Source organism: Mytilus galloprovincialis, chromosome 3 (assembly GCF_965363235.1).
Source record: "Mytilus galloprovincialis chromosome 3, xbMytGall1.hap1.1, whole genome shotgun sequence".
Classification (NCBI taxonomy): Eukaryota; Metazoa; Mollusca; class Bivalvia; order Mytilida; family Mytilidae; genus Mytilus; species Mytilus galloprovincialis.
The window spans coordinates 79,506,321-79,578,409 of NC_134840.1; the positions used below are offsets into that span (position 1 = coordinate 79,506,321).

The 72,089-nt window shown below is 31.9% G+C and overlaps 1 long non-coding RNA gene across 1 annotated transcript; it reads left to right on the forward strand.

The window, feature by feature from the left end:
• Positions 1-22,380: 22,380 nt before the first annotated feature.
• Positions 22,381-31,209, forward strand: LOC143069062 (uncharacterized). The gene is made up of 2 exons (XR_012976317.1): positions 22,381-22,830; positions 29,286-31,209. It is a non-coding gene; the product is annotated as an uncharacterized LOC143069062 (long non-coding RNA).
• The last annotated feature ends 40,880 nt before the right edge of the window (positions 31,210-72,089 follow it).

The following is a 72,089-nucleotide window of genomic DNA, read 5'->3' on the forward strand; positions in this document are numbered from 1 at the left end:
CTACTGTTAGCTCCTGGTTAGCTCATACGATGTTTGTGCTTTTACACTAATGATAGCTTTGTCAGTACAGCCTTAAGATTACTTTTAAAATAAACAAATATCTAACTGATGAATATAAAAGTGTGCAAACTGACTCATGATGTAATCTGGATGTATACATACGCAGACACTCTGATCATGCTGATCTGAGTGGGGACTTTAAACCCGATGTGTCTAGTAGGGAAGGTGACACTCTCTGTGTGTTAAAGAATACTTTCCTATTTGTGTAGGTGGTCTGTTGCATTAACGACTCAGCCTTAAATACTCAATATCCCGATTTTCCAGTGGGGATCGAAATTCCCGCCATTCGTTCATGTCGGGCACTTTGTATGACCTATATATCGCACTCATTATTTATTTATTCTCGTCCTGAATATGCATGTAATACTTTCCACTGGACGTAACGTCAAATAATAATTCAATCATAAGATCTAGAGTCTCAAATATGGTATTATACACTTAAAATATTTACAAGTTTGTTCTTAATTAAAAAATTAAAATATAATTTATATCACGTCACCTCTGCAAAATAGATGCTATATATAAAAAAAGAAGATGTGGTATGAATGCCAATGCGACAACTCTCCACAAGAGATAAAAAAAAATGACACAGAAATTAAAAACTATAGGTCACCGTACGACCTTCAACAATAAGCAAAGCCAATACCGCATAGTCAGCTATAAAAGGCCCCGACTGAATGACAATGTAAAACAATTCAAACTAGAAAACTAACACATAAACGAACGACAACCAGTGAATTACAGGCTCCTGACTTGGGACTAACACATACATACAGAATGTGGCGGGGTTAAAATGTAAACGGGATTTATATAGTTTGTTTTCAAGCTACATATACATTTTGCAAAGTTGTCCTATTTGTCATGATCATGCGGAAAAAACGCGCTTCCAAGTGATCAGAATGTCGAAGTAAATTACAAGAAGATGTCTCAAATTAACTACTTAAAGTACTTAGTTCCTGCAGATGATCTGGTTAACGGATTAAGCAACTATATACATACAGGTTTACTATACCCTACAGACAATCTTAAAAATGGCTAACTCAAAAATATCTACAAATTTAATTAATCAATCAAACTTTGTATTTTTATATTAAAAAGAACAAAAAACAATCGGCTGCAAGTCAGACAGCTTTCGATGAAAGACTCAACTTACTACATCAGACAATACAAACAGAATTAACAGTGACTGGTAAAGACCGGCTCCTATGTATTTTAGTTAACAATGTAGGAACGGGCGACAGGGTTTTGACAATTGCTTCGCGTGACAGATATAATTTTTGTGTCATATAGAAATATTATTTTACCAAATTTCAACAGTGTCGTTTAATAGATTTTAGAATGATAAAGAGCATTTAAAAATCATACACACAATTCAGATCTCATAACGCATTCATTTTCACAGATGTTAAGATACGGGGGTAAATAACTCTGCCGGTCACATCGAAGAGTTGCGTTTTTGTGCAAGGTGAAGTGCAGATTTCATATTTGTGACCCTAAATGACAATGATAAACACAAAAATGTTACAAAAAAGGCTGGGCTGTCATGAAATAGTATAAAGTGATATGATATAAATGTGTTAAGGACAAGACAGCAAGTCGTTATGTCAATGCAAAATTCTATGCCAGAGTGCACAGTGATGCACTTTCTATTGTTTTCTAACACACGGAGTCTGAACGGAGACGATGCAGAGCGGTATTCCGTAACGATATATGAAAATATGATTTTATCAAAATTTATGACAGGTATTAAAATTCATCTAGAAATAATAGTTTCCATTTTATTATAATTGAGAAGAAGGACTGAAAGAAAAATTAGTCTTCAAAAATGTTTGTTTCATTAAACCAGCAATGTCTCAAATTAAAAAAGTAAGATAATATCCCGAAATCTTGTTTCTTTGGAAAAGTGTTAAATAGGTCACAGTACCACAAAGAAATAGTTTTCTTTTCTCAAACATACATCGTTCCTACTTCTATTTGTTGTTGAAACCCGACAGACCACAAAATATGCTATCAATTAATTTTATTAATTATCATTTCACCTTCAATTAAGCAATTATAAAGCTGATTGAATACATTAATGTAGGGATTATAGATTAAAGCGAATGTACAAATAAAAGTAATATCAAATAACATTTATGTCTGCCATTGGTCTTTAGAATAGATGTAATGCAGACCCTTGAATTATTAAAAGTTTCCGCTTGATCAGTTACCATATCTCCCTTTTCGTGTCTATCAGCAACACGACACTAAGAGATACTAATTGTACTATGCATCTTCGTCCTGTCCATGTCTGGTCGTCACACTGACCACTGCTAAGGCGGTCCAGATTCCAAGTAATCACATTAAGGATTAGGTATAATGTCCGCAAGGTGGACATGTGGTGACTGTTGACATCAACCAACACGAATACAGCTGTATTTTAATATAATTAATTTATAAAGTTCATTTGACTAAAACAAAAAAAAAACAAAAAAAAAACAATCCATCAATGTACGCCAATACATTTTGAAGATTTTTTTCTGGTTCTATTGTGTTGTTTAATACTGTCTCTATGCCATGTGCACCATATATATGCTTTCATTCTTACAAAAATAAAGATACTTTCATTTATATTATGCTTCCAACATCATTTTTTATTTTCTTCGAACCCCGTGTTCTATTTCTTATGCATTTTTTTAGCGAGCAAAACAATAAGAGGATTAATTTGATATTATAAGAGAGAGTATATAATTTTTTAAGAATGCTTGTCTTCCAAGATTATAAAAGAAACAATGAAGAAAAAAAGTAACATAAAAAAAAACAAGAGGAAAATTTATGATTTTTTTATCCTTTAATCTGTAAATAGATAATCTGACTTTTGTTTGGTTTGATAAATATCTGACAAAGAGGAAATAAAATACAGACAGAAAGTTTAATAGTAGCTCCCTTAGTAAAAGAACAACTTTTATATATGAAAGATATAAATAAAAAGCACTCGTATACAAAAAGTATGTCAAAATAAAAAAAAATGTCCGCCCGAACCGCGCTTTAGATTACCTCTAATCAATCAACATTCTGTTCTAGCAAACACGAACCCTAGAGATAGTTTGTTGCATTTAATATGATCTTATTCATTTTTGCATCAAATTATACGATTATGTTGCAATCTTTTCTATTAATCTAAGAAGCTGAGATTTGGTTGTGGCATGGTTTTTGCCCTCTGCTGTCACGAAGCCTCTTGAGAAAACGTGTTTTTGTAGAATTTATAGTAATTTATCTACGATTTTAGAGTCTAAGAATGTTTGTTTGGCAGATATCGTATCAATTTTAACTAAATACATATCTTCGGCAAGCCTGATTTTGTCAATGTTCTGACATTTGTGGCCTGCCATAAGAATTGGATTTCAATTTCATAGATAAATTGGTATCGGGACTGCGGGAATATTTTCTTGTAATCATAATATTTATTGTTAAAGAAAGCGCTTTAATATATTCTTTTGCACGCCGTTCCAAATCTTGTTTCTAGTGATATTAATGAAAAATGGAAGTATTTATTATTTATCAATTACAAATATTCACACAGAAAAACGTAATTGTAAAACCACCATAAAATATAGAAAAATTAAGAAAAATACATTTCTGAATCTTTATTAATTTCAAGAGAGGGTAACATATGCATACTTGCATGATTTTTTTCATAATTTACCAGATCAGATTTTTTTTCTAAATCTCACCCCCCCCCCCCCTAAAAATTAAATTGTCGTCACCAAAGTAATCTGAGAATATGGCATCGCAGTGTTTCCAGAGCCTTTTTTTTCAGAATTTCAGCTTTCGTTGAATTATATACCGTTGATATGAAAACATAGATCTACGGTTATTATAATGAATACAAAAACTAGTTGTTTCAGGGGGTGGTAGAGCTAACAGTGCATGTAAAACAATGGTGTAATTGCATGGGGCTCAGGATTAATGCATCGCAATAGGTCTCGTTAAAACAGTTGTTCTTTTTTATTTCTTAAATATGGGAAGAAGTTATGCTATCTGAATAGTACATTGCATTTACTAAGTATATACAATGTATATAAAGTAGAAACCATTCTAGCAAGGGTCTTACTGGCAGAAGGGAAAAGGCCCATGCAGCTTGCCATGGTTTTTATATCCAAGATTCCCTTTTGATAGGAATTTTTCCATTGATGAATCTATCAAATCAATAAGTCTTTTACAAAAAGCTGAATCGCGCACGAACGATATTGTTGCCGCTACTGTGTGAACGACATGTAATGCTTCTACCCTTTTGCCTATCGTTAACTATGTCATGCAGTGGCGGATCCAGGGGGAGGGGGATTCCGGGGGTTGGAACCCCCTTTACTCTGGGTTGGGAACCCCCCCCCCCCCTTTTTAAAATGGCTGGATCCGCCACTGTCATGCAAGAGGTCTTTCCTTTGTCATGCGTTAAACGTTTGGAAAATGTTTAGAATATAGCTTTCGAATGAGAACATATTTGACAGTTGGCATATACGAATTAATAATTTTCTTCGCCAGCCACATTTTTTACTCGACATAACGACATAAACTGTCTTGGTAGTTTTTTTAAACATATGATAAACTGTTTAACGGACGACAACTGATGACCGTCAAATCGACCCTTTGAGCCAGGTGAGCTAAAAAGTACGGATAAAAACTTTATCTCACATCTTATCATAAACACATTAACATTCAAACTGAAAGTAATACAATATAGGTCGATGTCCCAAGAAACAAGATACAAAGGTCGCTGACACGAAATATCTTACTAAATCTTTATTTACTGTTTGCAAAAGTATGAATATTATTCGAAATGCTGAGGATTTTACTATCCCAGACATAGATTACCTTAGCCGTATTTGGTATACCGTTTTGGAATTTTTGGTCCTCAATGCTTTTCAACTTTGTACTTGTTTGGCTTTCTAACTTTTTTAATCTGAGCGTCACTGGTGAGTTGTGTAGACGAAACGTGCGTCTGGCGTATTTTTCCTTCTTTACTTTTACTCTTTTTTTCACCTTGGTCACCGTTGCTAACATACATTTTTAGAATCGCTAATATTGCATTTTTAATAGCTAGAATGCATTCTTACATACCTTGGCATTCATACCAGTTGATTGTGTATTTTTGTATTTTATATTTTCTATTATATTTGATCAATTAGTAGTTTATTTTCTGGAAGAGTAAATTTTAGTTGAACAAAATCTGAAAGAAACATGATTATATTTTAATGTATAGTAAACCTAGAAAAGCATGAAAAATATTTCAACAAAATTAACAAAAGTGTATGTTTCACAGACATAGGAAACATTCACCCTAAAGCATTTAGTGCCTTGTTTTGGATTACAAAATGTTCATGTACAATCCACATGATACCAGAAATATCCGCGCGGTTACGGTGCTACAATGTCTAGAACTGTTTTGAAAAATAGTTTGTCCGTAAAAGTGTCAAAACGTGAATTCTCCAATAGCAGAAACGTGATATGATTTCAAGGCCATGAGTTCTTTCTATTAGGGAACTGTTACCATGGAGACCAGATAAAATCAAACGCTTGAAAAAAATCAACGTCCGGAAGTAGTACATATTCCTGACTTTTCAGAGAAAATGGTGGGAAAAGAAGGTCTTCTCAGATACTACCTCGCAGGAACACTATCGACCGCTCCAAGAATTGTTGAAAATATTATGTAACCTCGCACTCTCCCTACATGAGACGCCGGATTTAAGGTGCCCATTAGTAGCGGGTGTGGCACCGTATTCATACATCCAGCTGTGTCAACTTTACTTCCCAAATTAGGAGAAGTCCAGTTGATCATATACTGTATTCAGGTAACCACATTATACTCATAGTATGCAATGGGTAAGAGATACAGATATATGGGAAGAGAAATTTTGTCTGATGTGGAGTAAAAGATACAGTCAGTCACAATTTGTCCGACAAAAGCCGTCAAATTTACGTGCTTGGAGATATGAATCCAGACATCAGCTTTTCGAAAACCTCCACAAGTGTCCGTGCAGAAGTGAAATTGAAATAGTTTCCTGCAGCAACATTAATCAAATAAGTCTAAGAATACAAACTATAAGGGAGAGAACAATGTTAAATGTATTATGTGAATTTCAAATGAGATGAGGCCACCGTTCTCACTGCCTATATTTCACACATCATCATTTATGATATTTTATATTCGAGGACTTAGTGTCATGATCAGGAACTTTGCCTAGCCGTTAAAATTATGGTGGACAAAAATAGACACGTATGATATGTAACAGGTTGCATATTGCTAACAGACCGTGCAAGACACTCATGGGCAGCCGGCAATGTCGTTAAAAAAAAAACTCGTTGTCGTAGTAGACCAAGACATTCTAGAATTCTATCTAGATTTTCATAAATATTTTTTCATTGAATTTGAAATCCATTTTATAAGTATAAACAATAAATAACTATGCAGTTATCAAATCAAATTTGCCAATTGATGTTCTGTCCTCAATATATTGAGTCATTCACTTCCTTAGATCAAAAATAGCATTTCCTCATAGCACGTTTACCGACGATAATAAATCACACATGTTAAGTATAAAATAACAAAGCATTATTGTGTGTATGCATATCATAACTATAACAAAAGAGAGAGAATTTATGTCATTGGCATACATTCACGATTCAGTTATTTTCGAATCCGGAAGTGAGCTATTAAATATAAAATTAGAAATCGAAGGGGTAACAATCCGCGAATGGTAACATCGTCAGGTGATGTACAATTCAGGGGAGGATTCAGAAGGGGTGCACCATGCGCACCCCCCTAAAATACTAAAAAATATGTAATTTATGGGCACATTTACAGTCATTTCTTGTCCAAAAATAATCATATGACTCCTAATTCGGAGGAGCACCCCCGCCCCTCACACCACATTATTTATCCACCTCAGAGTATACCATCGTACTGTCTAGAAATCAAACATTAAAAACGACATAAGGATTTTAATTGCACAGTAATTATGACCAACGCAAAAATAGACAATATAAATCACTTACATTTTAATTAATTAAAATAAATGGGTTAATTAACTTTTGAACAATTAAAGTATCAATCTATATGCAGACAGCAACATTTATTTTGTGTAGTAATTTAAATAGCGACACTGCATTTATGATATATAGTCCTGTAAACAATCTAATTTGAAGAATATAGTACTTAAATGTAGATGATTAATAAATAGATGAAAGTTTAGGGTTAGTTTAGGGGCAGAAAATGTTGGAAAGGTGGCATAAACCGACGTTCTGGTTAAACCATCAACAAAAGGAGTTAAAGAGAGACCTTTTTTTATCTCATATACTGCAGAAAAATGTGTATATATTAATGAAGCTCAACCGAGTGGTCTTAGTGGTTTATGTATACAAGTATGTGAGTTCAACCCCTGTGCATGACTGGTGTTGTCGACTACGACATTAATTAGGATTGCCAGTGTTCCTGCCGAATGTCAGTGGTGCTTTCTTCCTTTTTCCAACAATAAACATTTTTGCGGAAAGTAGCGTTTAACTCCAACAATCATTCTACATGTATATGTTTTAGAAGAAACGTACGATATAAATTTGATGTCTGTACGCACGACACTCTGTAGACCAAATTTTGAAATTCAAAAACACCTTAATCGTTAAATAGCATGCGACACAAAATCTTAATCGTTAAGGTGGTATGGGTGTCTTCCGCCATCTTGGATTGTAAAAAAACAAAGAAATTAGGTCCATATTTTCTATCAAGTTAGCAAAAGTTGAAGCAGGAATGCAGATATTTAATGTGAATTTCCATTTAAAAGAACCAATTTATAAGAATATAACTAATAAATATTAATATTTTTACAAGTATTGACTATTTTGGGTTGTTTTTAAATTGGCATTTTAAGAGGAGGTAACTCTAAAACAGTGCATTTTCTGAAGGAATCTACATGGAATTTTCCTGTTTTGTATTTTAGCCAGAAAAAACGTAAGGTGATCCTATCTATCCTATCTTTTCTTTTGATATTCCTAAAGCATTGTCTGAAAGCTATCTTTTCCTAATTTATTTTACAATTATAATTTTGTTTAGTTTATAATCACAAAATGGTCACGGTTTTTTCCTGTATAATCCATACAAAAACCCTGTAGCTTGAGAAAATGCGCGGTGACCTATCATTTATATTATATTTTTGAACGTATATCAGTAGAAACTACGTTTTGGCAAAGTATGAACACATTATATCATTTTTATTTTAGACTCCCATGCCACCTTAAATAGCATACGACCACATAGCGAATGCAACCACAAAGCAAAAGAAAACATTAAGCATATGTAACAGTAAAGCGAAGAAACAATAAAGCGCATGTAACCATAAAGCAAATGCAACCATAAAGCACTTGAAGCTATAAAGCGAATGCATCTATTAAACGAATGTAACCATAAAGCGAATGCAATCATGAAGCGAATGCAACCATAAAGGGCCACTTTTACAAACTTTGCATGATGGAGTTACACTTTTAGTTTGAAGGTTGACCATACATAACTGATATACGTACATATATATTGCACAGTTATAAAGGTCTGTTATTGTGACGTGGCCTCATTCACTACATGCGAAGTTAAACATTCTTCATGGCTAAACGGATGTTCCCCACGTCAATAAGGTTTGACCGTCGGATACAGTCAAGGTAGTAATTTCTATACGAGCCAGTTACAGTGGGTCTCACGCTTATTGAATTTTCGTGCCAGTTGGTTCATCTAAACTTGTTTACTAGGGAATGTAGAGACATTTATTTATTTTGATGTCAAAACAACGTTTAATTATTTTTTTAACACTTGTGGCCTTATATTACGTCGGTTATATCAGCTTTTGTACATTTAAACAAACAACAGATAATCAATCATCAATAGTTCAATACCTAAGTCCTTAAAACAAAAGTATTGCGACAAAATTGCACACTTTAAGAGTTTTCTGTCTTATACTGGGAAGGGGTTGAGCATCGTTCACAGATAAACCATTCATACACCAAAGATCTAAACAAATACAATAAAACTACACAAATAGAACCACAAAAAACAAACTCGGCGGAACTAAACACGCAACGAGGTTATAAAGAGGGGTTGGAGTTATGTTTAGTGCTCAAACCATTGGTACATTCAGATTACTTAGTATATATATAATCAAACCCTTGTTCATGCTTGTCGTTTGTTATAGACATTTGTATTTTAGCTGTTGTCTTAAAAGGAATTTGATTTTAATAGTAGTTCTTGAATAGTAAAAATCACAAAGATTAAGGAATACATTCAGAGCTTATAACATTTTTCTATGTGTCGTTTGTTATCCGTGTGAAGAATGGAGGGATCAACACTCAGGTTGAAATTTGGATAAACCCTGTTTAATTTCTTTTTGCTAAGCTCACCCCGGGGGATGAGGGTCAAGAATCATACCATTGAATGTTCCAATTGGATTATATTATTTTTACCTAAAACTTGTAGTACCCGGGCATTGAGGTAACAGGATTCAATTTCATCTTTAACCTTTCTTGGTAGATAAGCAAACTTTAATACTTGTCACTCTCGGCTATATGTCTCGAGTGATGTATTTATGAACTTGTGTATATACTCTATACCCTCTACCAAAGGCAAATTTAGATTCCAAAATAATGCAAGTTACCATGGAAAGAACAAGAAAGAAATTTGTTAAGTCAAAACCTCAATTTTAGTTTCCTTTTTTTTTTTTTATATATAATAATAGAACGTCAACTATATATGTTTTATATGAAATGTTTAATATAAGCGATGGAAAGGTTCAAGAATACAAAATGTTTGATAGAAAACGGGTAAGATTAGTTTTATTTGTTTTTTGTTTTTTTCTTATTATCAATGATAACACCACGAAGAAGTATCCGCGGTTTGATATCTAATTAATTTAAGCTAAAATAAGAAATTTCTTAGAAAATATAACAAAGTTGAAAATAAGGTTTCGATACACAGGTGTAGATTCCGAAATCCTTTTTTTTTTCTGTCATTTCCTTTTAATAAAATTATAGTAAATTCAACTATATATATATATTTATTACAGCTTTTGATTTGATTGAAATTGGGTTGAACCCCATTTCGGATCGCCTGGGTTTATTGTTTGGGCTACGCTCAATCTTTGGCGTCCTGTACTGTATGCTGTTTCGCTTTTTTTTTACTTATTTATATGTTTTCCCCCATTCCATGATATCTTCTTATTTCCATTATATGCTATAAAATTTGCTTTCCCAACGTATTAAAAAGCTCTCACTTTAAGCAAGGCCAAGCTTACATGACAGCTTTGGTCACTGCCCAATATAGTAGATGCGACAAAGACATTTTATATATGCACTGTATCTTTGAAGGATATACATGACTTGAACTATTCTAGTTTATTTTATCCCCATACTAAGGGATAGATATATGGTCATTTTGGTCTACTTCTGACCGGCAATAAAACCTTTGCCAAAGCTGAGCGTCTGTTTGTCTGAGCGGTATGTATAAGTACGCAGACACGCCCGATTAGAAGGGGATGTGAAGAGAGAAGAGAATTTCAAGCTCTCGGCACGTTATGAATCCGTTCAAAAATTACTGAGGAGCCCGCAAGAGGACTGTTGCAAGGCAAAATTTATGTCCTTATCCAATATATCCACAGTTTAATTTCCAGTAGCAGCCCAGATTTTCCAGACTGCAATCCAAGAACATACCTATATCCATTGTACTGATTTTTAAGTTTTTCTCGTTCTGACCATGAAGATAAGCAAAAACAGATAATAACCAATTATCCATCATTAAAACCTTTGATTCATTTGACGACTCAAACACAGGAATGAATGCAGCACTATATAGGGCAGTTGTTAACGACTATACAAAGTGCAATAAATAATTTGTGGCAAATACAAAAAAAACAAAACATTATAGACAAAACATCTTTATTAATCTTAATTTGTACGAGTTTGGATGTACTTTTTGCATTTGATTTCAGGCATTTGATTTCATAACAATGTTTTTATGTCTTCTTTGATAATGCCCAGGAAAATTGTTTATGGTTTTTATTTGGAGTAATAGTGAGAAACTTCAGACGCAAATTGACGAATGTTTTTGGATTTAGGCATTAAAAATCTTTTTTAATTTATTAAAGTCGTGTTTTTTTCATACATATGATGATTTTAAATTATTTGAAGATTGTAAATTACACATGTTTTTTGTTATTGTTCTTTCTTTTCTTTTGGTAGCTTTTTGATCTTCGGGCTTAAAATTAAGAATAAAAAAAACTGTAGACCGAATATGATAGAGTGCTTTTCGATAACCAACGTTTGTCTTTAGAGAGATTTTGCAAATTTTACACAGTACGAGTGATAATATAATTTTAGATTGTTGGTTTTGTGCCAAAGAATATCAAAATAGTTTTCCCTATATAGTATTATTTTCAGTCCCTCCTCCGTTTTTTTTTAGTGTGGGTTCTCTATAAGGAAGGCATCATTTGATTTTATTTGGAGGGGTTAGGAAGAAAAATTGTTGTAAACTTTGTCCTGCCTTTTTTCTCACTGTTCTCGGTCCTGGCTATTTTTTTTTTTACATAAAATGTTATCCTGCCTTCTTTTGCCAAAGTTGCTCATCCTGCCGTTTTTACTCCAAATTCCTTTCCTGCCTTATTTTAAAATTTCCTCCTATAGTTCCACCCCCTCCTCCCCCAAATCTCCGAAACTAGCTTTGTCGTTATATATATGTATTCTATATTTGCAGCTGATCGTTTAGCAACCATCAATCAATCAATTTATCTGATTTGATTTCTCAATTAAACCTTAAATTTCTACTTTTTCTGATAAAGCATTTTGAACTCCGTAAAAAAATATCGTTCGATCAATCAATTAATAAACCAATCAACCAATCAAATAGACTCGTATAATTTCTAACATATTACTTATATAGTATTTTGTACTACATAAAAATACAGCGTTAGTGAAATCTGCACCATCTTCAGATTAACGTGGAAAAGGTCATATACCAGACTTAGCGGGAATTTCATAACAATTACTTGTAATGAAATTGAATAATCATGGCCATGAAGACAATGCTACCAGTACTAATACTCGCTGACGAGATGGACTTTGGATGTCGCCCAGATCAAAGGCTTGTCAATGACATGTATATATTTCTTTTGACATGATAAGGCTTTTTATCGAATTGTAGTATACTGAAGGCGTTGTTTATAGTCCTTATGGAGAATTAAATTAAATAGAACTTAAGTGCTATAAATTCCTTTAATAAGGATATATAATATCATAATTCTTCACGTTATTTCTAACAGTTTGACATACTTGCTAAATGTCATTAAAGAGACTAGTATGATGTCCGTATAAAAGTAAATTACTATAGTAGTCCTTGTGGTCTAACTAAAGTTCGGTATCATCAGGTCATTAAAGATACTATGATATCTCTTTATCCGTATAAAAGTAAATTACAATAGTAGTCCTTTGTGATCTTCTTATAGTCCGGTATCACTAGATTGCTAGTCATATTTCGGCTCTGGCATTATTTATGACATACTTTTCTTAGTTCCGCGTTGATAAATTAATAAATTATTAAAAAAACTTAAGTTCCAACTCCCTCAGACAAAGCTGAAATTAAATTAAATTAAATAAGCTATCCTTTTAATGTCCTTTTTGGTAACATAGCTCCTATCGGGTTCGTGTACTTATACATCCCTAGATATGATGATGGTAAATCCAGCAACGTGAAAAAGCGCTTCTGACGAACTTAAATTAGAAAAAAGTTCTTTTCATTAACACAAGTCTTTACTTCAGTACATCAGGAAAAGGCGTCTTCTCTGTATCATTGTTGTTGGGTCGCTGTCTTTTTCAGTTTCATCTTACGTCTATTTTGATTCATACTACATTTATTTACAGCCATTCTTTTGGTACTCTGTACATAATTCATCTAAGTAGTTTGGCATCGACATGATATATACATATATATATGTCCATGTACTTTTCTCAACGATCTTTAGTTTGTATATACTTCAATACATAATTAACATCATTTTCTCTCTATCGTTCAAAAAGTCAAATAAAGAAACATCCTGAGATCGCCTTTTTCTCTTATAAGTTCACAAATGTTTCAACACAAATTTGCACATTTTCACTTAATTATTATTAATATTTCAACAATCTGCATAAAACTTGATCACAAATGAAAAACATGACTCCTACAAACCTCAATTTAAATAAAAATATTGGACGATAATTTTGTCTGATCAATATGCATTATTAAACTGTTTATTTTTCTGCTCATCCTGCCTAAATGGTGCTCTTACTTTAATGCATATTACACAGACGGTTTGTTTACTCTCTGATTTGATCTGTTGGGTAAACACACGCGACCCTCTGAAATCTGGCTTTAAGGTCAAACATGGAGATTAGTTCTTATCGCCATATTCATAAATTAGTTGTCTCGACGATTTCTTGTTTACACGGACACATACAAGCACGCAGTTAGAATGACCTAGAACTGACGGCTGGATGACGGGGCAGTTGTCAGCAAAAAAAGACAAACACAAATTCCAAAACACAGATTTTTCCACCTGGTCATCAAAAACATCAAAATAAACATAGACTATCATACGTATTGGCATTTTTTGAATAGTCTAATTGATTTAATCGTAAAGGCCCTCTCGTATTGGCATTCTTTATAGGTCTTATTGACATAATCGTAAAGGCCCTCTCGTTGGCAGATATTATGTCGGAGCATCTACAAAAGCGATCGAGGTAAAGAAGTGCAAGGCGATCGCTTATCTTTTGTATTGTTAGCATCAACTTAAGTGCACTATGCAATGACGGCTTATATGTGGAATTACTTCATAATTATATGATACTTGGAAAGGCGCCATTGAATAAAAATAAGTATGAGCGTCGTATTGTTGTTGCCATTTTTGTTTCTCGACAAGTCGTCCTCCTTTGTAGAAGGGGTCTGACATTGTTGGCTGTCATTTTGATTATTTAGTTCTTAAGAACTGGTATATAACCATGGTGATTTTGTGTGTCTATCATTGAGTCACTATCGCCATGTAAAAAAAATTGTAGAAGTACTTAGATGTCATATTTCCCTATAGACATAACCCTCAACTCTGAGAATCTTTTTTTTCTTGAAGTTCATAAAACATTCAAAAAGGCAATCCAATATGAGTCGTATACGTTAAAGCGATCATGTTTTCTTGTATTGTTATTAATGGCTTTTCTTTGTCCTTTGTTTGTTCGGTGTGCTTTTTTATTCGCAATCTTGTTTGTCCATTGTTTTATACTTCTGATTTGCAACTTAGTATCGCTAAATATATTTTAAGTTATCGCTTTAAATCTTAATGATGAAAAAGTAAAAGAAATCCTTTCTTTAGTCTTTGCTTTATGAATTGAAACAAATAGAGATATGGGATAGTAGTATAGCACAACATATCCGCGGAAAAGTATAACCCAAAGACAGCAATCGATGGGATACATTCTACAGCGGCTTCGGAACGAGGTCAATACCTGACGAAAGTTATTACAGCAACATGTCTGTGCGAACTAAACCTGAATACTTACATGTACAGCGTAAAAACTGTCCAAGCAAGAATATGAATGATTGGTCAGTGTGATTTCATTATTTTCAATAGTTTATATAGTAGTATACTACTAATTATTTTTTTTATAAGTATAAACAAAAAAGCTATAAGCAAATGGTAAAAACTTTTCGTATTTTTTGTACATCTTATTATAGGTTAGATCTAACACGTGCTTACTTTTGGGAAATGAGGTTACGGTTTTTTTTTCTTTCTTTGCACACGGACTGTAATAAAGTTGGATTAATATTTACAGTAATATCTCATATTAATTTTTTTTCTAGACTTGTAGAATTTTCTGACAATGTTGTCACCTGCCCTGAAGGTATTGTTGTCAGAATGATTGATCTGAGTTGTCAAAGTCGAAGTCATTAACTTCCCACGGTTCTGAACATGTCATTCTACTAATATTCCATTTTTTTTTACTAAGATAACCAATACATGAAAATTATGTGTAACAATTTCGGTAAATAATCTAGATCTTCGTCTTGAATAACCACGTGACTGTTATTTTCACTCTATCTCAGACAGGTTGACAAAGAGGACATTTCTATGCTAGTTCTAACACCTGTAATTTCATTAATGTGTCGTGGACATGCAGTATTGACCCATCAACTGTCATGGCTGTCAGAAAGTCGACATAGTTAACACGGAATCTTATCACTATCAAACCGATTACAAACCTACATTTAACGTATCAATTACAATTGACGGGAAGATTGTAACATTTGTCATTGTACAAGATCTTTATTAAAAGCAGTTCTACCTGTCAAAAAACCAACTTTAGTAAATTAAACATCTGTTACTTTGAAAAGTTTGGAAGCCAGTCATTGAAAACTCCATGTATCTTAATACAATCTGTATTTGAGCACAGACATACAGGCATTTTATATTCCTTCAGCATTTCCTAAACAATTTAAGCAAGAAATTTTATTTAGATTTATAAAAGAGCGCAAGAAAGCTGCGCGTTTCTGTGCTACATTTTCTTCTTCAAATATTAGCAGTGTATACTGAAGACCGTGCGGTGACTTATAAGGTTATTAGCTTCTACGTCATCTGGTTTCTATCAGTGGTGGAGAGTTGTTGGCAATCATACCACATCTTCTTTTGTTTATATTTTATCTACATGTTTTACAGAAACATCTTTTGTTGACTATAATCCATAAAATGAAGTAGCCACAATTGTTAACTATGAATTATGCATTGTTCATAGGAAATTAGTGCTACCATTTTAGTCGTATATCCGTTTTGTAAACAGAGCAGACTTATATTTTATATAAATATATCCATACACAGCCAAGCGCAGCCAATTCCAAATTTGTTGACATATGTGTCTTTAACAAAGTGTTTTGCTGAATCTTCAAGCATTATTTAAACATATCAGTTTTATATGACTTTTTCAAAAGTGTATTTTTTATGTCTTTATTTTTAACTGAAAAGGGGTTTCATAATTACAAAAGTAAAAGTCAAAATATAATTTTCTTCCATAGATTTATCCATAAGTATATGTAATAAACAATATGGTTAATAAAATCTTTGATGAAACCTTTTTTCAAACGTTTTGTTGTATCCTCCGAATATAATATAGAGTGTTTAAGTGACATAGTGCGTCGTCGGCGGCATCCATTCCAAATTGGATTTCTGACTATAAAATAGTTTTATTGCAGATGAATTTATAGTGCACTTTACACCACAATTTCTCTATAACAGTCGATTTTTATAACATTTTCATTGTATTCAGATAGTTAGAAATTCTGACAAAAAAGGAAAAAGGGTTGTTCTTTCAAAATCTAATTATCTAATTATAGAAAAAACTAAGCAAGCAGACGTCAACAAATGATACAGACGAACAGTAAAAAAAACTAGAAAGCCTCAGGACATTTATAAATGTGTATATTGACCACACTAGTAGCCATCAATCATACAGGCGATGATAGAATAATTTATTTTATTGAAACTAATTCCAATTTTTAGCGAAAAATAAAACATAATATTTCGAGTAACGTAATCTAAAATATCCCCCAGATATTAAAATGTTCCTGCAGGCTCGACAATACATCAAGAGACGCCAGCCATTAGATATGAATATTTTATAAGAAAGTTTTGATTACATGTCCACTAAATCTAAACAATATCTAGAGTATCAAACAATCCAAGATGGCGTATAATTTTATCTTTTTTTTTCACCCGTTTTATCCGAAACTAATTTACACTTTTAGCTCTGTATTGAATTGTGAAGAAATTTAACATGCATTTATTTTATTAAACCTTTTTTCTAACCGAATATTTTCAAAATCTGTTACCTCAATAGACAAGATTATACGGCTGAATCTTTGATTTAACGTTACCCAGGTGATATGTGCATTTTGCGTAAAACACAAATCCACTAAAGCCTTTTTAACTTTTATTTGAAAAAGCTGAAAGCGAATGGAAATCCATTTGTTGTCGGTACGACACAGCTTCCTAAGAAACGCGCCAAACCTCGTTGTCAAGTTAGATATAACGTTCAATTGAACCTTTTACAGTGCTTATCGCATTTGGAAGCTGATAACGTTATATATTGGCTTTGTACAAAACCACGGTGTATTTGAATTTCTATAATCAAACTTAAGTTTAAGGAAACTTGAATGATATTTTTCCTTTTAGACAAGATGTTAGATTAGACATGGGGGTGATTATAAATTGATAGATTATTTGTATTTGGAGATCATGAAGCGCTATTTTCTTCAGATTCGATCGATGTAATTTTCTGATTCCTTATTTGACAAAATTTCCATTAAAAGACAGAAGATATTAGGGGCATTGGCCGTGGATACAATTATATAGTATTGTAAACGACACACAAATAAAGATTAATGTTAGTGATTAGAATCCACCCATCCTTATGTTATTAAGTACACAAATTACCCGTATTTTCATTTGTCAAATGTAGACAAAATCTTATTAAAGATGATACTACATCGAAATTAAAGTGACTACTAGAGAGAGGGTAACTAAGGAACTCCGTTGGTCAATCGTACTGGGAAAGATTGACATTCTTTGATGAAACCATGATATTGGTTTAGGAGAAACTAGTTTAACGATATAGAAAGCTGTTAAATGTGATTGAATGAACACAGAAAATCTCCTTTTCAAGACTAGCTATACGTTTTTGTATAAAAAAAAAATAGCGTTGGAACTAGAGCAGACCTGGTTAGACCTATGACGGTTGTGGATGTTTAAGCCCTTTCCACATATTTCATAGATATAGGAAGATGTGGTGTGTCTCAGTCCCAAATCTTTGTTCTGTATATAGTGTATGAGATGAAAGTTAATGCAAAAACATGTGTTATAAATGTTATTCGTAAATTATTATTAGAAATTCACAATTTCACAAAATTTGATTATTTACTGGTCGAAATGTTAGGCTTTGACTTCAGAACAAAAAGTACGGTACAGCATACAAAGCGAGACACCTTTGCTCGTCCAATCATATTTCAATTGCAACTCATTTCTATATCTTACTTTCATGTTGTTTGTTCAATAGGTTATACTTATTATATATTTGTATGATTGTATTTATGTCCAGTCTTTGTCCTTTAGTATGATTTATTTCAGCCTTCGTTCAGAGATTGGTCAACATTTTGATTTGAAAGAGACTGAGAGAGAGAGAGAAAGGCCTATGTATTGGTATGGCATGAAATGCAAGGGAGGGTATTATTACTTTAGGGATTAACCTCTATTCCTTTATATGCATTTGTCATCGAAATATTTATGGGCATATAGCTATAATTTTTAACTACTAAATTTCAAGTATATCTGATAAATATGAATGCGAAACATATCTATGCAAAGTGTTTTAATGTTGATAGTATGTCAAACGATGGTTTTAGTATTGAAAAAATGAAAAAAATAACCAAATCTGAATATATGTATATATTCAATAAAATAACTCTTTCCCTTTTTACAGATTCAATCAGGTTTTTAGGATGACCTAAATGGAACCACACAAAATGAACGATAATTTCTTGACAGTATTAACTACTACCTACTAACAGTGAAACTTTGAGAAACTCATATACGTTTGGTAAATCAAATTTATGGTTAAAGAAGGAACTTCTTATTTAAATAAGACGTGAATTGAAGCACCGTTACATAAAGAACTAAAAACACTACTTCGAAAAATTGTGTAAAGCGCCAATAGATACCAAACTGTATACAGACTTGAAAGGGTTCGAGAGTAGACGTTCTTTAGATAACGTATAGATAATCCAGAGAGAGATGCATATATTGTTTATAAATTGCATGCTTTATATAACTTGCTGAAATTGCAAATTTAGTATATGCATATTGTATGCTTACTTTCTTTGTTCGTGTATATGAACAAGGTATCTATTTCTCATTTGTATAGGATTGAAAATACATTTGTTCAAGGTTGACTGTTCCAACCATTAAATATTTAAAACTGATTGCACAAATTTATCTTAAACTTAAAAACCAGGCTTAAAACATCAAAATATGGATTGATGTTGCCTTTCAATTCATACATATAAAAAGATAAGTGCGTGAATATTTTTTTCAGTGAATTTTGAAATACATACATTTCTCGTGAAAAGTGTTTGTGACGGCTTATAAATAGTTCTTTCAATGTTCTGTTGCTTTTTAAAACAAGAAAACTATAACATGTTCATCGCTGCTGCCAATCAATCTTTAAAATATAAAAAATAAAAAAAATGCGGTGTTTTTTTTGTTTTTTTTTTGTAATAATTCAGTATTAATTTGAAAACCATTATAAACTGGGTGCGTATGCAAATATATATACAAACGTTCGTACGGAAGCCGGTTAGTGTCCGTTCGCGTATATTTGGCTTACATAAGATGTAGAAATACTGTTTACAAGTTTGATGATTTATAGACCACAAAGAAACTTTATATACACATGCAGTATTGTCTGATTTATATGTACATGGTTTACAGAGTTTACAAAACAAATGTTTTTAATTTCTCATAAAAAAAATACTAAACGTCTTCTTTGACATAAATAAGGAATGAATTTAAACCTCTATTTCTATTGTATAAACGCTCAGAATATGACACTTGTTATTCATTCTTTTGAGCTTTTGAATTTGTAAATTGAATTTTCCTTGGAGTACGATTATTTTTTGTTTTACATTTTTTTTATTTATTAAGGTGGTACCTAACACTACAGGGAGATAACTCTGTAAAATCAGCAGAACGTTTTAATAACGTTGTGATCATAAGGGAATATTAAGCTTCTCAATGATCAAAATAAGTGTTTGTCAAACTGCTATATAACCAGTGTAATTTTTCTGATTAAACGGTTGGTTCAATTTTTTTGAAATTTTTATATTTTTGTCAAAGAGTCAAACTAAATACTTTGTCAAAATTTTAAGAAAATTAAACGAGCCAAATTAATTTTAGTTAAAGTGTTAGGTACCACCTTAAAGCTCAGAAACGGTATTCACCGAAAGAGAGTGGATTGAAACATCTCGCGCATAAAGGGCATAATATAAACCCCTTTTATTTTAAACCCTTAATTTTATATAAAAGGCATTTTACAAATGAACTGCAAAAATACTTTAAGCATGCGTAGTTAATGGCATAGTTCTGGCTAATTTTATCTTCCATTTATCAAAATAATGCGCTTTGATGTTAACTTTTGACTGGTATTTATTTATTCCAAAAAGCAAAAATATTATAAAGTATAATGCAAAAATCCATCAAATTACCACAAAACGGTTCAAATCAGTGAAGGCAAATATTATCAGTCAAACTAAGAAAGAACGTTGTTTTCATCTTGCTGTATACGAAGTTCAGCGTTTGTGAAGCTTTTATTTCATCAATATACCATTCAGTAAATAAACTTCTATAACCTTTAGTTCAGTACTCACTACAGCATCGCGATTCTATCTCTCTTTGTATTAACAAATAGCTTGATGCCACACCAACAAAACATGTGGATCATGATAGCCATGTACATCTGTATTTTTAGGACAAAGTGGTTTTTTTTTTAACTCTTTGTTTCATTTACCTTTATACATCATTCTATTACAATTTCAAAGCAAGCAGCTTTTTTTCAAACCAAGCTAACAAATACACAGAACAATACATGTGCAACCGGATATCGTTCAAAGTGCATGTGTCCGCTTGATAGTAGGTAATTGGTATAGTCATGGATTTAAATTATTACAACTGTTCAAAATATTTCAGTAAATCTTTTAAAAATCAAGAATTTATATCAATTTTTAGGAGACACGTGTATGTTTTGCCGTATGCATGTCTCAAATCATTATCAGGTTCAAAATAAAATTTTGAATATGGATGTATAGTATACGCTAGACAATTATGAGACGATCTTGATGTTAAAAATGCTAATTGTTTATAGTTTATGGGTACGTTTTTCTGGTATACTTTAAAATGTGATTTTACGCTAAAAATAACTGCCAAAAAGAGGGGGAAATATCACAAGCAACAAAGTTTTTCTGAACCCCTCCCGAACATTCATGCAAATGGAACCATTGCTTTGATACTGTTGCTTTTATTATTATTTTTTTCAAATTCAAACTAATCATTATTTATTTACATTATCTTTTCACGCCATAGCACATCTTGTTATTTCCAGCATATGTGGTTTTTCGTATTTCTATTTTTTCAGATAGATAGATACCCTGTCTTTTGTTAATATGCGATTGTGAGCAGTGTGATTGATTGATTAACTGTGGTGTGATTTTTGGTTGTGTTTCGGGGTTGTCTCTGTCCTGATTTGAATCTTTCCTTGTGGTTTCGTCATTTCTGCACTTTTACAGGATCTTCTTATGCCCCCTTTTCTTTAATATAAAATCCCAAGGAAATCGAATCACCTTATCAATGAAAAATCCTATGATCTGATTTATTTTTTATCCTGATTAATACAACTTTACTTTTTCTTCTTCTACTGTCATCGTTTCAAAGACGATATTTGTCAACTTTTTAATATTAGAAATTCATAATTAAAAATTGGCTTCATCGTCTTAAGAATTATTGCACAGTTAGTTTTTGTATTAATATTTTTGGTTTTCAGAAGGCAGCTTAGTCATATGGCATAAACCAATACCATCCATTCGCGTATCTTAAGACGAAAGACAAATGAATTTTGAATAGTCGTAAAAACTATATTGTCGTAAAAGCCGTGAGAATCTCGTGAGAATCTCTCCCCCTAACTAAAGACAAACATTGTTAAGCTAAAATCCGATGCATTTCAAATATTGAAAGTTGTCCATTAATCATAATTGATGTTCAAGGCGCCAGATCCGAGAGACCATCTTCAACAAACAAACAATAAAAATACAGGACCAATTGCACAATATTTCATATAAAGAAAATCCATTTGCTTCATAGCTGATTTTTCTTTTCAATTAGTAAATGTACGTCATCTTTTTTCTAAGGATTCAAGTTTTTTTGGTTCTTCACGTTTTATTTTAAAACTGGACGGTCTGCGGTCGATGTTTAATTCATTGTTTTGTCTTTTTAACGTAATAAAACAATTTCGTCCTTCTCTCTATGTAAAGGCAGTCTTTAAATCTATTTGATTTGTCACTTGTTGACAAAGATCTATCTAAAGTCGACGCATTGTAATTTTTGCAAATAATGATTTATATTTTAATAGTGGTATTCAATTAAAGTGATATTTATCAGTATTTTTCTGTTCATACATCCGCCCCTTGACCAACGAAGATAAAATATCCCACGTTTGTTAAAAGAACTGGACAAGTTGTACAAGTCAATCCATCAACCGATGTAAGTTTCTGCATGTAATCGACACTCGTATTTACTTGTCACTTTTCTCTGTCATCATTTTTTTTCTAATGCGAAATATAAAATCCAAGCTGTCAGGTTGGCCACGCTATGTTTCAAATTATGGAAAACAGAAAGGAACCCGATACGTTCATGTCTTGATAGATATACAACAAGTTTGACAACAACCATTGAGTGAGAAATTGTAAAACGGTTTGGACAAGAAGCTGACACAATCCTTTTTTATTTCTTTTTCCAACATAAAAAGCGCTTAGTCTTGTGGAAGAAGCGAGTTTGGTCTTTGGATTTTATCGAAATATATGTTGTAAACGCGGTTGTGCTTTCGTGTTTTCTTTTTGAAGAAGGATATTAAGTTTCCGTTTGGATAAAGGTAAGATTTCATAGAATTGCAGGAATACTGTATGTAGCAGGTGTGAAAAGGATCTTTCTTTATGGCAGATTTTGCGAGTGCAATTGTCTTCGACAAAAACTTGTTCTATGAAACTATATTGCTGTGTTCCGTGGACTATTGGATATTGTGTAAATCAACTTTTGTAATATAATTTTATTAAATTTTATATAGTCTTTTGTTGTGTAATCTCTTTCAAGATAACAACAATGTCAGATCCTGTCGTAGATTTTCTCTAAACTGAGATTTTTTTATTAAGAATTTTCAACTTAGCAATTTTATTTGTTCGTTTTACTGACCTTTTTTTCTCGGTTGCTTTCAATCGCAAATTATATCTGAAACAAAACAGCTGAGGGGAAAGTTTTGCAGATTATTTATTTTTGTAGACAAAATAAGCAGGTGTTATTTTGTATTTTTCTTTTTTTAGAATTTATAGTTTTTTTCTGAAGCGATACATGCATGATTATTATTAGAATAATAATACTATTTGATACAAGTATATTTTGATTGTTCATATAGTCTTGAAGGTAAGCGCATAAACAAAACATTTATTTACAACTTATATGTAATTGTTTTACTTGAATGAGAAATAATGTATACTTTTGAATTGATTTTGAAGAACTACTATTACTTGTACTTCTCATAAATGTAAATTCATATAGGCTTTTATTAAAGATAAACGATAAGAGTTTTACAAATTAAGTTAACTGTAATTGGATATTATTTTGAAATGTGAAATTAGTAAATATTTAAATATGTTTGAAAAGGTGATGGCGATTTCACTGCGGTAAAACATTAATAAAATCCTCATTTTTGAATATTTAAAAACGTACCCCCTCATCGTTCCCTCCTGAAAAAAAAATATATGAATTAATTAAGATACAAAAAAAAATTATCTTCTCTTTTTTTGCGAATGAATGACGCTTTTCTGACGGTTCTATATTAAAAATATGGGAAAAAGTTAGAATATTATGGACAGAAAAAGTGGTCAGAATACTGTTTCTAAGATTTTAAAAAGTAAGTAAGAATTATTATGAAAACAAAGATGCACAAATAGTAGCAACACGGACTTTGGACGTCTGAACAATACACCATATAACATCTTAGCAACTGTATAGTTTAAGTCTTGTAATATATAACACACATATATATATATGCTTTGACAATAATTGATCAACGTTTGTTTTTCTTTTTTGAATTTCATTTTGTTTTATCATGCAGAGAATTAAAAAAAATTTCCTATACAAATTATGTTGTAAAACCAAAATCATTAGAATTATTTTCCTTGCATATTAGCATGTTTAATAAATGATGGGGTCATTAAAAACAAGAAGGTATTAATTATTTCTAATAAAGACGGAAAATCTGGTATTGTTAGAGCAAATCAAAGCGTAAAAATGCGACTGAAGCCAGCAATGTTGAAAAAAATCTTGCTTTTTTTCTAGATAATTATACGGTATCTGCTTCATTTGCTTGACTTATACTGAAATCCTCTGACATCTACGGAAAGATATTTTTTTATTCCAAATGGTTCCCTGTTATTAATAAGAACCAGTTCTAATCTATCTGCATTGGTCTTCATTAAGAATACTAAAGTATTTTCAAACATTAGAAGTAGATACCAGAATGATTATGTAGGATATGTTATACTCAGTGTAATTATATCTCCTCACAATAAAATATGAGAATGCATCTACCAGGAGGTCTGACTATAAAATAAGACACGGACACTTTATTCACAGTAGTGTCCGTCGGATCGAATTTTGTCAGAAATTTTTACGAGGATTTTCACGCCGAGCATTTTCACGCGTTAGATTATAATAAGTTCTTGTGGAAATTGTTTGTTCTATCATAGAAATTTTTTATGAACATTTTCACGCGTTTCAGGAAAGTGATTCCTGTGGAGGTTTTTGGTTCTGTGATTATTTTAAAAATACAAGAAATTTTCAAAAAAATAAATAAACAAAAAATTGCGATTATAAGTCGCATTTTATTAAAAAAAAATCACAGTTGGTAACTATATATTCCGTACTGCATTAAGACACGTAACATATGGAAAACGCAAAACAACACATACAGCAAAACAACTTCGCAACCTGAATATTACATAGTTTTGATTTCTTTTTTTGAAATCTAAATACAGATCATATTGACCATCAAGATGCCAAGCAAACAGAGATAAGATTATTCAAACGGACAGTTTAAACAGATATGAGAAAGTCAATGACTTTCCGTGTTAAAAATTTAAGATACAAATCAATTCAGATATAGAAAATCTAAGTCACTGGCATATTTCTTCCATTTCAGCCATCTTTTAAAGTATTTACACCTCAAAATAGTAAAACGGCGAAATTGTGTCCCCGGCGAATATGCGCACCCCACTCTAGCATAAAAGAAAAACATAGACTGATGTTTTCTATATAAAAAAAGATGAAAAAATACACGAATGATGCAAATGCTTAAATTTTGATAGACAATGAAATTAACAACTCTTGTTTTGTTCTTGTACACTGAAAATTACGACACAAAGTAACCATATAAATTTGTTTATCCTAAAAACAATACCAAAAAGAAAATGAAAACAACAAAAACAAAGGAAGTAATATAGACAATAAAATAATAATTTCATGAAGAACCAATAATGATCTTTTTTACACACTGGAAATGAGAACATACAAACTTTCCCATGTAGACAATAGTAAACATATATATGAATAATTAAATGAACGCAAGAATACAATCAATGTTTTGCTACTTCGGAGAAAAATAAAAATTAAAAGCTGAGAATACAATTAAGATTCAAAAACAAAAAACACGCTAAACATTTTTTTCCATACATAACTATTACTTTTGTTTAAAAGAGGAGCGAAAGATACCATAGGGACAGCCAATAAAATTTAAATTATTATATAACAATGCGTTTTTTTTTTTTTAAATTCGAAACTCAAAATCGTATTAAAATTCCTTTGGTAAACATATTTCAGATTTTATGGTTATTATATATTTAAAGCTAGAGTCACGTTTGATGATTTGAAAAAGAAAAAATAAACAAATATGTGCATGCACTCTTTTAAACATTGAGTAGTTTCAATTTTTTTTTCGATGATTCGACGAAATTGACCCATTTTATAATGCATGTTAACATTGCGTAAAAATGTAAATGTTTTTCGTTACATTATATAACTTTTAATAGACATTCAGTACTAAAATAACAAAAATTGTTTACAAAAACTACGCTGTTTCCTGAACATGTCATTCTGTTGAAACAATAGAACACTGGAATGCCATTACGTATAGGTCAAATGTCACTACGCCATTATACTTAAACATAGGGTGGTATTTAGTCTGCATTTTGTCATACATGGATTTTTGAAAAAAAATAATCTTATATAAGATTTTTTTTTATTTGATATAAAGTTCAAAATAGTATGAAGATTCACCCAAAAGGGGGATAACAATTTCATTCGAAAAAGAACATACAAGACCAATGGCAAAAACAAAAAAGACCGCCACTATACTTAAACATAGGGTGGTATTTAGTCTGCATTATGTCATACATGGATTTTTTTATTTGAGACATAAAGTGATGTTCAAAGAAGTATGAAGATTCACCCAAAAGGGGGATAACAATCTTCATTCGAAAAGGAACAAACAAGACCAATGCCAAAAAGAAAAAAGACCGCCATTATACATAAACATAGGGTGGTATTTAGTCTGCATTATGTCATACATGGATTTTTTTATTTGAGACATAAAGTGATGTTCAAAGAAGTATGAAGATTCACCCAAAAGGGGATAACAATCTTCATTCGAAAAAGAACAAACAAGACCAATGCTTAAAAAAGACAAAAGGGTAAATAACCGTTTGTACACATACAGAGAGCGCTAAATATTGCTTGCAAAGACCAAACCTTGAATCGGATGTGTTTAGACGAGGGTGCATTTATATATATTTGTTCAAGAAAACAATCGCCCCTTTTTGGTTGTTTTTTTTTATGGCAATGTTCGTTTTAAAGTTTTTATTTGTGCTTTTAAGAAGACAAAAAAGCTAAGATACTAGTCGATTTCTTATTTAAGATTATAGGTTTGCCTATTATCATAACTCTTATTGTGAATGTTTCAAAACAAAAATTGTTGTTTAACTTTGTTTTATTTCTAATTTTAGGATATTTTGCGATATAAAGTGCACACTGTTATATACATGTTAATTATTTTTCGAAATATAGTTTGTTTTGTTTGCTCTTATTTTTTGTTTCCTTTTTGGTCTCTTTTTTTATGCTGAATTTCATAGGTATTTGTGCAAGTTTTAGGATGTTTATACATTTTGGTTACTGTTCTTTTTAGCATGTTTAGTTGTACGAATAGATATGGAATTCGGTCAGTATTTCAAACGATTGAGATTTCTTTTTCTGCCACCTTTTATTTTTGAACAAGGAATTTTGATAAGTTTGATAATTTCAATTTAGAAAATATGGATTAAGTGAAAATAATTTCAAAGATATATAATATATATATGCAGAAATCGTTGTTGAATTGTAAATATTCGTTACTGATATTTCATGAAATTTAAAATATCTAGTTTATACTCTCAAACTGATTTAAAAATAAAGGAAAATCTAACAGCTCCAATTGAAAATATAGAACCGCAGTTTACAAAAAAATGGTTTTTGACTGTTCATTATCTCAGACTATATTTTTTTTTTATAGAAGGGGGATTCAGAAAACCAGAGACATATGTATGTATATAGGTCTCTGAGAAAACTTAACGACAATAGTGTGTATAGAAGAAAGAGTGCAAGTGAAAGGAAGAACGATTGCTGAAAGCTAAATTTGGCCGGGAGAAGGATCTATTTCAACCATATAAAACGCATACTATATGTATTTTGTTGGTTGATTGTTGCTTGCTTCCTAACACACAATGACATTCTCTCATGCATATTCCGAATGAAAACATATCATCAAGTTTATACAAATTAAGTGAGGTGACTAAATCTTAATTTCATTTTAACTTCGGGTTTTCTATTAATTTACACGAAAATAAGTTATTTTATGGGCTCTTCGTCGAGTGTAACGTAGAATACATATCGGCATACATATATACAAACAAAAGCACACAACATATCACACACAGCACAAAACACAAAAAAGACAAACAACACAAAACACAAAAAAAAAAAAAAAAACAATACGAATCATAGAAATATTTATATATAAAAAGTGATTCATGAAATGCGATTTATAAAAAAAAACCTTGCAAAACTACGGGATCTGATTGTCATATTGACCCCCTTTTCAGTAAGATAGATGGAAAAATTAACACCCCCATATGAGTCCGCGGTCAACTAAACTATGTCTCGTGCACTAAACTCGTACAGACTTCACACATTAAATTATTGATGACTTCTAACAGCACACGGTAAATAATGAAGTAGAATATATTACTTGTAACAAAATATATATTTCACTTCTCTTTGAAGGTTTCAACATAGACCATTATGTAGAAAGATTGCTCCTCGGTTGTCAACTTTGCGGATTAATGCTTTAGGACCCGTGTTCGAGCCAAGGGCACCTTTATACCATTAATAAGTCAATAAATTAATTTTTCCATCTGATAAGTTAACAAGATATATCTTTATCTAAAGACAACAATAGCTACAATTATTAGTTCAAAGATGTTTATCTTGAAAAATGATTTATTTAAAATATGGTTCCGTTATGTAAAGGGAGCTAACCGTTATTTAATAAATCTCTAGTAATAGTCATTTTGATCGTAAGGCAGAATACCTATACCAACTTTTATAAATTTCATTTTATTACATTTTTAAATATATATATATATATATATATATATATATTAATCAAGCATGAAATAAAGTATTTTGAATTTTTACTTAAATATGGGTTCTCATTGACAATATTGCATTTTTTAATGAAAAGCGTTGAATCAAAGCTTGAATGTACCAACTTTTATAAATTTAATTTTGTTAAATAAAGTGATGATGTATATAGCAATTAAGAATAATACAAATCAAAGTATTTAAAATTCTTAGACACTTAAATATGGTTTTTCTAACTGATAAATGTTGTATTTTTAATGAAAAGCGTTGAAACAAAAGCTTGACATGAAATTGTACAGACACTAACTAAAAAAAAAAAAAAAAAGAAATACGTTCGTGTAAATTGAATAGAAGATCGGAGTTGAAAATGATAAATTGTAAAAAGTCACTGACGCCGTCATTAGCAAACGAAATAATCTGATGTTAGCCTAACAAAAAACATAAATATTTTTTTGGAGGGAGAATCTTTGTGTAGAAACTACAAATTAAGACCATGATAAATGATTCACTCCGTTAGTGTCTATTTACTAATTGGAGCTTTCTTGATAGAGGAAATGAATATAGTAATAATTTCTATTTACTGACCAACTTTCTTTACAGAAAATCGATCCAGGACGGAAAAATACGGATATATTCGGATGTTGTTTGATAGACAGAGACGTATCTCTTTAGGAAATGCATGAAAACAAATACATCGTTATATGTGACTTGCTGAGAACACAGTTGTAATGCTTGACTTTACATTTGTCGTAAGACTTTACAATAGCATGGTTAATTTTAAGGATATTTGCTGAGAACACAGTTGTGATGTTTTGCTTACATTTATTTGACTTAAAAGAATTTTCAAATAACGTTGTTAATTTAAGGGTTTTTTCCCCGTTATATTTTATTTTTTAAATATTAATATTTTCAAGAAAAACGAAAATAAAACAAATGAAATTTCACACAAAATGTGGAGACTGTTTTTCTAATTCAATGCACTATTAAATAAACATGCGATTTTGAGAGAAAAGTACGCTAGGGAAATAGTCGATTTTTCTGTTTCTGCCGTCGTCTCCTTTCCGTATTCACACTTTTATTAACTTTTTTCGTAAAATGCAGTAATTTAACACCTTTGTCTAGAACAAGCGTACTCCCTACGGACCGACTCTCATCATTAAACTTTACAAAATTACATTTCAACACATTGTTTACATATTTAACACCTAAACCAATGATGTAGAAGACAACTTTTCAAATTTTAACACCAGAGATTGTCCGCGTACCGAAAAACCATATAAAACTAAATAAAAATTTAGCAAAATTCGTTTTTGAATTAAATGAGGAAAAAAGCTATACGTAGAAAATGTCTGGGTACCTTGTATAACAAAAACCTACATACAACACCTCTTGAATCAATGAAAACAAAAAACCATGGTATTTCTCTCCTCTGACACCGCTGAACCATTTATTTTTTAATTGGTTTTGACAAGTAGATACAAATACGAGAAATGATATATTTGCTTGGCTGTGTAAATTGCCCTGTTTTTGCTCCTATTTCAGAATTTAATTAGTATATCCCCACTATTTCCTTCAGTTATCAATTTGAAACTCTTAGTTTACGACAGTGTCTAGTTTGTGAAGATTTACGAGGGTACCGTCTAAAAACAGCGATAACAAGACACATATAAAAATTGATAAAAATAGTAAAAAGAATGGTACAGATTTAAAGATTTAAATTCTCATTGATGCTATTTTGGTAGTCTTTCAACCTTCAGCGAAAGAGCTTCAACTGGGATAAAGGGATAATCATCAATGAAACAGTAACCAAACAACGAAGGTTTATACAAAAACCAATATCTATAGTAGGCAGCTGAACTCATTTTTATTGTCAGTTCTTTTATGTTCATTTTGGTAACTAGTATTTTATTTATCATCCCGTTTTTTGGTGGGGGTCGTTTTGCTCATTCTTTAGTATTCTATAAAGTGTTATGTAATTTGTTTGTATTTTCATTTTTGACATAGCGTTGTCAATTTTTTTTCAACTAATGGCTTTTGAATGTCCTTCTGCCTCTTTTTTGTACCGGTTCAAACTATCGGATCCTGTCAATGTTTTTAAAAAGAATATGTGATATGAATGACAATGAGACCAACTCCCTGCAAGACCGAATGACATAGAAATAAACAACGACAGGTTACCGTAAGGCTTTCAACAATGAGTAAATCCCATACCGCAGTCATATTTATATTGGGGACGAATACACGAATTGTCTTTTGGCCACAAGGTATAATATATCCAATGTTCTTTGCATTTCAGAATTTGTTTGATGACGCGAGAATGTTGACAGTATCTATACAATTGTATTAAAAACTTGGCAATTTCGAGTTCGGCACAATGTAATGTTTTAGAACTAGCTTACACATGACTGTTTTCCAATTTATTATGAAATTATTATTTTGCAGTTGAAGCTTTAGAAGCTGAGGTAAAACAGCCTTTAACGTCAACTACAGAAAACAAATTTATAAAAACTGTCCATCGAACGTTTATTATGATTTATTTCTTATTGAATTCAATATCCAGTAAATTCAAGAATTTCAACTTAGATGTGTGCAAAATATATCCGAACCATATTTGTTTACAGACAACACGTTTCTGAAAGTAAAACAAATCCGTCCGTATTTCAGGTCCTTTTGTGCTCTCACATGTGCAATTCTTGTCAGATTTAAAAAAAACTTATATTATTGGTTTATATCAGCAATGTCTTGGACAAATTCGAATATCAGTGCCGATATTTATTTATAAGAAAACAAAACATTTTATTGATATATAATTAATAATAAACTTTATAACTTTTCACAAGAGGGACATTCAAGCTCAAAAGCAGAACATAAACTGACAACGCAAAAAAAGAAGACAAACAGGCAGACAGACAACATTACACAAAACAGAAAACTGCCTGTCCAAAGTCAGGAGCCTGTAATTCAGTGGTTGTCGTTTGTTTATGTGTTACATATTTGTTTTTCGTTCATTTTTTTTTACATAAATAAGGCCGTTAGTTTTCTCGTTTGAATGGTTTTACATTATCTTATCGGGGCCTTTTATAGCTCACTATGCGGTATGGGCTTTGCTCATTGTTGAAGGCCGTACGGTGACCTATAGTTGTTAATGTCTGTGTCATTTTGGTCTTTTGTGGATAGTTGTGTCATTGGCAATCATACCACATCTTCTTTTTTATAAAGAGGATGAGCAATACGAACCCCACCCAAAAACTTGGGGGTTATCTCAGGTGCTCCAGAACGGTAAGCAGATCCTGTTCCACATGTGGTATCCGTCGTGTTGCTTATGTTAGTACAAACTCGGCAATACGTCTAATTCGGTAGGTCCTATTCAGAGTAAAAGGGGACGGGATTGTACAATTGGAACATATCTGCTGTCACCTGTGAAATGGATAGTCCATAACGTTCAACCAACTTTTGTTTACGTCAATAAATTTACGGAGTGATGATTTCAACTTCACCTCTTGGAACTCTTGGTTTAATTGCTTTCTTGTCACAAATGGTCTCCGTGAAATAGTAAGGTTTGCATGGGTTCAATAAAATGAAATGCACACTTTGTATATTTCGTGCATATGAATCGCTTTTCTGGATTTTACTTCAGTAGATACGCTTAAACCCCAAACATGAAAGCCTAGGCTGTATAAATACCTGAATAAATACGAAAGGAGCATTATGACTAAAAAGTGACCTAAAATGAATAACAAAATTTATTTCAAGTCGCTTGAGGGAGTTGGATTATGTAATATCGAACATGAAGCAACTATTTCGGCACATAAGGCATTTTTGCAGTGTCTATTCCTGATCTTTGTAGTTTCATGTTTGTACAAAACTGTCAAGTGTTATTTTCAATCTGTATTATACCAGAGCTGATTGTAAACTTATCAAACTAATAATCATCCTCATTTAAAGTATGCACAGACAAACCAAATCTTCAAAGAGACAACACATAAACCTGTAACCTACCAAACACGTTTGCTTTACGTCAAGTGGCAAATATTTCATGCATGCTTAGGACGAGTAGTGTTTAGAGCTTGCCTTATTAAAAAAGTCTTCCTTTTGCGAGGTTTATTACATATGTGCAGACATCGAATAACTTGTTTGGGATTTTTAAGCGAAGAGTTAATCAGTTTTCCAACATTTTGTTTCTCTGGTCTTTTTGAGTAAAGTTTGCGTGGTAATCTCCAAAAAAATTCCTACTTAATTTTTTGTACAAAGTTCAGTGGCAAACATGTGACGCAATAAATGTCACATTTAAATGATAAAAGAAAATTCTAAGAATAAAGACATTCGGATGCTTTCTTTATTTTATTGATTTATATAGTGCATCTCGTGTCGTCTGGTAATAAATATTTCATAATTTTTGGTCTGACTTAAATTTGCCCGCACTTTAATCAATTGTCACCCTTCGCAAACCTCAACTTTTCACAGAAGTGTTATTGAATATACGTTTACAACAATAATGTTATTATTTTACTTAATCTTTCAATACATAATTGTCACATTTATAGTTTGTACATAGATCCCTTCATTTTTATCGACATTTAATGGCTATTTAACGTCCTAAGAAGGGTTGATATCGTTGATTCAATGAAATTCTACCTGTGAAATCATAGTTTTGGCAGCAATTTAATTTGAAAAAATTCTAAAATGTTTGTATATGGTTCGGCAACTTTATATACCGAAATTAAGATTTTTACAGCCAAAACAAAAATGTCGTAAAACTTACACATGGGTAAATTATCAATTATTTATATATCGGACAATACTCAAGTCACTTTTCTGCGATAAAATCGCTATTACACTCATAAAGATCATTTAAGGGGAACTCAATGATTATATTTAAACACCAGGGCGTGAACAGACAGCAACTTTGGTCCGTTGTAATTTTCTCTAAATATATTTCAAATAAACGTCCTCCCGTCATCAAATTCTCTTATCTGTCGGCGATAGCTGCCAATTTAAATTTCGAATACCTTCATAAATATATTTTCCGATTGGATCACCAGATAAGAGCGATACAGACAGTAATATCCAAAAATAATAAAACGGTAGCTAAACACCCCGGGTATAGTAAAGTGAGTTTTTGTTCGCTCTTAGGTGATAAATTTAAAGCCGAGGAAAGGGTTATTGAAATCCTACTGAATAGCTGATCTCCGGCTGATCTCCGGGTGAATTTTTAGATGTTACAGATAAAAAGTGACGCTCATTATTGTTTTCATTGAAATTATTATATGCTATATTGAATCGTCTCTATTGTTGCGTTGATGGATAAAATGAAATCTATCCATAGATATTAGAGTAGATAATTATATGGCAATAAGTAATTATATTTTTGTCAGTATTAACAGAGAAAGTTTATTAAGCATGGGCTATTATATGGTACTTTTTTTAATTCTTTCATTGGTATTCACGTTTTCACACTTCTGTGTAAATAAGACATCCTTTGTGAATTTAATGTAGTCTTATTACAAAGAACTTTATTTTTTCCAGATTTAATTACCGTGGTATAAATCGGCACTTTTTTGTGGGTAATTATATTGACACTTGATGTGTTACCTTCCTGCTATTACTCCGCTCAAAATTTACATACAAGGCTAATAAGAACATTGTCCTGTTTCCTATGGCCATTATACATTTGTCATGTTAGTCAAAAGATATTGGTAATGTATTTTTGTTTTCGTCAATTCATTAAGCATGACAAGCATGGCACTTTTGATGGGGTTGTTGCTTAACGTCTACGTGATTGACTAACAAGGTACATGATACTGATCTCAACATATATTTCAAAATAGGAAATCTGAAAATCGAATTCGATTGATTTATGCTTCATGTGCAGTGGAAGTTAACTTTATGCATTTTCTGAGTGAGACCTATAACTAAAAAATACATCTGATAGGTATTGGTACTGCAAATTGTGTTGTTCTGGATGGAAGGCTTGACATTTGAATTGTTACAGTTAAATTAGAGTATAGTTGATAAGGGTAGCTATTTTCCCATGCAATAAGTCACACGGACCCTTATTAGAGTCGTTAACGTGTATTGAGAACCTTACATTTTCGCTACTCGCATTACAGACATACTATTTCTTACCAACCCGGACGTGAATGTGCATTTATACATCCCGCACTGTAAATTGAAAAAAAACCTTGCGGTGAGTCCTTCTCAACATAGTGAGCATTAGGTATAGATTACGATTGGTCGGGGTACCTTCGAGTGATATGCATAGGACAATGCGAGGCCAAAATCCCGTACTATACACAAACAGTCGTTTTAAAAATTTGTATGTTTGGGACAATACAATTATTACTGAACTAGTATATATTTGTTTAGGGGCCAGCTGAAGGACGCCTCCGGGTGCGGGAATTTCTCGCTACATTGAAGACCTGTTGGTGACCTTCTGCTGTTGTGTTTTTTTCAATGGTCGGGTTGTTGTCTCTTTGGCACATTCCCCATTTCCATTCTCAATTTTAATGTTTATACTAACACATAACACAATGTTGATGGCTTACTCCTTATTCACAGATTCGAAATAATAATTAAAAACCCCTTGACGAAAGATTAGAAATCTTGCTCTTGTGTCAAAAATGTTCACGTAAATTCAACACAGTTGGAATACACACGAAATTGAGTGAGACGGATATATCAGTCAATAGTAACTCCGTGACAATGGTTTTAATGTCGTTAATTAGTTTCATTCCTTGTGTGGCCCAGGTATTAACCCTGCCCGTTTTGAAATTATTAAAAATTAAAGAATGAAAAGAAACAAGAATTTACTACCGGCAAAGTAAAGTTCGACTTGGTAGGTAGAGATTGTTTATGATTATTGCAAAAACTTATAACAACGACACATTTAATGCATATCATGTCACACAGTGAGAATCATTTGGAATATAAGATGAGACGAAAACAAGACCTATACGTAATCATAGAAACATAGATCTGACTCCTGGTACTACTACATTTCATGTTAAAACTAAATTACTTATCTATAAAAGCATGTATCTTTTTATTTAACAATAATTCCACTTACTACTCATTCAGTTTTTTTTTTAGATAAACACGTTCAAAATAAAGGCAACAGTTGTATACCGCTGTTCGAAATTCATAAAACGATTAAGAAAAAAAAAACCAAATCCGGGTAACAAACTAAAACTGATAGAAACGCATCAAATATAAGAGGATAACTACGACACAACAGAAACACAACATTGAAATGTAACACACACATAAACAAACTATAATATATAACAAGGGCCATTTTCCTGACTTGGTACAGGACATTTTAAGAAAAAAATGGCGGACTGAACCTGATTTTGTGGCATGTCAAACCTCCCGCTTTTATGGCAATGTTAAATATAACATTAAAATGATCACATCACATGACAGGACTACAATACAAATAAACGGGAGAACATATAGGACAGAGAAACACACGAATAAAAGCTAACAAAAGGTACCAGATATGTCATAGACAAAACACGTACAGACCATGCAACGTATCGAATCGATTCCTTGTTTATTTCTAAAATGTTTAAATGACTTTCTCTAAACAGAATTATTGCATTTGGACCATGATAAATTATCTACACCATACTTCTTCAGGTCTTACACGTTATTCCTGTCGTATTTGTTTGTTTAGAAAACTATGTTTGCGTTTCCGGATAGTCTGCTTTTCACGGGATTACGACTTCCTTCCGTCATACCACAATCAGTGGCCATCGTGTTGTACAGGTAGAAAATTGAATATGATTTTCATTTGGTCAAGATGTATAAGCGGAGGAAAACAAAATATCCTGTAGTTGGGATGATGAGGATGTAAACACATCCGTCCGTTAGCGAGTAAAAGTGATAAAATCATTTTAATAGCGTTCAATTGAATGTATTAAATAATATTTAAATTAAAATGGACATTTGGTATGTTATCACCCGCTAAGGAGTGGGAGTATGGGGTAATAAACATTTTATTTCATTATTTCATATCATATGTTATATTGCAAAACCACAAATGTATGTTTTTATTCATATTCATTCGTTCATGTTAGCAATAAACCGCTTTTAACGACAGTGTGGTATTTAGTATGTTATAAAAACTTTCATAGTATCTTTGTGTTGATGTTGTTTTGTACTTTAGGAAGATTCTGCACATTCAGAGATTTGATGAAGTTTCATTGTAAGAAGATAAAAACATATACATCCAGCAGTTTCCTTCACGCGTCATAAATCATCGTCAGCGTGCCAGGAAGCTATAGTAATACGCTACCTTCCAATATTACTCAATATACAAGTTTTCCTCATTTTCACGTTCCGCCGATATGCATGAGTTGCAAAGAATATTAAAAAACTATATTAAAAACACATTTTAGGTATATTTTTGAGTAAATGACATGCTATGCCTCGACTACGCTGCAAACAATGTTAATTCTAACCAGCGTGAAATATGTTTCTGATTGCTGTCACAGGAGATGAAGAATGATCTTATCGAATATATATGTGGTACATGTTAACAAGGGCAAAGACTTCTCGGCAGTTACCCTTTGGTACATGTTAACAAGGGCAAAGACTTCTCTGCAGTTACCCTATGGTACATGTGGTCAAAGACTTCTCTGCAGTTACCCTATGGTACATGTGGTCAAAGACTTCTCTGCAGTTACCCTATGGTACATGTGGTCAAAGACTTCTCTGTATTTACCCATCAAATATATATGTGGTACATGTTAACATTGGCCTGTGGTACATGTGTTCAAATACTTCTCTGTATTTACCCATCGCATATTTATGTAGTACATGTTAACAAGAACAAAGACGTCTCTGTAGTTACCCTTTGGTACATGTGGTCCAAGACTTCTCTGAAGTTACCCATCAAACATATATGTGGTACATATTGTCAAAGAGCATTTACCCCTTGAATATATATCTGGTACAAGTTAACAAGGCCAAACAAAGACTTCTTTGCAACAAAATCTTATATCTATCTACCCATCAAATATAAGTGGTGCATGTTGTCAAACACTTCAGGCTACTCGTCGAATAGGTATTACGTATACATGTTAACAAAGGCAAAGACTTCTCTGCAGTTACCCATCGAATATACATATGGTACCTGTTAACAAGGGCAAAGATGTCTCTGCTTTTACCCATTGAATATATATATGTGGTGCATGTTGTCAAAGACATCTTTGCATTTACCCATCGAATTAAAATGTGGTACATGTTAGCAATGGGCAAAGACTTCTCTACATTTGCCCATCGCATCCAACAATTAACCAAACCATAGAATATTGATTATATATCGTATACATTTGAACAAGGACAAAGACGTCTCTTCGTGCATATATCCACATCATCTACTGGTTTCAGATTGTAATAAATCTAAAAGATGAACTAAAGTCAAAGATCGTATTTTTATCAATCAATTAAACTATAAAATACTAATAATTAAGAATTTTCAGTACCTGAGAAATAACTTCTTTTCAGTATTGACAACCTGTTTAATTTTACATGAAGAAATCCAATAAGGTTGTCACTGGTTGTTGTCTAACGCTAAGTGACATATACAGTGAAACCTGATTAAACCAAACCCTGAATAAACCGGAAACCTGTCTAATCCAAACTTGTTCTGAAGACCAATTATATCACTATTATGCAGTGTGAACCAGATGAAACCAAATACCTGCCAAAACCGAACAAAATCTCAAATCCCGAAAGCTTTCGGTTTAGTCAGGTCTTAGTTACTGTATTTCATTTATATCCAAGACGATGAGGATGGTGTAGTATTGTAGGAACATTTTAAATCCTTCTACCATACTTTAAGGTGGTACCTAACACTTTAACTAAAATTAATTCGGCTCGTTTAATTTTCTTAAAATTTTGACAAAGTATTTACTTTTACCCTTTGACACAAATATAAAAAAAAATCAAAAAATATGAACCAACCGTTTAATCAGAAAAATTACACTGGTTATATAGCAGTTTGACAAACACTCATTTTGATCATTGAGAAGCTTAATATTCCCTTAAGAACACAACGTCATTAAAACGTTCTGCTGATTTTACAGAGTTATCTCCCTGTAGTGTTAGGTACCACTTTAAGATACATTTTCTGACGAGTGTTCAAAATGAAATTTACCCCTCGCCCACCCTCACTAATCATAGAATTTTCCTCATCCGTTCCATCTTCTGGACTGGTAATTGAATTCAGAAGTTAAATATTTATTTAAAAAAATATGATATATTAATGTTGACTACTGCAGGTGAAGCGAACACAAATTACAACCATTGTCGACTTTGAATATCCCTTTAGTATCTTTCATCTCTCTTTTATAATGCACAAAACGCATATAAAGAACTTGTTATAGCAATATTATCGCGATAATCCGCTCAGTTCCTTTCTTCTTTATTTAACATCTTCTTATACATCAGACAATGCAGTTCGGATAATGATGTAAAGATACTTAAAGTGATTCTTACATAGTCGACGAAAACATGAAAATACATCGTATTTATCAAAATGTTGTACATCATATATTTAAACAGACGGTAAATGCTTCAATGGCTAATAAGAATGAAATATAAGCCTCACTCTAACTTCACTTATATGACAAACAAAGACAACAGTAGTATACCGCTTCTTAAATCGATTGGACAGGTATAAATCCGAGTCACAAACCAACAAAACCAACTGCCATATTCCTGATTTGGTTCATGACATTTTAAGAAAAAATGGTAGGTTGAACCTGGTATTATGGCTAGCATAACCTTCCGCTTATATGACAATGTTAGATTGAAAATTAAGCATGAAAGACGTCAGTCTCATCAGTGGCTTTCAAATCAAAACGATTTGAAGGCCACATCTAGTAGAAATTTCTGCAAACCAATCCCAATAATGTGTGCGAAATTTGACAAAAAACATTCATGCCCATAGAAGAAAACCCAGCAGTGAGTTTTAATATCTAAGGGATAAAAAGCCTACCAGCAGTGGAATCGACTAAGTAGCTGTAAAAGTGATCAAAGATACCATGCAGGTTAACAATTACGTATTTTAATAAGATGCACCAATGGAGCAGAATTTATGGATAATAATCTGATATCAAACATCAGGCTAATGCTTTTAATTTGGTGTTTATGATGATCTGAAGTCCACAAAGTAGCTTATACTATAGAACTAGATTAATATAACAAAATTAGTGTACATTTACCTGGTCAAATGTGTCACTTATGTTGTGTACAAAAAAAATTGCTTCTGGACAACAAAAGCATCGTCTGCAGGTAAAACTATCAGAATGAACATGCTGTTTTGACAGTATTAAGTATGATAAAATAAATTGTTCTATGGCCGGCCAATAGTTTGTATCATACGAATTTACAGTGTGCAGAGAGCTTGAACTAAATTGTGTATTCACAAGATCAAAATGTTGGAAAGCATATTATATGCAACATTTTAAGCGAATCCAAATATGGCTCACCAGTAAATGCCTTATTTTAAACGGCAAGATACCGATTTACGTGCACACGACACGCAAGTCTTGAACGCCCTTCCATTATTACGAACGCATTAGATTATTTCTCATTATGCATTTCTATGTAGCAACACTCCAGAAGCACATGTGTATATGAAGTAACGATATTCCGGCCACAGCAAGTGTTTCCGTATTTCGCACAACTTTTCAGAATTTTGGGTCATCAATGGTCTTCAACTTTGTACTTGTTTGACTTTCTTTACTTTTTTTTATCTGAGCGTCACTGGTGAGTATAATGTAGACAAAACTTACGTAACGTGTATTAAAATATAAGCCTTGTATCTTTGATAACGTTTAGCATGTCGAAATTTCCTATTGTAATGTTTATTTGTGTATTTCTCTGTCCTGAATGTTCTTGCATTTATTTGTACTGTAGTCCTGTCATATTATGGTGTCATTTTAGTGTTATATTTAACATTGTCATTAAAGCGTGAGGTTTGGCTTGCCAGGTTCAACCCACCATTTTTTTTCTTAAAATGTCCTGTACCAAGTCAGGAAAATGGCAGTTGTTATCTTATCTTATAGTTAGTTTGTGTGTGTGTTTAATGGTCGTTTTTGGTTTTTTGTTGCACTTCAGTGTTTCTATTGTTTCGTTGTTTTTCCCCTATAGTTGAGGTGTTTACCTCAGTTTTAGTTTGTAACCCGGATTTGTTTTCTCTCAATCGATAAATGACTTTCGAAAAGTGGTTTACTACTGTTGCCTTTAGTTTTCCTATCATTATTACCGCCTTTCCTTACATTGATAAAATATACTATTAAACTATCTAAGACAGTTCTTAAAGGTACAGTTAAAGTCATCTCATTATTTGGTTAACTGTTATGAAATATATGTGCCACAGATAACCATTGATATGTTATATACCTATCATGACATCAATGAATGCGATGCCGTGTTTTTCTTTTGTAAATTTCATATTGTTTTTCGTGGCGTTGTCAATATAGCGGTTATATTCAAGAGCTTTTTCTCTTCTCAGTAATTTTGCTACATGAAAATACATCACATTTATAACAATGTTGTACATTTTATAGCGTTCTGTCAACTAAAATTCTGCAAGGAAGAACAATTTAAGTCATCACTTTGCATTAACATTCCTTCTGATTTCGATGGTTTTAATTCTTTTTAATGTACCCATCCGATTGCCAGTTTTTAGTAAATGATAAAAAGAAATTTTTTGACTGACTTGTTTCATTACACACAACTTATCTTTAATTTAACCTAAACTAAGGTTGCAACACTGAATATAACCATGGAAAATTAAGGCTACCCCACTAAATTTGTCCTTTTGTCCATGTTTAAAAGCGTTTTATATTTTTGGTTTTTCATACAAATGATTTCAAGTGTGCTTGAAAAAGGAAGGTCGTTCTACAGTTGCATCTCTTGCGAACGTAAATTAATTGTCCACCTCTTGCATTAAAGTTGGGAGGGGTCTCAGTTCCTGGACTGAAGATCCTAGTGTATGCAAATGTTACTTTTCATCAAGTGTTGAGTGATTCTCAATCGATTTGTGTCAAATGGTACATTTTGGTTGTGCATTCTATATGATGATACTAAAAAAAAAAGGTTTCATCTGCCTCAAATCAATTTAACGTTCAAAAGTTTAAACTATTATGGTGAGGCCTATTCGCATTCGCTAAAAACTGTTGTATGAAATTTGCTATTTCCAATACTGATGCTAGAATATTTCACGGTCTCTGCACGTGGAAAACATATAGAAAAAAATCGTGCGATGCGCCATTTTTCGTGTAAAAACTTCATGTTCAAGTCTGCTAGCCCTACCTTTCAGACGGTACTATTTCTTTACCATAATTAAGCATGTTATATTCATGCCAGCGGATTAATAAAGTTAGGTTTCTTTTTTGGTGAAAAAAGTGTAGAATATGACAAAGCGATTTGTATCAAATTTCTTGAGTTAATTAAATAATTAGAACTCGCTTGAGACAGTCTCCAATAGTTTTACCAACACATGTTATAGATATTTGTCACATCGCTGTTGCGCTCAGAGTAAACCTTTCTGACAAGAAAAAAAAATACTTTTGTTATCATAATAAATATATTATAATCAAATATGTATGGCATTTATCTAGAAATTTTCTCTCTGTAACGCAATCGTTCCAGTTAAGTTCTTTTTGAGACACGTATGGATGCTGGGTATGGCATAGAACAAGTGTCGTATTATAATCTCTAGATTGATAAATCTAACAATTTCGATGTTTAGCACAAGAAATGCGATGCTTTAAAGGAACTCAGCATATTGATTCCTGCCCTTGCTATAACAAATCATTTTAGCAAGTTTTTACGAAAGTCCTTTGAATTCTCTGGTATACCTTAGATTGAAATAATCAACTATCAAACAAACATGATAGAAGACACGAAAGAGACAACAAAACACCATGTCGAACATGACAAACAACACAACGTCATAAAAAAGACAAAATCATAGAAACAAAATATTTTAAAACACTTCCAGGACCAATAAAATTTGAGCACCACACCACAAACCGTTTATGTATACATGAAGATTCAAACAAGTTCAGTAGCTTCTGATTTACTATTAACTCCCGTCGTAAAACTGTTAAAATCAGTTGGTGAGTAATAGAAGGTGATATGGTGTCAGGTTGCAAGTTTTTCGTACATGATAATCTTGTGAATTATTTTCATTTCAAACAACTTTGCTCTAATTTAACCTCAACTAAGGTTGCAACACAATCACGAAGTTTAACCATGGTAACTTTAGACTACTGCACTACATATGCCTGATAAAGGATTAAAGCCGTTAAAGGCTTTTGTCTCGTGCGAACTTAAAACGAGTCCTTACTTTTCACATTCATGTAGAGAGCGGGTTACAGATCCTGGACTGTAGATCATATGCAAAGTATATATAATTTTCCAGTGTTCAGTGATTCAGTGGTTCGCCTCGCCTTGTGTCAAATGGTGCATTTTATCTGTGAAATAAAGTAAAAATCACAAAAATACTGAACTCCGATGAAAATTCAAAAAGAAGAGTCCTTAATCAAATGGCAAAATCAAAAGCTCAAACACATCAAACGAAAGGATAACAACTTTCATATTCTTGACTTGGAACATGCATTTTCTTATGTAGAAAATGGTAGATTGAACCTGTTTTATAGCTAGCTAAACCTCTCATTTGTATGGCAGTCGCATCAAATTCAATTATATTGACGATGCGTGAACAAACCAAACAAACACAATAAGTAAAAATATCAAAATAGGGTTCAACATTGTGTTATCATCTTAATCGCTATCAATACAAACAAATTTAACAAAAAAGCAAAAATTTGACAACCTCATTCATTGCTTTATTATTAATGAATTAAATATGAATTATATATGATCGTACTGAAAATAAAATTATATCTATCTCGAACCAATTTGGAATTCAAACGTTTATAATATATTAATGTGACCCATTTGGATTGGCTACAAACTGTTGTATGAAATTTGCTATGCAATATTTTGGTCTTGTCAATTCCAAACTCTCTGCACGTGGAAAACCCGTAGAAAAAAAACCAACATTTGGCCAGTTATAAAACAATTTCTTTTTATCTCATATAGTCTTCCAATACACAATTCTTCGTGTCAAAATAATATGTTCACTCTGCTCGATCTTCCTTTCAGTCGATACTATTTCTTGACCATAATTAAGCATATTATATTCATGCAAGTATTGGGGCTCTCTTGTGCAAAATATGCAGAATATGACAAAGCGATTTGTAACAAATTTCTTGATTTAATTAGATAATTAGAACTCGCTTGAGACAGACTCCAATGGTTTTACCAAAACATGTTATAGATATAAGAAGATGTGGTATGAGTGCCAATGAGACAATTCACCATTCAAGGTCAAAGTACGGTCTTCAACACGGAGCCTTGACTCATACCGAACAGCTAGTTATAAAGGGACCAACAAATGACTAGAGTTAAACCAGTCAAACAGGAAAACCAACGCTAAAATCTCTATAAATAACGAGAAACAAGAAATACTTATGCACCACATCATCAAACGACTTGAACCATTGAACATCGGGTTTCTGACTAAGGAAAGTTGCCGACAAATGCAGTAGGTTTAAACGTTTGAATATAAGTACCAACTTCGCCTTTACCAGACACAATAATGTAACATCACAGCATTGAAAGACACTATAAGATATTAATTGAAATGGATTAACTCAATCAAAGGACAAACAAGTGAACATACACTGAACGAATAAATTTGTCAATGATACAATGTTAATACAAAATCATTAAAATAAGGGGTGATATTTTAAACAATTTCAGAAAGACAACCATAACCTTGCACAACATGCCTCAAATAGAATAATGTATGCAGGTAAACGAAAATAATGTTTGTTGTAAGGTATACAGTAACGGAGAACGGAAATATTAAAAATAAATATATATTGTTGTTCATAGTACGAGAACAGAAGTGAAAATTTATAGTCATACAAAATACTTATCAAAGCTGGTACATATCAAAAATAGAGAGACGAAATATTGCTGTTGCGATAAGACAAGAATACTAATATTTACCGTAGCACAATAAAGGGATGTATAAGTTCAGAGCCATGTCAAATTGATACAACCAAAAATAGACAGTAAAAGAAGTATTCATAAGGACAAATGAAAGAATGCTATAATAAAACTGGGAATGGAAATGGGGACTGTGTCAAAGCGACAACAACCCGACCATAGAGCAGACTATTACAATACTACTTTTTGATAAATATTCCTAAAGTAATGAACATAGAGAAGTTCTCGCTCGGACACACACCCCATAATCTAGTATAACACATAATTAAATTAAAATAATTCACCATAGCACAATAACACAATGACGTGTTGTATAAGTACAAAGCCACGTCAAATGGAAATTACCAACAGTAAAAGTAATATTCATAAGACAAATAATGCAGACGAAGTTGGTATATTGCTACTAAGGTGGAGAGAAGAGGTTCAAACTCATAAGTCGAAAATAACGCCATGTAAAAAAGAATGCAGAGTCGAGCTATCGCTGTTGCGCCGGGAATATACCTTTCTGACATGAAAAAATAGTAAGGTTATCATAACAAATTTATTATAATCAAATATTTATGGCATTTATCATCAAATTTTCTCTTGGTAACGTAATAGTTCAAGTTAAGTTATTGCCGAGACACATATGGATACTGCATGGGCATGGCATTGAACAAGTGTCGTATATATTTATATAATGCAGATTGGTTAAAAATAGATTTGTTAAATCTAACAAAATTCTATACTTTTAAAAGGAACTCAGCATTTTGAATAACATTTGTGTTTGGGCTTTTTATTTTGCCATTTCATTATTGGCTCCGTTTAGTCTATAAGTTTGCTCGCAGTTCGGTGTTTTCTGTTAATTAAACTTTTCCTGCCCTATAGCTATAACAACTCATTTCTATGAGTATTACGTAGTAGTTGTATTTTCTGGTATACCTTATATTGAAACAGTCAGCAATAAAACAAACCGGGCAGGAAAAACAAGAGGGACTTCAAAACGCAGAATCGAAAACGACAGAGAACACAATGACAATAAAAAGAAGACCAAACCACAAAAAAAAAAAAAAAAAAATATCCCAGGACAATAAAATTTCAGCAACAAGTACCACACCAAACCAGGGTATAATATCGTACTAAAAAGCCCAGTAGCCCCTGCTTAACTATCAACGATCGTCGTGCAACGCCTGTCCAAATCAGTAGTTGAGTGTAATAACAGGTGATAAGACGTCAAAAACAATACTTTGTTAATGTCTTTTGTCAAATCCCAAATGCATTACCTTTATAATTCTCTAATAAAAGCTATTGATACATGCAAATTGTTTAACTATTGTGCATGATTGAATATGAATTTAAAAATCACAAAATACAACACACAAAAAACGAATCCCTTTAAAATTTAGAGATAATACGGAAAGGTTAGTATACTAAATAACCAAAATATATTCCCAACCGTTTATTTTGGAATAACACCTTTAGCTATGATGATTACACCATTTCAGATCGTATTCGTGAGAAAATGTTTTGTTGTTTTCAATCAAATTGTATCCGGCGATGCCTCCAACAAAAACAGTATGATGGAAATTTGGAAACTACAAATGAAGCATCTTTGGTATGTGTCATATTTAGTCCTAAATGCTAAAAAAGAAAACACAAGGAAAGTTTCGACGAGATACATTCCATAACGTTCACAAAGTGATAAAGGTCAACCGAATGGAAATGCGTCCAAAAAACGTCAGAAGAGAAGTTTTTCATTTATTGCAGTCAACTGAATAACAAAAAACATTTGGAGAGAATATAATCTTAATTAAAACTTGATTTCATAGCGTGTCTGTATGCGGTTACACCTTTTTCAATGAAATAGGAAAGACAAACATTTCAGATTACTTTAGTAAACAGTAGTATACCGCTGTTCAAAAGTCATAAATCAATTGAGAGAAAACCACTCCGGGATACAAACTAAAACCGAGGAAAACACATCAATTTTAAGCAAAAATTATCCAAGGAACATCAGGAACTCATAGGTGCAATAAAAACAAACACAAACTTACATAATAACGAACTATTTGATAACAACTGCCACTAGGTACAGGACATTTTAAGAACAAAATGGTGGGTTAAACCTGGTTTTATGGCTAGCCAAACCTCCCGTTATATGATAACGATAAATTTATATCGTTAAAATAACAACAATTCGTGACAGAAATACAACACTAACATCTAATATAATAGTCGACACAACATGCAATCTGTAGAACAACAACGAACAAGAACGTATTTGATTACTGAAGGACAATATTGCCCATAAAGGAAGATAATTTAAAAGGAGGGAGAAGATATCATAAGTGAGCTGTTTCCCTTACACTATAGAAGAAGTAAATTTATAAGTCATATTTTGTGGTGTCACAATCGAGGAAAAGAGGAATGTAACAGTCAACAAAATATGTTAAAAAACATGAGCAGTGGCAAATGTGGCAAGACAATTATTTATCAACGTTATCCTTTGACAGGATCAAAGTTGGAAAAAAGACTGCACCTGAAAAACCAAGCCCCCCCCAAAAAAAGGGGGGGGCGAAAGATACTAGAGGGACAATTAACTGTTAAGTTAATGTTAGTTTATGTCATTAATTTAAACTTTCAACAGGTCACAAATTTATAAAGACTAAAATGTGATTTTGCACTATGCAAAGCACATGGTGTAGTCGACAAGTGGTTGCATCGACTCAATTTTCGTGTGAATAAAAACTGTTCTTATACATAACATTCAAGAAGAATGAGATAAAAAGTGTTGATAGAAATTGATGGCATTAAAGCTACAATGAACTAAGCAAAACAGCTATCATTGCTATCCCAGGCGGATAACCCTGGCCGTATTGGTCACAACTTTTTGGAACTTTTGGTCCTCGGCAATTTTCAACTTTGTACTTGTTTTGGCTTTCAAACTTTTTTCATCTGAGCATAGTTTTGTGTGGACGTAACGCACGTCTGGCGTATACTTTGTTTTTAACCAGATACCTTATGATGGCTATTATTCGTTTGTTTCTCTGTCCTATATTTTCTCCCATTTATTTATTGTAGCCTTGTCGTGTAATGTTGTCATTTTAATGTTATAATTAACATTGCCATTAAAGCGGGAGGTTTGTCATGCCACAAAACCAGGTTCAACCCACCATTTTTTCATAAAATGCCCTGTACCAAGTCAGGAAAATGGCCATTGTTACATTATAGTTCGTTTCTGTGTGTGTTACATTTTTTGGTTCTGTGTTTCTGTTGTGTTTCTGTTGTGTCGTAGTTCTCTTATATTTGGTACGTTTTAGTTTTTGACCCGGATTTGTTTTTTCTCTATCGATTTATGAATTTCAAACAGCGATATACTACTGTTGCCTTTATCTATCATTGCCAGAGTTCAATTCTGCCTTAAAACTTGCTACCTTAGTTTTTGTAAAAGCACATAATTGATGAACAGACAATTCGCAGAAAAAAATGTAACAATGTAATCATGCCAGTACCAAAAAAGTCATCAGAATACCTGTATCCTTAATGTCGACCCTGCAATTCTAGGTTGTCAAATATAGAACAGGATGTGTTTAGTGTTTACTCTGCTGGAAGACTCGGTCATTTTAATTTTGGTATTGTTTGTCGTAACATTGTAAGACTTTCTTTTTCGGCCTATTCGGTTTATAATAAAATTGAAAAAGGAATGTCCTTTCGTAATAAAGGAACACATTTTTATGTAATCTGCTATTTATGAATACAGTATTTTGTCTCGTGCGTATTTTGTGAAGTTTATTTTAGACAAATGACATGAACTCTCGAATCGGTATCATACGTTCTTATCAACACATTTTTCTGCACTTTTCATGTACAGAATATACAGATATTTGTCGCCCTTCTTTGCTTTGTATCTATATAATGCACACGTACCGTCGCCAGTCAGACTAGCCAACTATTTCTGAAGTCTTTTAAGCACGAATACAAGTGATTTCCACGAATAAAAAAGAGATGGGAACATACGTCAATTAGTCAGCAACCTTAAGAAACATTTAAAGAGGTCAACCTGCAGTCTTCATTAAAGGACAGAGTCAATGCAATACTAGTTTGTGGAAGAGAGGCAAAATATTCTAAAGAGAATAACAAGTAAAACGAACTGATAATGACATGTCAAAAAGGACAAAAAGACGAACACCAGTATATATTTATACAAAACACAACATAGAACACTAAAAACTAAGCAATAAGAACCCCACCAAAAATATGTGCTCTACATGTTGCACCAATAGACCATATGCAAAAGAAGGAAATTGTAAACCAGAATAATTATTCGGTTAAATATGATGGAAGTTTTTAACGACCTTGAATGGCTATACAGCCCTCACAAAGTTGGTTGAACTTATGGCTTTATAATGCCTTTCGGACACACATTGACCCATTTCATTACAGACGTCTTTCTTATCGATAGTTTTCAAAAACTTATAACATTTCCCATATATAAAACCTTATATAGCAACATTTAGCGCTGAATAAAGCATTTAGTTGATTGTTGTAAGTGTTCTAAACATAGAGCGTTGCATTTTTCGCATAATTGACATCGGATAATACAAAAATCATTGTGTGTTTATCTTTTGAAACTAAAAAGTTATGTATGTCTATCCAATGGATAGCAATAAATGAGAAACCGAAATTTTGAGTAAATGTCTACAATTTTGATCCCATTTACCTTTAAAATTAGCTTTAGGTGAAAATATGTTTTAAAACATATTTGAATGGTCATAAGGTATCTAGGATCAAAACTGTATCGTACGCCCTTAACCATACCTATTCTGACGGACGTGGCTGCGATTTACTGGCAGAATGGAGAAGTCAAGGTGACAATATTTCTATGGTTAAATCGATCCTTTGATTTAATATTGAAAACATTGTTTTGACCTAGTCTCAGTGTATACGCATATATTATTTACATTACCACGAAGGAAACTAGGAATAAGCGATAACTTGACTATGAAAAATTCTTATATCATGGTTGCTTACGTTCAAAGTTGATAAGCGAGAACGGGTGTATATTCAAGGGGGAGAGTTTCAACTCTTTAAAAAACATTAGATTGTTTACAGAGTACATCTCGTTGTACTTTCTTTGTTGGTGAATATGTAATAAAGTACTGTTTCTGAATATCTGTATGAATGCTGATCATAGACTGTATCTCGTTACCATAAAGGAATCAGTTGCAAAGAGGGGCACAGTTAGTACTCATCGGAAAATACAAATCATTATTGTGATACTGTACTTGTGATTTTCAAATTTGTGAATTATGTTTCCGTCTAGTATAGATTTCATCGGGATGGGTTGTTTTTGTTGTTGTTGTTGTTGGGGGGGGGGGGGGGGAATAACAGATTGTTTTTGTTTTTCTTAAGTTGATAACTTTGTTTTTTGTTTTTCTTATCAGTTCTTAAGTTGATAACTTTGGTTATCTGTATACTGACAGTGAAAAGCATACTCAGGTCCATAATTACATATAGATTCGATTAGAATTAACCATCATACTCATTTTCATCTTTGTACTGGTGTCCTATATTCGACGTAACCGTTTACTCAGTTTGATTTATTTTTTGTAATTGGGGTAAATGATGGGACATATTTTGTTTTCAACTTTTGTCGTAACCCATCGTTTATATGTCACTGATGAGGCTTATGTAGACGAAACGCGCGTCTGGCGTATAAAATTATAATCCTAGTACGTACCTTTGATAACTTTTTACACCACTGGGTCGATGTCACTGCTTGTGGACGTTTCGTCCGCGAGGGTATCACCAGCATAGTAGTTAGTCCTTCGGTGCTGACATCAATATCAATGATATGGTCATTTTTATAAATTTTCTGTTACAAAACTGAATTTTTCGAAAATAGGAATAGATAACTATAGCCGTATTTGGCACAACTTTTAAGAATTTTGGCCCCAATGCCCTTCAACTTTGTACTTGTTTTGCTTCATAAATATGTTGGTCTGAGCGTCACTGATGAGTCTTATGTATACGAAACGCGCGTCTGGCGTATTAAATTATAATCCTGGTACCTTTGATAACTTTTTATATAGTTTAGTTCATGTTTGTCGTATCCGATCGGGTGAAAATTTGCTGGAGCATGGTTCTTTTGACTGATCGCACATTATTGCTGGTTCATGGTTGTTGTAACCGATCGGGCATATTTGCTGGTTCATGGTTGGCGTAACCGATCGGACATATTTGCTGGTTCATGGTTATTGTAACCGATTACATATATTTTTTGGTTCGTGGTTGGTGTAACCGATCGGGCATTTTTGCTGGTTTATGGTTGTTGTAACCGATCGGGCGTTATTGCTGGTTAATGGTTGTTGTAACCGATCGGGCGTTATTGCTGGTTCATGGTTGTTGTAACCGATCGGGCGTTATTGCTGGTTCATGGTCGATTAAATATTTACTGATACTTTTGGATAGAGAGTTGTCTCATTGGCAATCATACCACATCTTCCTATATCTATGTTTGTTGAAACTGATTTTAGGACACTTTTGTGTTGATTCATGCATACCCCCAAAATGGTAGTTAGTCAGAAAACAATTGAAATAGTAATATATAAAATTTAAATAGTTGTAAGCGTTTTTCATTGGAACACCTGTTGGCCTAAATTGGTATCAGGGAAAATCTTGAGTGGTTTTCATCATCATATGTTATACTAAATTTTTTGTTGTTTAGAATATAACATAAAACACCAGATCTTGTTTATTTGTTTTAAGATATAGTAAAACATGGATAACGTGTTTTTCATAAAGTTTCTTACTGTGTGATTCATCGATATTGCACTTTTCTTTTTACCTTTTAATGCATGCTACTTACAATTTTTACATGCTTCAATATTTCAACTTATCCAGCACCTGTGAAGTTCACCATTTTCCCTTTTTTTTTTAAAGCAGCACTTACACGCTTTATTGATTTATTGCTGATTGAAATGGGGAAAAGAATAAAATTATTAAATAAGTTAAGCTATAAAGGTTTATCACATCATATTAAAAAAAAGTGAAACACGCAGAAAGACAGTTTGTCAGAAAATTCGAAAAAAAAAGAACGAACATGATAAACACCTGCACCAGGACCGCATAGATGCACGTCGATATATGCACGTCGTATGCATTATGTATGCTGCACCAACAGATAGAATATTATAGTAATGCAATGATTCAAATCCGTAAAATAGTGTTGAATTAAATAAACGTTGACGGATGATATCCTAAAGTGTTATAAACATTTAGATATTTCAGTCTCCACACTAAAATTAACTATAAAAAGGAGGATTTTTCGTTCCCTTTTTTAATTTGTTCTTTTATAGATGGGGATGTTCACCCTATTGCGGTGTTTAAATACCACAACTCGTTCGCTATGTCCTAAATGTTGTGACGATTTGGATTTAAATGAATTTAGTCTATTTATTATTGGCAAATTACTTGAAACATTTCCTAAAATCTTCCATAGATATAAAGATGTGGTTTTATAGTTTGGTTTTACCTGTAGAAAAATTACTTAAAACTGGATTGCACATCCTAATTTTTAACGGAGATATTGTTTACCGTGCCCGGAAACCTAAGAAACGATCCTTGTAAACTTATCGATCCTTTAAATGAACTTATTCTACAACATTAGAAATTCAACCCTGTTCTTAGATCTTTGAATATTGTTTTTATTTGTATTGATATTGATTTTGTTATCATTAAATTCAAAGCAAACTGTATATATTGGTAAATACATATGCACATACACAGCTGTACCTGTATTTTAGCATTGCACAAGGTCATGTTTTTAGTAAAGACTCTTTACACTAAATCCATCGGATGTTGGATGTGCTCTCATTAATAAGTTAGTGTTAGATGCATGATTTTTTTTATTAGTTGTTATTGGCTTTGAAAAATCTGTCAGTAACTGCGAGTTCTGTCAGATGCGTACTTCGTGTCTTTTTGTTGGTGGATTTACAAGTACCCAGCCACGACCACTCTGTGTTTCTGTTAGATGTATATTTCAATGTTTATCCATCTGATGACTTACGCCTTTTCAACTGATTTGCATAGCTTGTTCTTATGTTGTACTGTAACATCAGGTAAGGGAAGGTTTTGACATACGCTAACATTGTGAACCCGGCCATATTCTTCTATGTTCCTGTCTCAAGGTAGGAGTCTGCAATCATTGCATGGTTATTTGATCTTGCATATCATATATGTTATTCGTTTATTGTTTTTCATATTTTGGTCTTGTGTTGTGCTGTTGCACCACTGTCCAAGGTTTGGGGAGGCTGGGCTCCCTCTAACATATTAACCCGGCCACATCCGGTATGAATATGTGTCTTTCCCAAGTCAGGAGCCTATAATTCAGTGATTGTCCTTGGTCCGTGTCTTGTCATATTTGCTTTTTATAAATTGTTTGGTTATTAATTAGGTCGTTGGTTTTAACGTTTAAATTGTTTCACATTTTGTACGTCGGGGTATATAGCCGACTACTAGTATACGGTTAGTGTTTTTCTAAATATTGATGGCCTTACGGTTGTCTACAATTGCTTACATCCACTTCATTTGAACCCCGATAGATAGTTGTCTCGTTGACAAATCATACCACATCTCCTTATTTTTTTTTACAGTTACGCAATGACGTTTTGCAAAATCTCTTTTTTTTTATTCATTTAATTGTGAGAAAATGCCAATTTGTCAATTTTATCTGTTTATTTAACTGTTTTAATAATTTGGAATATAAATAAGCATGTTCTCGCAAGATCTTTATACTGGAGGGAACTGTTTTCATAGCACTAAAGAAGTTTTATCAACGTTCCCAAATGTACCTATAAATGAAATAAAAAAACTTTAATTTCTAATAGTCAAAACTTAACGATGTTATTTGTACGTACACGTAAAACTTTTTATGAGTAATGCATAAAAATAGTGACCAATAAGGACACAAATTAAAATCCCCTGATTAATTGATTCACCCAAAATAAAAAAGATAAAAAAATATGTTGTTGGCTTTATATAAGTGCGTTCAAGTTGTTCGGAAAAAATGCATTAGTAAGTAATCTACAGAACCGTAATTTCTAAAAGAGTATACTAACGGAAATATCAACTGATTTTATTTTAAATGTATCATGGAAACCAAGTTTGTTTGCTGTTTTTCTGAAGCACTATTTTCAGATTGTCAAGTGTTGACCAATTTTTTGAAAACCATGTAACGCGATTACATATGTGTATGGTCCCTATACAGATATGTATAATTTCAACATAAATATTTGCATACAAGATTTCGACTTCACAATTATTTCTCGTTGAAGCACGAAAATTTGGAAGAAAAAGTATTTATTTTTCGCGTTGATATTTCCGGACATCGTTTGAAAGTTATTTTTGATTTATAATACTAGTATTCTGAATATAGTTATCAATTATATTTTTAAAAGTATAATCTGCATAAAAAGAATCAACGTTTTCAAAACAGTGGAAACGTATCCTTATGTAACGAGGTACAGTTCTATAGCAAAATTGAGAAAACGAGTATTACCTCTTTCGCCTAACCCTTCAGTAAAATCATCAATGATACCCATCTTAACAATGTGTATGCAAGATGCGTTACTTCTACAATAAACATTATTCAATGAAGTTCGAACCAAAAATTTCAAATTATGAAGTTGAAGAACTTAAAACCCACAATTCCCAAATGTTCTTCCAAATACTGCTTGGAAAATTCGCACCGGTTTCGCGACATCAATATCTATATAATCCAGACAACTCCGGTATCCTTCTGAGAGCAATACGGACATGGGTCACAATTCTCCTATATATAACTGTTGTTTGTATTTAGTTAAGTATTTTTGGAAGTAGATTAATTAAAAATGTATATTTTGTGTGATCTATGCTCAAGGTTTGTCTGGCCAATGTAATACTACCCTATTTGATGCGCAGTTTTCACAATAAAGAACAAATGTATGGCCATTACAGACAGTAATAAATGACCGTTGTTTCCAACACACTTGTTTACAAATATGGAAATTGTTTTCACTACATTTTTTTTTATGGATGTTATCCCTTACGAGTCACGTGGGACCAATAACATTACGTACATGGGGATTTTACCAAGGGGAACCTATACAGACTCGAAAGATAATTTCATTAATAGATTAATGTATTAAATGACAAGTTTAATATATTTTATGACAGCGTACATCATGATTATTTGAAAGGGAATGCATTTACTAAACATTATAAAAATGATTTATGCTAATTTGGATGTCTTCATTCTCTCTCTCTGAGGTCTTTATTTTTTGTATTTCCTTCTACGAGGCTTTTACTTTTTTTAACACAGAGAAAAAAGTTGCGATTTCCATCAATTTATAAACGTTGACAATAAAAAATATTACATTACCACTAGCTATTTAAAAAACGAGATTAAAAAGGAAACTATACATGTAGAACATAACCTGAAAAAAAATCTTTTTATTAAAGCTTTTATGGCAAAGTAATTTAGAATTCTAATGTTAGTCTCGTCTCGTGTTACTATTTTTACAATTAAACTATTTAATTAAATTATAGTGTCTGTCTTCTATCTTATGCATAATGATGGGTTTAGTTTCCTAGTTATTCTCATCCATTGTGGCTAAAAAGATTAATTTACACCATCAGTCATATATCAAACAAGTTTTCGTTGATTAATTCTGAAAGGTTGTACTTCGATTACATTTTATCTACATCTATAAGACGAAATATGTTGGAACAGAAATGACAACAACGTTCTGGTGATATTTTAGGAATTTTACTTTTTCTGTTTGATAGTACAATAACTTCTCTAGATAAGTATTTTGATAGTTTCTCTCGTTCCATTCTTTTAGAATGACGACAGAAATAAACATATCATTGACATTTGTGTCTCATGTCGAATCTATTTCAAGGACATGTGACTTTGATGTAGATTTCCGTGTTTACTTTTTAGCAATGATCTAGTTATAGTTAAAACTGAGGAACTTATGATTTTCTTAAAATATTTTAAACGTTTGTTTGTCTGTATATTTGTGTCAATGTCCTATGTTGGATTCAGATTACATCAAAAACACCTGAATATAAATATGATATAGGATTCCGTCTTTTTAGCTAGCAATGTTATTTATAATAGTAAAAACTGAGAAACTGATCGAGTTTATAATTTTGTTTGTTTGTTTATTTTTATCAATAATAGTTTTACAAGTGAAAAATCCGCTGAAAAATGTATTATCTTCAATATACAAATATTTATTTCAACGAATAAATCAAGCATTAAATATGATATTCTTCTTTAAATTTTAAGAACATTTGGTTTATTTATTTATCGTAGAACTTCTTCCTTAACACAGATTCACATTTTGTATCTACAAGACTAGGATAGTTTTGTTTGTAACATATTTTTTTATATTATGTTGATATTTATTACTTTCCTTACGCTTCATTCCTTTGTTGTATTTACTGTTTAATTAGATATATTTTTTACGATTTGAATATTTTAAATTGAATATTTTATTTGTTATTAGGAACATTAATAGTTATTACCTAGTGTTTATAATTAACAATATTAATTATCATGTTAAAATACAAAATACATAGACGAATAAATTATAAATAAAATATGATAAATAAAAACATATTTTTTTTACGCGACAGTGGGACATGAGAAATGATTTCTCTTCTTATTAAAATAAGACAAGTTGGCAACGAAAGAAATCTAAATGACTGCTTCGTCATATTGACAGTTGTAAAACCAATTATTTTATTGCACATCTCAAACAAAATTTGAAGTACTATCGCATAGCTTACCTTCGGTAAAAATAAACTAAATTGCCGGCTATATATTTTATTACATTTTGTTCCTTTTCTATTTGGTTCTTGACAAAAATGCAATGATCATCTGGAATAAATAGGTTGAACACGACTGGCCCTTTATTAATGTAATAAATGAAATAAATGAAATGGATTTCTTCTACTAATAATAAATCAAAACTAAGATCAAAAGACTGTACGAGAACTGAAGATAATCTCCACTCAGGACAACTAAATAACGAACTGTGCTTACTGAAACAAGTGCTTTTTCAATCCATACATTTTTCCTAACTTGACAAGGAGCCGTTTGATGTATTTAGAGGATATGATTTACTGGGCTGATAATAAAGAACATTTTAATTTCTTATCTAAAGCGTTGAGATTTCGTTTGCACGATTTAAAATCTCTGGAAATACTTTGCACCCTATGATTTACCATTTCTGTGTATCAAATTACCAATTAATAGAGTATTTATTAAAAAAAATGTTGCCTGTAAATTTTTTTTTATAGAATTCCCGAAGCCTACGTGCTGACGGAAAATGTAAGAAAATATTTTGTCTGGTAAAAGATACAAAAAAGAAGTCAAACAAATATAAATATATATATATAACATTTGAATGAATAAGATTAAAAGCTGGATTTTGGTGCATTCAATATTCTAGTAGCATTGCTTCGTCACTCAGAACAGTGTCAACATATAAAGACGCACACAGAATACAATATAAAATATTTGATTTTCCATTTTTCTAAAATCAAAATATTGAATTTTAATATTTTCAGTTAAATAGTGTCTACATAATACTTTTCGGACTGTCACATTTTTTTTATTTATAAAAATACCCGCGAGTAAAAAATGTTGTAAAGCAAAAGTAAATTGTATCATTTGTTTTCCCCACACATACACACGAAAACATAACTAAAACATCAACCGATAATTTTAAAATCTAACTATAAATATACAAAATATCAAATTTCTGCAGAACTTCACAATATGTATTAATAAAAGCATATTACAAAAACATGTGGCAACCTATACAAAGTTAATCCCCTATTCATTTTATTCCAAAGTTCATTCCAAATATGATTAGAGCGGAGAATTTTTTTTTTTACGATAGGACACTTCCCTGGCGAGATTTGAATTTCGGTTTTCTTTCTCATATTACGCATCAATCATGCGCAGGAATAATTACTAATTTGATGTGGTAATAACATGAGAGAAGAAATTGACAAGATGGAGAAGGTAGGGAACATGATCACCATTTCTAAGAAAGTCATTTCCCTTTGCGACTATTTTCTATGTGACCGAATGCCAAATCAATTTTTACTATTTTTTATTCGTTATTATTCAAATTCTATTTTCGCCGAGGAAACTTTTACTATTGAATTATTAAATATTACAACAAATAAGCATACCGAATTATTAGTAATTATTCAAATTCTATGTTCGCCGAGGAAACTTACTATTGAACTATTAAATATTACACCAAATAAGCATACCGAATTATTAGTAATTATTCAAATTCTATGTTCGCCGAGGAAACTTTTGCTATTGAACTATCAAATATTACTACAAAGTTAGAGTGTGAGGCCTTTATCTAAACAGAAACCAAATATAATACAGTTTTTATTTTACTATTTTTTTATTTGTTATTATTCAAATTCGATTTTCGTGAAGGATACTTTTACTATTGAACTATCAAATATTACCACAAAGTTAGATTGAGAAGTCTTTATCTAAACTGAAACCAAAAATAAATACAGTTTTTATTCTTGGCAAAAGTATTTCACCACTTCACAGAAATCAAAATATCTTTGGGTCCAATGTGTATTTGCTTTTTATCTTAATTAGTCTACCGATTTACACAATCAAACCAGTATAGATATGATTAAATGTTTAGAAACATTTATACTGATATATCAGTCAGACTGGTTTCATTTGTAGAACGATTTTATGATAAAAAAAAACTTATCATCAGATATTTTTGTTTGTCTAAAGTATACTTACTCTAAAAAGAAACCGTATCCCATACCCGAAAAACCTATAAAAAAAAAAAAAAAAAAAAAACAAACACCAAAACTTTGCTGAATAACAATTTCATACTTGAAGAATAAAACTTGTGTAGTATGCTTCATACTTGTCCACAAATCCATGAACATATGAGTATCAACCGATTGCATTATATTTGGAGAGAAAACTCAAAAAAAAAAGAATACTAACAATACAGTTAAGATACACAGTACTATAGCTCTTAGAGATTTTCCACGACAGGAAAATATCATTTAGAGTGAATTATAGTGATCTGAAACTTGATTTTCTAAACTGGTCTCTTTCGATTCAACGACAAGCTTTTTTTCAAAGTCTTTATCGAACGACCAGTTTTTATTGATGGCAAATTTGTGTTTTTTGTGGTACAGCTTTTGTCAAATGAAAATATGATTTCTCCATATATTAGTGCGAAATCATAATTTACAAAACAACAGACAGATTGCAGTTCAAACGCTTTCCAGTATAAACGCTAAATATTATATATACTTCAACAGCAAAATTATTCTTTCATAGTCATTAAAAAAACATACCACTTTTAAATAACACTTTATTCAGAGGAGACTTTAAATATGCATTTATAATTTGCAGTTGAAATATCATGGCAGACATAAGTAGGGCTTAGAAAAAGGTTGCATTGCCTTGAAAACCGTTGGGAAATGAAGAAAAAAATAATGCTTAGGCTTTCAAATTTATCTACATTACGTCTTCGCACCTGAAAGGAAAAATATACATTAGATTCTTTCGGCTGCAAATACAGTTGAAAGATGTGTTGACATTTTTCAATAACTGTCATCAGTCCATAACATTTTAAATCTTAAATGCAGACAAATATTGAAGAAAAAGTTTTTATATCGATTCCAATGAGCACGTTGCTTTCTGCATGGCTATAAACTATGATATAAACATAAACCCGTTAATTAAAGACTTTTATTTACTCTGGAATGGTTTTCTATATAGTAAAACTGTCCAATGTATAAAAAGTTAACACAAACTAAAAGTACAAACCATTAGACAGATTTAAACAACATAACAACATTTTATAAATACGATTAAATATTTTACAACCTTATCTTTAAACCAGAACAGACGCACGTTTCGTCTACAGAAGTCTCACCAGTGATGCTCGAATCAAAAAGTTAAAAAGACCAAAAAAAGTACTTGTTGAAAAACATTGAGGACCAAAATTTCATCAAAGATTTACCAAAACACTCATGTGGCGAGCCGTTATATACAAAAAGACGGTTAGCAAACAATAATCAATCAATCAATCAATCAATCAATCAATCAATCATGAAATAAATCAATGTTATATAAAAAAAAAAAACGGTTGCCTATCAGGTATGAAGGAAACTTATATTTTGCTTTAAAATATTTCGTGAAGTTCATGCACCCGCTTCATACTTCATTCCTTCACATGAACTTAACAAAACAATGGGCCTGTAATAAGTCTGTTCTCCATTCTAACCTATATTTCATGGCTTTAATGTCACAATAAGAAGTTATGCATATCCTTATCTAACAGACTTACTTTACGTCTTTTTTTCTCAGCTCTTTAACGCTTGTATTAGGTTTTGGATTTTCAAAACGTTTAGCCTTAAACATTACTGCATCGTATTGCGAATCTATTGCAGTAAATTGCAATATAAATAATAAGGAAAATAGTTGAATTTCCAAGTGTATCGGAAATAACATTTGTTGGTAATTGTTAAAATATTAAAGATTTGAATACAGTTTCTCCGTGCAAATTCGGTTGACATATACCGATATGGTATGTTGTTGTTCAACAAAATTGAACATTAACACATGTCACTTCTTTGAATAATTGAATAAAAAAAACCAACCAAACCAAGAATTAATAAGTTCTTTACAGAAATAAATAAAAACACACCATAAGGAATTTTTATATTAACTTTTTTCATATGATTTTTTTGAAAAACATGTTATTTTCAAATATACAGCATTTCAAGTAAGTTCAAGCAGGTGCAACCAAATCAATGCATTTGATTTTTTTCTTCAGGGCTAGGCATATTATTTATTCAACGTAAAACTATAAGGATACCAATTTCTTAAAATATTTTAAGGCCTCAGTCTGAATACATACACCATAAAACAGCAGTTATCAGTCACAATATAAACAACCAATTAATCTTAATTTGCTTATTTTTTATTTTTTTTTCTGATCGCAGTTTTTCTCTATTCATTATTGTTTTAAAGATACCATCCAAACGTTTCAAGTTCATACAGATCAATAATAATCGCCTGATAACATTGATAAATTTCGTTTTTCAGTATATCTGGCATCTTGATTATTTTGAACTGTCAACTTTTCACTCAATAAATAGGCCTATTATATAATACATTAAAAACAACAGAACTTGGACAGTGCAACACAGCACTACCAACACACAATTATGACAATTATTTCAAAAAAAAAAAAAAAAAACCCAAACAACCTTGTTTTTATAGTGATGAAGATGATAACACTAATGTTGACCGGCTCGGGACGTTTGCGTTTTTATAGGACATTCTGCTTCAAATTATAGGACGTTTGTGCTTTTTTTTAAAAGGACATTTGCGCTTTTCACAGAGGACATTTGCGCTTTTGTAGTATTTGGTTTTTACGTCAGGAATATGAAAGTTTTTACTTTTTAACACTTTGTCCAGAGACTATTACTGAGGACAGACACTGCATACGGTACATACGGTGGGGTAAAAACATTTTACGTTTACGCTTGGTTGAAATAAGTCCAGTGGTTTAAGTTTAATATACACAAATAATTATAACACAAATGAATATTGTTCTTATATAGAATGATATTTAAAACAGTGTGGCTGTGGCCATTGATTGACACATAAAATTCATCCATTGACTGGGACAATTTACGTGAATGTTTGTCTGTAACGACCACTGTTCACGACGTACCTACGATAGACATTTAAGGGCATACGATACAGTTTTGATCCCGTATTTACAGTTTAATGAAAATTTCTATATAGGCTAATTTTTGCCTGATTAAATCAAATATGTAATAAAAAATATACCTTCATGTGCTACTTTTTGAGTTAAATGAGGTAGAAATTTTGTATATTTGCTAAAAATTCGGATTTCTGGCCGCATTTTCCCTTTCGAAAGAGATCCATAACTTTTTTGTTTTAAAAGATAAACACAAATTGTTTTTTTGTTAAATGATTTGTAATTTCTGTATTTTATAAGTATCCTAAAAATTTATGTCTTTTTTTACTAAAAAATAAGTCATATTTATCAAATTGTCATGAATTGAGAAAAAAACGTAATTTTTTGCCGTATATTTATCAAAATTAAAAAAATTGCACTATTTACAGTTTTATAAAATTTGGTCCACATAATCTCCCTGCAAAATGAAACAAAATGTCTTTTAAAAAAAGAGGGGTCCATGAACTCGTTTTCAAGTAAAATCAGTATGAATGATAAAAATCAGTCGAAAACTGCATCTTTTCCCGATAAGTCACCGTTTGACGTCGCGAAAATAACATTTTACGTTAGCAACGTCATTACCTTCCCTGTAACTGTATCGTATGCCCTTAATCTGTGGGGTCACCAAAGGTTTCTTGACGCCTTTAATTATAAAATAATTCGAAAAATTAATCAGGAATAACCTTTATGTTTTGATTTATATAATTGATATAAATCAAAACATCGTGTTATTTCTGATTAATTTTTCGAATTACTTTATTAAGGTGTTGAGAACCTTTGTTGACCCCATAGTTTAAGTGTCTTTAAAAAGTACATAGTGAGCAGTGGTCGTTACATACAAACGTTCACCTAAATTGTCCCAGTCAATGGATGAATTTAATGTGTCAATCAATAGCCACAGCCACACTGTTTTGAATTTCATTCTATATGTAAAAATATATATATATATATTATATGGCCTTCCAAATACCGTTTCGATTCCTAACATCACTGAAGAGACATTAATTGTTGAAATCGGATATGGTGTACAAATTTTTGCACCTCATGTTTGCGATATACCATCTTTTCCGCAAGTTTATTGTTTTCTGTTTGGTATTAAAATTAATAATGAGATCCGTTATTTACATCTGGATATCCGTTTGTTTGGCAATGGCTAATGGCAGTCAGCAGGGTTTAAGAACATCAGTTGTTCGACCTGCTAGTCAAATGTGTTTTGTTAAAATCTACTTTTTCACTTTTTTGGTCTTTTGGAAAATGTTGCTTGTCCTGTATTTAGACTCCTCTAACAAGAAATTTGTTTTGCATGCACACGTATAAAAATTGAAGTTTTTATCCAACGCAATCATAGGTTTGAACGTTGTTTTCAATTTAGACTTTTTTATATTTTTTCGTTTGGGCTTGTATTATATTTGCCTTCGGGTTTATATGATCCGTTCATCCTATTTAGACTCTTTCAAAATTCGAGAGTCTATCCTAAATTGAGATAAATTATATGGCCTTCCAAATACCGTTTCGATTCCTAACATCACTGAAGAGACATTAATTGTCGAAATCCGGATATGGTGCACAAATTTTTGCACCTCATGTTTGCGATATACCATCTTTTCCGCAGGTTTATTGTTTTCTGTTTGGTATTAAATTAATAATGAGATCCATTTTTTTTTTACATCTGGTGATCCGTTTATTTGGCAATGGCTAATGGCAGTCAGCAGGCTTTTAAGAACAGAATCAGTTGTTCGACCTGCTAGTCAAATGTGTTTTGTTAAAATCTACTTTTTCACTTTTTTGGTCTTTTGGAAAATGTTGTTTGTGCTGTATTTAGACCCCTCTAACAAGAAATTTGTTTTGCATGCACACGTATAAAAATTGCGGTTTTTATCAAACGCAATTATAGGTTGGACTTTTTTTTTTCAATTTAGACTTGTGTATATATACTCACTATATCATTTTAAATTTTATATCACTTACAGTTTTGGGTATATTTCAAAATAACTCGTTTAAATGTGCACACCCCAATTAGCATTTCTCAATCTCTATTTAACAAAAAATAAATAAAAACAGTTTATTGCGTAGACAAAAATGACCATGTGCCCAAGAATCATGCAAACATCCATCGTACGGAACTAAGCATTAAAAAAAAACTTGAAGTTTTAAAATTTAGATATATAGCTTTTAAATCCGCTAATGTTATATATCTGAATTGGCTTGGACGCAGAAAAAAGGGACACCCTTTTAAGAATACCTCTTATCTGAGAAACCAAAAACATGTATGTTGTCAGCATACAGATTGTTTAATAATGATAATAATGATAACGTATTGAAAAAAAAATCTACGCATAAATTGGCTTAGAATTGGTAATTGAAGACCTATGACTATAGACATTTACATAGATAAAAGTTATACTAAATGCAACTTGAAAGTAAGAAGACTAAGATAACTTAGGGATCGACTTATAAAGATAATCGATGTTTTCTTTAACAAAATTATACCACCAAGAGAGTATGCAAACTGATTAAGGTTTGGTAAACTCTCCATCAAAATTGAAATAAACTGGTTACACGTTGTCGGGTACAGTCGCAGATCAGTGACACGGACTCCCTAGGGGAAGGTAAAGACACTCCAGATCACATCTCTTTATATTCTACAAGACAAATTCAATTGACGTTGATGGATGAACTAGCAAAAAAGTAGTAATTTTCAAACATACAAAGGAAATATCAAATTTCTTTGATTAAATTTCTTTATCCCTATGACAATAGTCAAAGACGAAACATCACATTTGACACGTAAATATTCTAACATTGTAAAGTTAAGATCTTGTATACCTAAACGATTCATTGTTTTCTGTTTTTGTCCTTATACATTATATATCTGCTACTGAACAATAAGCAAAAGACAATCTTTTACTCTAAACGAATAAACATAAATGTAGTATATTGCCAAGTCTTAATAGACCCAAATGCATACGTGTATGGCTTACCATCTGTATGCCATTAAATGATATGGTTCCTAACTATTTACAAGAAAATTTTCATTTTACTGATAATCAAAATTATAACTTACGTTCAGCTGATGAAAAACTACGGAAGCGTATTAACGCCACACATTTTTATTTTTTTTTTATTTTTCTTCCTATGTTTGTGTTATAACGCAAACCTTTGCGTTACAACGCAAACCTTTGCGCTTAACGCAAACCTTTGCGTTATAACGCAAACATTTGTTTTATCTTTTTTCTTATTCAAGATCCAAAGGAAACCGTAGTTATTAATGGAGGAGGCTGTATATATTAAAATTTATCACCTTTGTAGTAATTGCAAAGTAAAATGCTTGAATAATTAGATCATATCAATGACTAATAATGAGCAGAATAATATAAGGAGATGTGGTATGAGTGCCTATAAGAAAACTCTCCATCTAAGTCACTATTCGTAAAAGAAAACCATCATAGGCCGAATTACGGTCTTCAACACGGAGCATTGGCTCACACTGAACAACAAACTATAATGGTCCCCCAATACGATATCCATGTTTCTACTAGTATATATATTACAAAGAAAATTGAGTAAATTGAGGTTATACCTAAGAAAAAAAATCAACCCTGGTAATATAGCTATAACCGAATATAAATATACTTTCAAAGTAAGCTCTCGTTTGAGAACTGTGTAAAGTAGGTTAGATTCAAACAAGCTACCCTTTGGCAATAAATGTATAGAATGAAGATGTTTTATTAATAAAATTATGTTCTCTCTATTCAAATTGCTACCCAAGCATCTTAAAAATACTTCATTATAAAATGAAAATTCAATGACTTTCTATCAAAGAATCTTGATCATATTCTGAGATTTAAAAAAAATGTTTCCTTATTATTAATTCATTTTAAAGCAGAAAGATCATTTTGTCTATTTGACTTGGAGGTTGGTTTCACAATTGTATGACATTATTTTTGATCTTTCAATTTTAATATGACTATATACTAAACTATATCTATTTTCTTGTTAAATTATATACTTTTCTGATGCACAAATCAGTCTTAATTTATGTATAATTGCACTTCAATTATTCCATTATTCCTATGCATATTTATTATAATGATTTGGCCTTGTATGTATGTTTCTTTTTTTTTTATCTACTAGTAAATCACATCCGAAATGAATGACAGACGGACATATATACAAAACTTAATGAATAATTGAAATCAAGATATTTGCGTTATAACGCAAATGTTTGCGTTTTATCGCAAAGGTTTGCGTTAAACGCAAAGGTTTGCGTTATAACGCAAAGGTTTGCGTGATAACGCAAATGTGTTACAACGCAAAGGTTTGCGTTTAACGCAAACATAGGAAGAAAAATAAAAAAAAAAAAATGTGTGGCGCTAATACGCTTCCGTTAAAAAACTATTAAATCTTCCAAAACCAAAAACAAATTTTTTAAAGAAAACATTTACATATTCAGGTTCTCAAATATGGAACAGTTTACCAAATGAAATAAAAATGAGTAATACAGTTGTATCTTTTAAAACAAAATGTTACAAATTTTTCATCAATTGTGCAAATTAATATGCTTTTTCATTATTATTTAAATATAATTGTATATTGTGTATAATATAACTTTATAATGCTCTATGTACTTATAAATATGTTATTATTATTTTGAGGACTCTCAGGAAGATTAGTTTTAACTAATGGGATCATCCTCTTGAAATAAAGATTATTTATTTATTTATTTATTTATTTATTTATTTATTTATCTAACGGTATAGTTCTACGAATATTCAATAAAACTTCGAATACCTGGAATGCAACAGGCACAAAAATATGTTGGGATCGTTTTAAAAGCTCGATTCCTGATGCCTTTTTTTATTGTTATCAAATTTATACGTAACGGCATATGCTCGGTCAACCCGAACCTCCAAACGAAATGTATAGTAAAGATTTTTTTTGTCGTCCTGAACATGCACATAATAATTATGTCATTGAACGTTGGCAACGTCGTTTAGAATCCCCCAAATCTATCAGTAAAGTTGCGGATATCTTTGAAAACGAAATAAACAATTATCATAAATCCAAAAGAAACTCTGCTAAATTGATTGATTGGGATGAAGGGTGGATTTATTACTGTCACTCGAAAAGAGGGTATATATTATTGCTGAATTGGACCAATAATTTATCTCGCAACGGACCACCTACAGATTTGTTGCATGAGTTCTGTTACATGTCAACAGCGTAGTGATCTCCACAGTTTAGACAGCAGAATTAAATTTTCTTTCCGACTAGATGTGACAAAAAACGGACACCACTCTTAAGCAGGGGGTTTACAGGCGGATACGTGGCAAGGTGAATGTATTTTCGTACATCTGTTTGTCCCGGAGTTATACTTTTTTTTTAAACCACTTGTTATTAGAACGAAATATACTATTATAAAACTAGTATAACAAAATATAGATAAAAACTAAGTAACAGATGAGCGATTGACGTGAACATGCAACCATCAATACGCTACTGATCGTGTTTATTCGGTCATGACATATTAATTAAATTTGTTTATATAAAACGAAACATATTTTCAATGGATCCATGGTTTATAGTTTTTATTGTTTCTTTCATAAAATTGAGAATGGAAATGGGGAATGTGTTAAAGAGACAACAAACCGACCATAGAGAAGACAACAACAGAAGGTCACCAACAGGTCTTCATTGCAGCGGGAATTGCTGGAAATTCCCGCACCCGGAGGCGTCCTTCAGCTGGCCCCTAAACAAATATATTACTAGATCAGTGATAATGAACGCCATACTTAACTCCAAATTGTACACAAGAAACTAAAATTAAATATAATACAAGACTAACAAAGGCCAGAGGCTCCTGACTTGGGACAGGCGCAAAAATGCGGCGGGGTTAAACATGTTTATGAGATCTCAACCCTCCCCCTATACCTCCAGCCAGTGCAGAAAAGTAAACGCATAACAATACGCACATTAAAATTCAGTTCAAGTGAGGTCCGAGTCTGATGTCAGAAGATGTAACCAAAGAAAATAAACAAAATGACAATAATATACATAAATAACATCAGACTACTAGCAGTTAACTGACACGCAAGCTCCAGACTTCAACTAAAGTGATTGAAAGATTATGTCCTTATCATATGAATATCAGGCACAATCCTTCTCGTGAGGGGTTTAGTATCATAACATCATAACATATATGAGAAGAACATAACCCGTGTCCTACCTCTATGTCTATATTCAGTGTTCACCGTAGTTGTGAATTCGCTTTTCTTGGGCAGGCATTATTGTGGTGTTTTTACACTAAATCCATTGGGTGTTAACTGATTGATAAATATATATGATTTTTTTTTATTAATAGTTGTTATTGAAATAGCTGTCAGTAACTGCTAGTATTCTCAGATCTGAACTTAGATCCTTGTTGGGATGTACAAGTTCCCAGCCACGTTCATTCTGTGTTTTTGTTAGATATATATTGCTATCCATCTGATGAATAAAGTCTATTTCAACTGATATTTTTAGTTTATTCTTAAGTTATTCTGTTACACCTCTGTCCCAGGTTAGGAGAGGGTTTGGGCGAGCTGACATGTTTAACCCCGCCAGATTCTGTATCTGACTCTCCAAAGTCAGGAGCCTGTAATTCAGTGGTTATCGTTTGTTGTTGTGTTACATATTTTTTTCGTTCAATTATTTTGTATACATTAGGCCGTTAGTTTGAATTGTTTCACATTTGTCATTTCGGGGCCTTGTATCGCTGACTATAAGATAAGGGCATGCTCATAGTGGAAGACCGTATGGTGACCTGTAGTTGTTAATTTCTGTGTCATTTAGTCTATGTGAAGTGTTGACACATAGGCAAGCATAACGCATCTTTTTTTATATAGATAGATAGATATATTTTATTTCCAATAGTGGACCCATTACAGGCATAATCAGTACATTGATTTTTTTATCACACAATTGCAATAGACAATAAACAACAATAAAAATAGAACTATACGTTTTGACATTCTGTTGTTTATGCATAATTGGACAGATTGGTGCTGTTGATATTTTATAATAAATGATGCACTAGCATTCACACACTAATATGATTTTAGTCTTGTCCATGTGAAAGAGTTAACTCGTATACCTTGATCAATATATTATTCATGTGACCTATCGAATTAGACTTATTGCCGGGTTGGTATTTTCATGAGCAAAACAAGACAGGTGTCGCGCGGAGCAGGATCCGCTTATCAAAGCACCAAAGATCATCACCGTTTTTTGTGGGTTTTGTGTTTCTCTGTCGTTAGTTTCTATGTTGTGTTTTTATACTGCTATTTGCTTCACTTTTGTCTTTTTATGATCATGGCGTTGTCAGATTATTTACGATTGAGTTTGAATGTCCTTTTGGTATCAATCGGCAATCCTCGGGTGACTCCGCTTCTCTCGGAATCGGCCGAGTTGTGACGATTGCTTTTGGTATCTTTCGCCTCTCGTTTTTCCATGGAAAACTATGGATTGAGCAACATGAAACTTTACTTTATGATAAACAAATTAAAGCTAGACAATTAACTAATATTAATATAAAAAGTAAAATAACAAAACTACCGAACTTCGATAATTAAATACGGAAAGTTCCTTATCAAATGGATTAAACAAAGCTCATCGATTAAGGCAAAGAATCAGTTGGTTTCTTCTGTTTTTTGTTTTTTGTTTGTTTTTTTGTTTTTTTATCAATTTGATCCCTTATTCTACATGTTGATGTATGATATATGTTCAAGTAATTTGACTGTATATACATGTTGTAAAGAAGTTTTGAAATTCTAACATTGGGTTGTTTTTGTTTTTTTGAAGGAATTAAGCTGTGGTGTTCTATTTTAATTATTCTTCCGTTATGACCGTAATGATACATTGCTCATTGAAATATGATTGTAGCAATATATCATTTTTTTGCAAATTAAAACAAAAATCGTTTTGATAATCACGGAACCAGAGAAAAACTGTTCCGGCAAAAATGAGCAAGGTTATTTTTAAATCCGTTATATTTTTATTTCATTGGAAACATGAAGTTTTTACCTGGCTTCGTTTTCCGTAAAAATCCAATTAAGAGAAATCTTGTTTGTGTGATTTATCTTTTAACAAAACATTTTCTCGCCTTTTCCGTGAAAATAATTGTGGTACATAATTATTATATGAAAACGATACCCAATTTAATGCACCTTTACTAGATTAAACTTGAAATAGAATAAAACCTGCATTACAAAAAGCGATTCTAAACACAGGGAACATTGAATAGCTTTGTAATAGAACTTAAATCCTAAATAAAGAAAACAAATACTTTAGAATAAGTAACATGGCTCGACTATCAAGCTGATTGGCCATCTTGGGAATTTTCACAAAGATCAATACACCCCTTTATTATGTCCTGGCAAAATAAATTGTATCTGTAATTTGGGAAAATAACTAGTTGTCAATCACCCTCAAATGAAACGGTGGGTAAAGGATATCTGGTTTCGTCAGGGGTTCGTAGCTGACTCACTACTCTATGTCCCCAGCGTTCGATGGGTACTCCCTTGCAGGACATTCATCATATTTTCTTATTCCATTTAAGATTGTAAATCAAGAAAAAAAGATCTTCAATTGAATTCTTATTGTCAAGCTATGATATAAGAGACATTAAATAATTTGAAGTAAAAGCGTAGAGTGATAGACAGAAAAAAAAACGCTTTGTCTCCCAGTTACAATACAATTTTGCATAAACGCAAGAACGTGTGACCGTAAATGAAAATAACATTGGTCTAGTAATAGTTTAGTATGAACCAGACCATCTCTAAAGTAACATGATTGAGAAAATAGTTCTTTTTATAAACTATAAAAAAATACTAATTTGTGTGTTTCATGAACATTAGTGTATTTTGTTTGATAAGGTTGGTATAAAATATTCGTATTTACTTATGCACAAATCCAACATTAAGAATTAGCTAAAAAAAAAAATTCAAACCAAATACTAATCTCATTAAATCGATCAGGGCAAACACAATTGTGATTTTTTATTCTTCTTTCAAATAAGCCAAAATAAGCTATTCTATTTTGTAATGGATGAAATTCAGAAAAAAATAATGTAAAAAATATTAATAAGAATTGTTTCATACCAACAAGATATTATTTTCTAGAACCGATTGAATACAAGAATACATGTCGATTATTATTGCATACAAGATCTGCATTTAATTTTTATATTTTCAATGTATTTTCTTTTGTACGAACAAAACTAATATGACAAATAATTTATGATAGTAATTTTTCATACTGCTTAACATGTATCAATGGAAAACTCCTAATTCAGTTTTGTCGCCTGTAAAATTGTAAAGATAAATGTTGTTTATACGAACAAGTATAATTTTGGCCACCAGCTACTTCACTACATTTCGTAATTTCGTCGACTAGAATGATTGGGAAGAATTTTCGCTGTTCACCTTGAATAAAGATGTATTTTGCAATTATTTTTTCATTGGAGCTGATAGTTTGAATGCAATTGCACCATTAAACTCGCTTAAAATCCTTACATTGTCAGTTCCTTTTTTGCTTCTATAAGGAGATGTGGTGCGATTGCCTATGAGAAAACTGGCCACAAGAGACCAAGTGTGGTAGAAGTTACTAAATCATAGCATATTTAAAACGGAAAATACATTGTTATATGGAAGAGTGTCCAATATGGGAGTGTGTCAAATTTTACTTACTTAATATAATGAAATGATAAAAGCTTTACATCTTGTATGAACAGTCATTGCCTCTAAATGTCTGTTTGCTTGTTGTCTGTTCCTAGGCTAATACTGAGACTTTAAGAAAGATGCACTCATATAACTAGTCGGTTAAATTCATTTGGATATAAGGTACTATATGGTATAAATCTTGAATACCTGCAAAAAAGGATATTGCTTTTTTCAGCCACAGAAAATCTCATTATATTCCCGTAAAGATTGAAGAAAGAATCGATACATACATTTCGATTGACATGACATGCAAGTATTATTGTACTCGGCTAACGGCATTTAGAAGTTGTGTAAAATAATGCCAAAGAAACAAATATAATTTGTTAAAAATTTTCGATTTAGCAAGCTTAGTCATACATCGTATATTAAATGGTCAAAGACAAGTAGCTTAGAATGATTAACACTTTCACTGTTGAAAAACTACCAAAGCTTCGTATCATGGATTCAAAGGATCTTGATTTCTACCCTGAACTTTGATTGATGAAATGGAAGCAATCAAGATCGAAAAGGGAGTTAACTCTATTTGGTGAAGTTTCTGTTATTGTACGGTCTTTGGGGTTAAATGTTTTTTATCCACAAAATTGCAGGAAAAAATCCGTCTTCCTAAATGACAACAAAACAATTTATTCCAAGAAAATGCATATTTTTTTACAACAAATAGGTAGTTTCCTACAGGAAAAAAAAACCCAAAATAATAGTGTTAAGAAATAAATACAAAAATATAT